Source organism: Lathyrus oleraceus, chromosome 5 (assembly GCF_024323335.1).
Source record: "Lathyrus oleraceus cultivar Zhongwan6 chromosome 5, CAAS_Psat_ZW6_1.0, whole genome shotgun sequence".
Taxonomy (NCBI): Eukaryota; Viridiplantae; Streptophyta; class Magnoliopsida; order Fabales; family Fabaceae; genus Lathyrus; species Lathyrus oleraceus.
In genome coordinates this window covers 633,178,025-633,250,113 of record NC_066583.1, presented here as the reverse complement: position 1 = coordinate 633,250,113, position 72,089 = coordinate 633,178,025, and the positions used below count along the sequence as shown (strand labels likewise).

The 72,089-nt window shown below is 36.7% G+C and overlaps 5 protein-coding genes and 1 long non-coding RNA gene across 12 annotated transcripts; 4 read left to right on the top strand and 2 right to left on the bottom strand.

Annotated features, from left to right (window-relative positions):
- The first annotated feature begins 33,715 nt into the window (after window positions 1–33,715).
- Window positions 33,716–36,468, top strand: LOC127087415 (probable 3-beta-hydroxysteroid-Delta(8),Delta(7)-isomerase). 3 transcript variants are annotated; one of them, XR_007789962.1, is made up of 5 exons: window positions 33,716–34,032; window positions 35,058–35,201; window positions 35,350–35,458; window positions 35,593–35,927; window positions 36,064–36,468. XR_007789962.1 is itself a non-coding variant. In XM_051028309.1 (4 exons), exons 1-4 carry the CDS (start codon window positions 33,879–33,881, stop codon window positions 35,858–35,860), a joined length of 675 nt encoding a protein of 224 aa, XP_050884266.1. In that variant the 5' UTR covers window positions 33,716–33,878; the 3' UTR covers window positions 35,861–36,468. The 3 variants fall into 3 exon arrangements, 1 of the variants encoding a protein (XP_050884266.1); XR_007789961.1 differs by having other exon boundaries at window positions 35,593–35,937; XM_051028309.1 differs by having other exon boundaries at window positions 35,593–36,468.
- On the bottom strand, window positions 36,322–66,872 carry LOC127087413 (uncharacterized). 2 transcript variants are annotated; one of them, XM_051028305.1, is made up of 15 exons: window positions 66,104–66,872; window positions 65,805–65,860; window positions 64,975–65,033; window positions 64,798–64,875; window positions 63,902–63,982; window positions 63,585–63,692; window positions 62,973–63,035; window positions 62,557–62,637; window positions 61,973–62,038; window positions 61,293–61,448; window positions 60,590–60,679; window positions 60,355–60,387; window positions 59,707–59,789; window positions 59,453–59,525; window positions 36,322–36,578 (listed from the first exon to the last, which is right to left on the bottom strand). In XM_051028305.1, exons 1-15 carry the CDS (start codon window positions 66,709–66,711, stop codon window positions 36,504–36,506), a joined length of 1,710 nt encoding a protein of 569 aa, XP_050884262.1. In that variant the 5' UTR covers window positions 66,712–66,872; the 3' UTR covers window positions 36,322–36,503. The 2 variants fall into 2 exon arrangements, with proteins under 2 accessions (XP_050884262.1, XP_050884261.1); XM_051028304.1 differs by lacking the exon at window positions 36,322–36,578 and adding an exon at window positions 58,484–58,758.
- LOC127087416 (diphthamide biosynthesis protein 3) lies at window positions 38,546–39,263 on the bottom strand. Its single transcript, XM_051028310.1, has one exon. The coding sequence runs from the start codon at window positions 39,047–39,049 to the stop codon at window positions 38,792–38,794; it is 258 nt and encodes an 85-aa protein (XP_050884267.1). The 5' UTR covers window positions 39,050–39,263; the 3' UTR covers window positions 38,546–38,791.
- On the top strand, window positions 40,143–40,706 carry LOC127085889 (probable 3-beta-hydroxysteroid-Delta(8),Delta(7)-isomerase). The gene is made up of 2 exons (XM_051026450.1): window positions 40,143–40,273; window positions 40,439–40,706. The coding sequence occupies exons 1-2, from the start codon at window positions 40,143–40,145 to the stop codon at window positions 40,704–40,706; spliced, it is 399 nt and encodes a 132-aa protein (XP_050882407.1).
- LOC127087417 (uncharacterized) lies at window positions 42,423–44,259 on the top strand. Of its 2 annotated transcripts, none has more exons than XR_007789964.1 (2): window positions 42,423–42,822; window positions 43,880–44,259. It is a non-coding gene; the product is annotated as an uncharacterized LOC127087417 (long non-coding RNA). The 2 variants fall into 2 exon arrangements; XR_007789963.1 differs by having other exon boundaries at window positions 42,423–43,032.
- On the top strand, window positions 55,206–58,635 carry LOC127087414 (ATP-dependent 6-phosphofructokinase 3). 3 transcript variants are annotated; one of them, XM_051028308.1, is made up of 13 exons: window positions 55,206–55,344; window positions 55,466–55,601; window positions 55,737–55,783; window positions 55,983–56,022; window positions 56,131–56,193; window positions 56,271–56,408; window positions 56,498–56,710; window positions 56,859–56,927; window positions 57,019–57,148; window positions 57,273–57,541; window positions 57,639–57,687; window positions 57,768–57,922; window positions 58,226–58,635. In XM_051028308.1, the coding sequence occupies exons 2-13, from the start codon at window positions 55,518–55,520 to the stop codon at window positions 58,349–58,351; spliced, it is 1,383 nt and encodes a 460-aa protein (XP_050884265.1). In that variant the 5' UTR covers window positions 55,206–55,344; window positions 55,466–55,517; the 3' UTR covers window positions 58,352–58,635. The 3 variants fall into 3 exon arrangements, with proteins under 3 accessions (XP_050884265.1, XP_050884264.1, XP_050884263.1); XM_051028307.1 differs by having other exon boundaries at window positions 55,252–55,270; XM_051028306.1 differs by lacking the exon at window positions 55,206–55,344 and having other exon boundaries at window positions 55,525–55,601; window positions 55,952–56,022.
- Window positions 66,873–72,089: the final 5,217 nt, after the last annotated feature.

Genomic DNA, 72,089 nt, shown 5'->3' with positions numbered 1-72,089 from the left:
ACACTTTGTATCCACACGCCAGTTGAGCAAGGTCATTCGCCTCTTGATTCTCCACCCTGGGGATGTGCCTAAAGGCCACATTGTCGAATTCCTTGAGAAGTCTATTGGCTATTACAACGTACATGATTAAATTTTCTTTCACATATTTATATTCTTTAGTCAACTGCTTTATCACCAGTTCAGAGTCGCCCATTATTTCGACTCTTGTTGCCCCCAATTTCAACAATATTTCAAGTCCAGCAATCAAAGCTTCATATTCTGCTTCATTATTTGAACACAGACTTTCAACTTTGTACTTGAATTTTGTTGGAATTCTGTCAGGAGAAATAATCAACATCCCAACGCCAGTTCCATTTTTATGACTGGAACCATCGAAATACAGTTTCCATGGTTCTAATTCGACATACTCTACATCTTCATCTATAGAATGGTCAACTATAAAATCAGCAACCACTTGTCCTTTCACAGCCTTTAAAGGCAGATATTTCAAGGAGTATTCTGTTAATGCTAAATCCCATTTTCCAATTCGACTATGTAAAATAGATTTAGATAACATATATTTTATTACGTCGAAATGGGAAGAAATGTATACATCAACAGGCTTTATATAATGCTTTAACTTCGTACAAGAAAAATATACACATAAACATAGTTTTTCTATAATACTATATCTAGTTTCAGCATCATTCAGGACTCTACTGAGATAATAAATGGCCCTTTCGACGCCATTCTCATCTTCTTGACACAACATACTTCCTAATGTTTTGTCTGATGCCGAAATGTACAATCTCATACTTCTTTTTCTACAAGGAGACATTAGAATTGGAGGACTAGCCAGGTATTCCTTGATTTTGTCAAAGGCAACTTGCTGTTCTTGCCCCCATGCAAAGTCTTCCTTCTTTAGCCGAAGTAGAGGAGAGAAAGCTTGCGTTTTTCCACTAAGGTTGGAGATAAATCTTCTGAGAAAGTTGATTTTCCCTAGCAGAGACTGCAACCCCTTTTTTGTTGATGGCGCTTTCGCCTCCATTATGGCTTTGGCTTTGTTTTCATTTATTTCGATCCCCTTCTTGTGGACCACAAAACCTAAGAAATCACCCACCTGCACACCAAAAGCACATTTAAGTGGATTCATTTTCAAACCAAACTCCCTCATCCTTTCAAAGGATTATCGAAGATGATCTATATGACTTTTTCCTGAAACAGACTTGATCACAATATCGTCAATATACACTTGCATGAAAGTTTCAATAAAATCATGAAAAATGGAATTCATATCCCGTTGGTAAGTCGCTCCAACGTTCTTTAAACCAAAAGGCATTACTACCCATTCGTACGTTCCTATTGCTCCAGAACAGCGGAAAGCTGTTTTAGGAACATCTTCTTCAGCGATAAAAATTTGATTATAGCCAGAGTATCCGTCTAGCATACTTAGATACTCATGGCCTGCTGCGGAATCTATAAGCATTTCTGCCACTGGCATGGGATATTCATCCTTTGGGGTAGCCGAATTTAAGTCTCGAAAATCAATGCATACCCTAAGTTTGCCATTTTTCTTAACTACAGGAACAATATTTGCAATCCATTCAACATACCTGGTTGTGCGGATGAACTTGCATTTTAGAAGTCTTTTGACCTCTTCTTTTATTTTCGACAGAATTTCTGGTGCGAAGCGTCATGGAGTCTGCTTTACTGGATTCTTTCCTTCCATTCTTGGTAGCTGCAGTTCGACCAAACTTCTGTCTAAACCAGGCATCTCGTCGTAATCCCATGCGAAGCAGTCTTTGAACTCTTTCAGCAACTGGACTATTTCGACCTTAAACTGGGGATCCATTTTTGCGCTTATGTAGGTTGGTCTATTTTCTGCCCCCACTCCTAAATTTATTTCTTCTAATGGATCCTGCGCCACCATCTTCTCGTTAGTCGACACTGGATCTTTCTCGAATCTCAGAGGTTCGTCATCATAAATGGCGTCAAGTTTTTGGTGTTGCCATTCGCCCATTTGGTTGTTATCATAATCTTCTACAACGTCTCTTTGGGGACATTGTTCGTTGGAATTTTCTTTGTTGGCTTCGACAGCCATATATTTTACTTCAGCCTCAAGGGCCTCTTTGAGTTTGTTTTCGGCTATGTAAGTCGTAATTCTTTCGAGCGCTGATTCTTTACTCGTCATCGTCAAATTCGATTCCCCATCCTATTGGCGCTATATGAGTAGTTCCCCACATGTAAGATTCTCCAATTACTTCTTTGTCCCACTGAAAACCATGTGTAGGATGAAGGTACATGGAGCAGTAGGCGTTGTCTGTTGCTTTTAGGTCAAACTCTGTTGGGCTGCACGAAGGTATGTGAGCCAGGTTCTTGTCAAAACTTTGACTGCTGACATTGTTTACTTCTGTCACGAAATAGCTTTGATCAGCCTTAATGTTTTCGACAATCCCGTCTGGCCTCCAAATGGCTATTCGATGATGCATTGAAGAAGGTACGGCTCCTACGCCATGAATCCACTCCCTTCCAAGTAGTAGGTTGTAATTCGCCCTTGAAGCAATGACCATGAACATCGTTGGCCTTGTTATGGTTCCAACAGTCAAATTCACCCGGATAACGCCCATAATGGTTCCTACTTTTCCTTCATAGTTCGACATCACCATGTTGTGAGGTTTTGCGTCTGAATCATCCTTCCCAATCCTCTTTAGCATGAAATGAGGCATCAAATTTACTGTTGCTCCGCCATCCACCAGTATCTTGTTTACACCAACATTCTCCACCTTTCCTTTTATGAACAAAGGCTTCAAATGTGCTTTCATGGAATCATCTGGCCTTTCGAAGAAAGCATTCTGCTCTTCGACGCATCCATTGTTCATGATGTAGTAGCAAACGGGCATGTGTGCCATTGTTTCCTCTTCCATCTCATCTTCTTCGTCTTCGACCTCCATGACTGTATCATAATCTCTAGGGAGGACAGAAACCACATTGCATATCACATTAAAGAACCCTTCTGAGTCAGATTCGAAGTTGTTAGTTATTTTGTCGTCTTCCTGCATCTTCTCTTTCGACGCTACTAGTTCGACAATGCTGCTAGGATTGATCTGGTGGGAAGTCTCTTTTCTGCTTGCTATCTGAGGATTGTTACTAAATTCTGCTTTGTCTTTGCTGTCAGCATTTTTTCCATTCACGCTTTTTTCTGCAGTCTCTTTTTCTGCCCTCTTCTGCCTCTGGAATCTTCTCCATTGGGATCTCGACATATGGTTTTTTCCTTTGTAGTTTTCTGAAGGATATGGTCTTGGCTTGCGCTTTTCTATTTCCTTCTTGCCTTCTATCGAAGCGCCTCTCTGAACCTCAAATTTTCTCCATTTCCCTGCCCTTGGGCATCTCTAATGGGTTGAACCCACTTGTCATCCGTTGCTTTGTTAGATGGTTTGTAAGTGTTATGGTGTCTTTCTCCATTCCTCCATTGGTGATGATCACTTCTCCTTGGGTCATATCTTGTTGTCCCCCAATTTTCTTTCCTCTTGGCTTTATCCACTGCTTCCAGATTGGTTGTTGCCTTCCTGTCGAAGATTGCACTGCAGCGTGGGCATAATATTACTTCAGTCCTCATCTTTTGGCACCTCTTGATGAATTCCACTAGATTTTCCTCTTCTTTAGGATACACCAGCCTTTGGTACTCCTTTCGACGACGATCTTCACCCACTTCAGCTTGGTCTCTCTGAGATACTTCCACCATATTTACCCCAACATTTCGTTCGTCAGCAATGCTTAATTCGTTCATTTTCTTAATGAGTCTTTCTTCTTCGACTTTGACACCTCTTGGTATCTGGTCAAACTCCTTTTCTAGGCAGCAACACCACGACATGTTCCTGGGACCATGTTTGCAACAACACTTGTTCCAACTTCTTTTGGGGTCCTCCATTATTCTGTGCAGGATTCCGCTGGTCACAGGCTTCATAGGACCATTCACAGCTTCTGCTTTGATTCTTGTGACCTCTTCATTGAAAGGTCCCATAGTGTTGATGCAGTTTGCGACATCACCTGTCTTCATTTGATCAGGATCAAGGCCTTCAGTAGCCTTGTTTTCAATAGTGGGGTCTTCAGTAACCTTCTTTTTGATAATAGGGAGATTCTTAATTGTCTCGAATGTTTTTTTATTGTTGCTCAAAGGTACATCTCCCCAACCGGTTGGTTGGATTGTGTTGATGTCGACGTGAGAGCTTGCCGGCGCATTGTATTTCACGAGATAATCGTACTTCCCACTTGACTGTCCCAAGCAATCCCAATTCCCTTCTTGTCGAACCATAACATCTTCGGCAGTATTGGCACTGTCCCTTTTGTCGAAACCTTCAGTAGTTTCCATCTTTTTCTAGTCGTCAAAGCCTTCAGTAACTTCAACTTCGTTCTGGTTTGCGAGATCATCAGCAATCTCAACCATGTTGATATTTGTGTCGAAACCTCCAGCAGCTTCCACCATTTCAAAATTGCCATCAGGAGCAAATTCAACCTCCACCATGTTCACAAATGGATGGTTCAGCGTAATGGGCTTCGACTAGCTGCATGGGATTCGAATCAATCCTCATCTGTTCTTTTGGCTTATCACCAAACTTCAGCCTTCCGTCACGGATAACATTTTGAACGAGATCCCTGAAAAGGAAACAACGAGACGTTTTATGGCCCAAAAAATTATGGTATTTACAAAAACCTCTCTTTTTTTGTTGTTCCATAGGTGGTTCTTTAGCTCCTGGTGGTTTTATCAATTGACCATCTTTAACCAATAAGTCGAAAATTTCGTCACATTTGGTGATGTCGAACGTATAAGTTCTTTTGGGGAACTTATCATTGGTTTCGACTGGGTTTCCGTTCGACGGAGTTAGTACTTTACACGAATAAGGTGGGCCTTGCTTTAGTTCTGCTAAGTCAATCTCTTGTTCGTCGAAGTTGTTTGGTTCGTTTTCGTAGTATTCATCATTTTGACAAACCCCCACATAGGCCACCCTTTCTTTTTTATTCTTATTTGCTCTGAATTTTTCGTATCTTAACCTTTCGACTTGTCTCACCCTATCCTCTAATTGCGCCATATCCCTTAGATACTGGGTGTCTAGCTTCTTTCTTATAGAATAATCTAGTCCCCCTGCGGCCATTTCGACTAACTCATGTTCTGGCACCGGGGTGAAACATCTAGCCTTTAGCAATCTGAACCTATTTAAATAATCATCTATTGGTTTTGAGTGTTTTCTCTTAACACTGGCTAATTCCTTCAGACTTATTTTGGTTTGTCCCATGTAAAATTGTTCATGGAATAACCTCTCTAATTGGGTCCACGTATACACTGAGTTTGCAGGCAAAGATGTAAACTAAGTAAACGCGTTTTTCGTCAAGGAACTAGGGAAGTATTTTATTTTCAAATTTTCATTACGGGCTATCTCTCCTGCTTCGATCAGATAACGTGCTACATGTTCTATGGTGGACTCACTAGTGTCCCCTGAGAACTTGGTGAACTTATGAACTTTCCATCTTGGGGGCAATTCCTCTTGCAGAATATACTCCGACAGTGGAGAAGCGTAACTGGGCCTTTGTAATCCCATGTTCACCCCATTTTGTGCCATTATCGTTTCGACCATGGCCGCTAAATTGTTTTCGACAGGCAAGTTATTATACCGGATTCGATGTTGCAACACAGCATCCGCGTCTTGGCCTCTCTGGATTACTATCCTTCTAGGTTCTTGTGGAACAGGGATTTCGACATGAGGTTGTTTGACCACATCCTCTTGGTTTCTGACGTTTGTCTGAGGATCGTCTAACGGTATTTGGTCTATCGTAGGCTCTTTCTGGACCGCTACCACTGGGTTCTGAACCACTTGTTCTCTGTGTCGAGTTTGAGGGACCCCAAAAAAGTCAGCAATGCACGTTATTTGCGCTGCCAACAATTGGTTTGTTTGGGTGGTGTTTTGTATTAGAGGGTTGAACACCGCCCCCATTTGTTGTGTCAGCATTTGAACCATATCATGATTACTCTCGTCCATTTGTTGTCTAATTACTTGCGCAGAATTATTTGTTATCGCTGGCATGTAAAATGGTTGTTGGTTTAGTCTATTCATGTTTCCACCATATCCCGACCCTTGTAGGGGTGAAGACATATTGGCCATAGAATCAGAATACAATACTGGCGAATTGTGTAAGTTCGCCATTACCGAAGTTGGCATTCCAAATGGTTGTTCCCTACCAGGCGGATGCATGGTGAAATTTGTCACAAAAGGCCTAGAAATGTTTCCCATAAGAGGAGGTGTCCCAACAGGCATTTGTTGCGCCTTAATGGACGAACTAGGCGCATTTTGCGAAATTGAAACCGCTGGTATTGATCCTGTTGACGAAGGCACAACCTCTGACACAGGGACTGATCCCACATTTCCTCCTGTCGAAGGGATAGGGTTGGATACTGGGATGGCTTCACTTGGATTGGGATTATTTAGATTATTTGGTTGACTCGCCATTTTTCTTACTCTTGTTCTTTTAGGTCTTTCTACGTCAGATACGGCTAATTTACCGCTTCTTAGTCTCATACAACAAAGAAGAAACCTTGACTAACGGTTATTTAAGTTTTAGATTTATGCATTGTCCCACTGGGCGTGCCAATTTGTTCGCAGTTGATTTTTGCGAACAACCTCTGGTTTTCCAAAACTTGTCGAATTGGGTTAGTTGCAGGATCAACCACACAAATCCTAGGACATGTGCAAATCTAAATAACTTTGTAAATCTCTAGAACGACTTTTGTATCTTTCATCTGGCTCACTAAGTCTTTCATGTCGAAAGATATTGATTAAAAAAGTTTAAATAAAAGTAAACTTAACAAGATTAAGATAAATGGCAGAATATAACTGACGAAGCATAAAGTATCGAAAAGAAAATGCAGAAAGATAAATGACTGGTAAATGTAAAGGAAAATTGGTAAAGAACTTTGAATTTTATAAGATAAAACTTTGAAAGAATTGGTGTTTGTTTACACGTACATGTTCCAAATATGACTCTTTTTCTCTCACACTGGTACTATGAGTATTTGTAGGAATTTTGTACAAGTTTTCACACACTTTTTCTGATAACAACTATTCTATTTATATACAAACAAAATAACTGTTACTAACGAACAAATCCTAAAACTGTGACACTTGGCTTTCTTCCTTTCGCCAGATGCTTCCACGCGTCCTCTGTCGAACATCACAACTCTTTTGAATTTAAAATTTTACTTTATGTCGAAATGACGCCTCTCTTCGGACTTTGTCGAATTGTCGAAATACCATAATATCATCCATGCCTGTCAAAAGACGTTTCTTCATTTGCAAACATCTTGTCGAAATGTCGAACCATCAATATGTCGAAGTGTTGAAAACACTTATCAACTAAACTGTTAATTCCATGGCGTCATTTGTCGAAAGAACCCTTTTGCATACTAATCTCATGGCGTCAAAAACGCACGTATACACACTGCTCTCAACATTTTCTTCATTCACAACTTCATTTGTCGGTGTTGATTCATTTGTTAGTGGTTCTTCATTAGTATTTGCATTTAAATCAATGATAGGATTCAATACATTTAAACATTCTTCTCCATCTTTTGGTGGTGATTGTGAATCTCCCAATGATTCAAGTGAGGTACTGTATGACATATCTAAAATAGAAAAATAAATAAAACCACAAGTTCCATTAAAAAAATCATTAAAAATTTTAAATAGAACATAATAATAAAATTCTCATAAAAGAGTTATATATTTAGTTCAAACCAAGAAAAATAGATTCAGAAAGAACATATACAAAACAAAGAAAATAAATAAAATCCTCATAACAGAGTTATAGTTCATTATATACAGGAAGAACATATTCAACATATTCAGAACACAGTAAAAAATGACAAAGCTACTAAAATAATCAGATGATGAGAATAATAATATTTACCTCTATTGAAAAAAATTGTTGAATCTAGAAGAAAGAGTTAAAGTTTTTTTTCTTCAGAATAGAGAACAAAGACTGAAAATACGGAATATGAAGGATGAAGGAAGTTCTCTAAAACCTAAAATCTAAAAAGGAATACTAAAGGTTTTGTTTTTGGAAAATGCAATACTAATAAATGGGCATATTTAAAATCTTAAAAATAGTTAATAATAATAATAAAGTCAAAAATAATATAAAAGGATACAAATTAAATCATATAAATGGTACAATATTTAAAAAACGTTATTTTTAAAGTGGTAGTTTAAAAAACAAATTTAGAAGTAGTTTAAAATGACACTTTAAAATTAAAAATCACGGTGCATTATGTTTTTTTTTTGAGTTAGAAGTATTTTACTTTGTATAAAAAAATGTCACAAGTATTTTTTAAAATATTTAATTTGATAAGTTAAAAGGTATATATATATATATATATATATATATATATATATATATATATATATATATATATATAATATATATATATATATATATATATATATATATATATATATATATATATATATATATATATATATATATATAACCGAGTCGACTCATGAACCTAACGAGTCAAACTATACATAGCTCAAGTTCAGCTCATTTATTTTACAAACTTAGTTTTGAGCTCAAGTTCGACTCATTTGGTTCATGAACCAAGTCCAACGAATTAATTATTGAATCGAGTCTCGAACTATTTTCGAGTTGGTTTGGTTCATTTCCAGCTCTATACACAAAGTAAATCATATACCTTTGAAAAATAAATAGGTGAAAGAAAGAGCTTTCATACAAAGCAAAAGTTGAAAAGATATTACCTCATTGTACGAATGATGGAGTATGGACATGCATTCCACAAGGAACTTTCGAACGAAAGTTGGAGAAAATGCAAAACGTGCCACAAAATATTTAGACAACAACAATCTTACCACTTTTCTTTGTGTCAAAGTACTTGAAAGTGTGATTAATAATGTATTAAAGAAGATTATTGATTTGATGATCATTGGAGATTCTCCAAGTCAAAGATAAATCGTCCACTGCAACTGGACTTTCAACCTTCCCCTTTTCATAATCATTATCTTTTTCTTTCTCACGTTCCACCGCTTTAGGATGATCAATTCCTTTTTCAGTTTCATTGAGAATGTCTTGTGAAAATATACCTATATCATGAAAAGAAACACCTATCTCTACATCTCTCAAATAAAACATTAATAATAATCAACACATTTTTACCAATTAAAATAACACTAAAAGTTAACCTCCTTGGTAACACTATCCTTCTTCCTTGCCACATAGTCAAAGAAATAAAGAGATGTCACCTGTATTATATCTTGAGCCTCCACAAACGAGATCTTATATTCCCTTCATAGAGCCAAGACATTTATCCTACAAGATTAATGGATAATGTTAGGTACCCAGTCTTTATTGGGTCCTTGATGATTAATGAAACCTTGGTTGCATTTAGGCAACCATTTAAAGGCGCCTTTAAGAACAAAAAGTCTCCTAAACTTCCACTTTGCAATAATATGACCCTTTTTGCGACAATAATGACAATACAAGTTGTGAGAAGTTGTGCTTTTGCTATTAGACACATTTTCAACAAAATTATACCTTCTATAACGATTATGAGAAGGCATATTATATTTAGAAATATCAATAAAAAAAGTAACATTCGGTTGTAATGCCTTATCCAACTTAGCTTTAAGAGTTTTTTACTCTTTTTGCCAAATGTGATAAGTTTCGCAACCAAATCATGAAGCTTTTCATCCCCACTCTTATCCTTTAGAATATCTACCATATATTGCCTATGAGCTTCCGTATTCTTTTTGTTTTCCAAAATTTTAGCTTCTAAGTGTGAAAATATTCTCTTGTTTGAAGCTAACTTTTTGAAAGCATTTATGGCTTATTTTGTAGATTTTCAAAAGATTCTTGTAATTGAGAATAAGATAAGTCATTAGTAGATTCAAGCTTAGAGTGACTTACAATCTTTTTCTTCTTTTTGTTTACCACAAGGCAAATTTGAGTCGATTCTACACTTGAAGTTAATCTTTCATCACTTGAGGAATCGCTTTCGCTTTCCCAAGCTACATAAGCTCTTCTAGACTTGCTAGATTTCTTGTGATGGCATTTTTCTTTATCTTTCCTCTTCATAGGACACTCTGGCCTATAAGGACCCTCTTTATCACAATTATAGCATGACCTTATAGGTTTATCCTTCTTATTCTCATCTTCCTTTGAGGAGTTAGATAGCCTTCTAGATTTAGTTTGGGTCTTTTTGGAGTACTTATATCCATGCTTCCACATGTATCTATTAAACATTTTGATGAACAAACTCATAACCGGATCATTGAAATACTTGTCATCTTTTGTTTCATAATGACTTTGCTCATTGTGTTAGGAATTTGAGCTAGAAGTCGTTAGATCAATAGAATTCGTCTTTTCCACCTTGTCCTTACCTGTCTCCTTCTTTACCTTCTTCTCATGCTCTTTTCGTGTATTTCCAAGCAAGTGAGTTCTTGCTCATGTTCTTACAATTTTCCAAACAAAGCAGTGAGATCAAATACTTTAAGATCATTCACCTTTTTTATTATGGTGACCTTGGGTTACCATTCCCTATTAAGACATCTCAAAACTTTATTAGTAGCAATTTCATTGGAAATAGGCTTACATAGAGCATTCAACCAGTTAATAAGATATGTGAACCTCTTTTGCATTTCGGAAATGGTTTCACCATGCTTCATACGAACTAGTTCAAACTCTTGATTCAATGTGTTGGTCTGAGCTTGTTTAACCTCATTAGTTCCCTCATGGTGACTTGTAATGCGTCCCACATAGCCTTGGCGGGTTCACAATGGGAAACACGATAAAATTTATCAACACCGAGTGTGGATATGAAAATGTTTTGTGCTTTCGAATCGTAAGACCATAATTTCTTATCATTATCATTCCATTGATTATCTGGTTTTGGTACGATAACGCATTCACCGTTGGTCATTGTAATTTCATGAGGACCAATGATGATGACGTCCCATACACCCTTATCAACCTAGTTAATATGGATATGCATACAAGCTTTCCAATAACCATAATTTTCACTGGTGAAAATTGGTGCTTTATTATACACCCCTTTAGGTTCGATAGTCATTTTCTAATAAGTCAATCTTAAGCACGGAATTAATCGGAGCTTATGATACCACTTGTTAGACGATAGGCTTAGATCTAGAGGGGAGGGGTGAATAGATCCAGAGTTAAAACTTAGACAAAAAATAGTTTTGAAAATTTTATGACGCGAAAGTGAATTGAAAATATATGGATCAAAATCGTATAACCGAACTCGCTATCAAAAAACTCGGATATGCATAGTAGTGACAATGATATGATAATGATTCATAAATCGATCAACATCAACTAACCACAACTAGTTGAATGCAAAGTAATAAGTGTCGCATCCTGCGAAAAATCAACCGGCGAGGCTCGAAAATAAAACACACACAGAGCCGCCACTAAACGTTATTTATCCCAAGATAGGGAAAGGAAACGTTCAGAGAAACCTGGAAAGGAAATGGTCTCGCGACCAAAGAGAATGGGTAAGGGAGTCGGTTACGCAAGGGGAAGGTATTAGCACCCCTCACGTCCTAGGTACTCCTAGGGATCCACGTTCTAGAATAAAGAAAAGGTTGCTAAACATCACACACACACACAGGGAACGCAGGTGGGGTTAAGAGAAGGGAGCTCGATAAGGTATCGCACCTTATGCCTACATATCTTGTCTGCTACAAGAATCAGAGCCACTGTAGTTCGGCTTACGCACGCCAAACAACACAAAACATACAAACAAGCAAGGGTGGCAAACATGGAGCCCGACAACCACTGGATGGAATTACGTCGGCATCCGAACCAAAACTCTCTCAAAAGGGCAAACGTGGAGCCCGACAGCCAATCACTGGGCTTACGTCGGCATCCGAACCCAAACACACAGTCAGATAACAAGTAAACGCACGCAAAAAAGAAAAAGGTTGCCCGGAGTGGTCTCGCATGACCACCTGCCTACATACCTCGTCTGGAACGAGGATCAGGGCGATGTAGTTCCCCTGAAAGGGACTAAATTGCTAACCAGAAACCGGGGAAAGATACACAACTAGGGAGCTGAGACTCGAGCCTAATGTTGTCATGCATCGTTAACCCTAAGTTCGGTTTTCTATCCTACTTGCATAAGCAAACTAACCTAACCAGGAAAGAAGCTAGCACACAAGCATACAATCATACATCATCAAATGAGAACAGGTATCTCAAACAAGCATGTCAATCAGATATCCACAAAACACCCACTATAACCAAACAAGAGGCTCAATCAATAGGGTTTGACCGCCGAAGCGAGTCGTCTGTACCAGCTGGTTTTGCTCTTAACCTTGCCATTACGAGGCTAAGGTGAAGCAGATGAAAGGATGAAGTGAGGATCAGACCTCACAGCTCTTATCCCTAACCAGGGAGAGCGGACAAATGAGCATGGGTCCAGAATAGGGGAACCCTTCTATACTCGGAGACTCTGACTCAATGTGCACTGCACAGGATCTTGGGTTAGGATCTCAATGCTTCAACCATGTAATGGGAGCAAGGAGAAGACTCAACTGAAGAGTGGGGGACAGGTTGCTTGTCCCTACCTTCCACCAATTGCCTTATTTAAAGGACTTTCACCTGCTTGGGCTTAAAAATAAACAACCACAATCATTGCCTCTTAAGGAGGACTTCAGACATTTATTTGCCCGGCCCGGTAACAGCCGGGTCTCCAGACTACATGAAGTCAAGAGGACTTACCTCAATGCAAGTTGCTTAAGCAACGCAAAGCAAAAGTTCACAAGGAACTGAGCAACTAAAGTACCTGGAAACAATCCAACACAGTCAGTATTCAATCAGACAAATTGTACAGCAAACAATCAAACAGTTTAAACAATACAACACAAAGCAAGCTCAAGGCTTAAGCCCAAGCTCCAACACCTACAAAACAATGTTATGTTAGTGTATAAACATCCACAACATCAATTAAAATCAACTTGTATCATTCTCCATGTACATTATGCTTTTGACCCTGAAAAATCAAGCAAATATTAGCAACTAGACCACTAGGCCAAGCCTAGGGTCCAAAAGCAAGAAAAAGTTAAAACAGCAAGGTATCCACCATCCAACATCAAATTAACATCAAACAAGAGCAAACATCCTTGGTCTCATGTTTATATCATCCACCATATCCAATTCATGCACAAAACAATCCATATTGGTTCAAAGGAAGCATCAAATATACCAACAGAAGTATTGCATTCAAATCCACATCAAAAAAATCTCAAATTAAATACACATAAACAGGGGTCAATCAAGGTATACCATGTCAAATTTGAGCTTAATTGGGCAAATGGAACCATGTCAATGAAAATCAACAAAAACAGACACAATTTCATGCTTCAATTCACACCATCAATGCATACATCCACTTCAAAAATTCATATCTCATTGGAAACTAAAAAGAAATGGATGAGACCAAAACAGGGATGTCACACAATGTGTCTAGTTCATGCATATCAAATTTCATGACAGTCCAATACCATATGAGCATTTCTAATTCAATCTACCAACCTATGTCAAACAAGCTTGCACAATTGACCAACAAAAATGAAAAATCACAATCAAATTGAAAATGCAATGTAAAATTCCACAAAAATTCATACAGCATCTTAACATGTTAATCAACCATCATGCAAAATTTCACATTAATCCAACAAGTATAGGTCACTCAAAAAAATCCAGCAAGTTGACATAATGAGGTGTGACACAAATTGTCACACCTAAGTTCCAGAATTTGCTGCTCATTGACCAGGTATCAAAAATTCATGAAATTTATATGGAAATGAGCATCAATGAGTCCACAATCATCACAAAAATTTTCAAGAATTTATTTGCAAGCATGTGCATTTTATGAACAAAATGGTAGAATGTATCAAATATGAGTACATGTGAGACAAGCCTAAGTCAAACAATAATTATACCATGCACAACTTTGACCAATAGGTCAAACAAATTCTACACTCAACAACAAAGTCAACACAAAAATTTCCACATTTTTCTGAATTTTCTACAATTTTTTATGAATTTTTAAACATGTTAATGATTTTTTATGAATTTATTAAATTAAAATGAATATCCAATGGCATTATTGTAATTAATTAAGGCGGGAGCGGGAAACAGGTAGTTTAAATTTTCAAACGAGAATGAAGATCAAACTCAACAATTTTCAGAAAACTTCCTCTTCTTCCTCCAGCACACGAAGAACACATGAACACAAAACTTTCACCAAAACAAGCAAATGGATAACCGTTGGCCTCGTCTCACCACGTAGATCTCAAATATCAACTCAATTTAACCTAAAAGTTCCTCTATCTCACGAATCGATCAACTTAGGGTTTTGGTTCATAATTTCAAATCCAGATCTCTTAGCCTACAGTGCATCATTTGCTAAACTACTCACATCACCATAACCTACGTTCTATGCTCTACAAAACGCACCTAAGCACTTGAAGAATCGTGACACTCGAAAAAATCACATACCTGTAATGGCAGTGGTGTTCTAGCTGTTCTTTGCGTGCTTCAACCTCAAACAGATGAACTAGATGCTTCAGGGAGTTGAATGATGCGATTAGGTTTGATTGAAACAGCTCCTAACGCGCGAAATCACAATCCACCATGAATGATGCTTCTTTGAACAGTCGTGTTTGGAGGCTTGATTGATGATGAGAAGCAAAAACAGATGTAGAAGATGATGATACAAGATCAATGCCAGAAGAATTTCGAAGATTGATCAAGATTTGATGAAGTTTGATGAAGTTGAAGGTTTTGTATTCTTGAGGAAATTGAGAGAATGTGATGAGTTTTCAGATCTGGTTTTGGAAAGTGTGTGTTCTGTTAGGAGTTTGTTATGATTAGGAATATATACTCCAACTTAATCCATCCTTAATCACCTCAATTAGCAAAATGAAGTGAAATTAGTGAAAAAATGAGTTATGTGAACAAAATCTGGAAAATAAGTGACTTAACAACCAAAAAACAGCTTCACACAGCAAAAAATACCCATAAAACTGAGTTTTTGCGCGAGCGGTCGACTCATAGCCTGCTATGCGTCGACCCGAAGCCTATGCGCTGACCTATGCGTCGACTCATAGCCTGCTATGCGCTGACCCGTGGTCTATGCGCTGACCCTATGCGTCGACTCATAGCCTGCAAAAATTTTTTTTTTTTTTTTTTTTTTTTTTTTTTTTTTTTTTTTTTTTTTTTTTTTAGAGAAGAGGAGGGCAAATTTTGAGATGTTACACACATGATATGCAACATGAAATGCCTAATGACCTAAAAAATGTATGCAATATGTTAATGCTAGTCCCAAGAGAGGAGGGCAAATTTTGAGGTGTTACAGCTGCCCCTATTCAATCCACTGTGAACCTGTCGATACGAAATAGCCTCGGCTTTCGGATGATCAGGATGAAGAGTGATTGAATACCAAGAACAAACGAACAATTTGCACTCTGATGGGAAAATAATTAACAACGCCTGTTAGAATTGGCGAAGAAACAACCCCTGAACAAACGTCGACCTGGATACCAAAATAAATGGTAACGCAGGGATAATCATGGTCTGAACACCACACATCCACTCGGGATTATCATCCTCTCCCTTTTTTCTCTGCTTTTCTTGGACCCCGAAATTTTCTTATCTCTTTTTCATTTTCTTGAACCCCGAACGTTTCTCTGCTTCTTTTTCTTATTTTCTTGAACCCCGAAATTTTCTCTGCGCAAACGATCCTCGGACCTCTGCATTTGAACCCCAGAAAATGCCTCAGCACTCCTTTTTGCCAACATAATGAACCCCGATCTCCAGTTTGAACCCCAGTCGCCTGACGATAACTCTCGATCGCCAGAATGAACCCCGTTCTCCAGAAAATGTATCCACATTTCCTTTTCTCCATTTGAACCCCGTCTCCAGAAAATGTATCCACATTTCCTTTTCTCCATTTGAACCCCAGAAAATGCCTCAGCACCTCCTTTTCTCCAATCTCTCGTGATAATTCCGCTGGCAACGACGGAACTAACACCAAACCATTCTGAGGGCGACATGTCAGAGGGTAACCCTTCACAACGGAAGGTAGCATGTGTATCTCTTCCTCAGAAGACACCTATAACGACCTCCACTGGCATCCGCCAAAGCCTAAGGTGACACATGAACAGAAGACGATCCTAAGGACCTCATCCCGGATGTAATCTTCAACTCCATCTTCATTTGAACCCCGCTCTCCAGAAAATGTATCCACATTTCCTTTTCTCCACTTGAACCCCGGAAAATGCCTCAGCATATACTCTTCTCTAATTGAACCCCGATCTCCAGAAAATGTCGCAACATCTCCTTTTCTCCATTTGAACCCCGGAATCGCGCTGATCGCGTAACGTCTTCTGATACCATTTCCATCTCTGTCCGACGGAAACATTTCCTCCAATATCGCACTACTGGGGAACACTGCTGATCTGACGTCATGGTACCACACTCCTCAGAGTAACATTTTCAACCAGACACTGACTGATGACTGGGAGAAAACTCGACGTTTACTGGACATCGAACAATGATGTTTACAGGACATCAAACAATGATGTTGACAGGACATCGAACAATGACGTTGACAGGACATCAAACAAGGATGTTGACAGGACATCAAACAAGGATGTTGACAGGACATCAAACAAGGATGTTGACAGGACATCAAACAAGGATGTTGACAGGACATCAAACAATGATGTTGACAGGACATCAAACAAGGATGTTGACAGGACATCGAACAATGATGTTGACAGGACATCAAACAATGATGCGGACAGACATCAAACAATGATGCGGACAGACATCAAACAATGATGCGGACAGACATCAAACAATGATCGACCAAACACTTACTGATGTCTGGGAAGAAACGGTGGTTCCAAACTCACAATGCTGAACTCCTCGGAGCATCGTCTTCGCTGTCAGACAAAACCAAACCTCAAGCGGTAATCACGGCTTGAATCGCGCTGATCGCGTAACCTTTCCATCTCTGCCCGACGGAAAAACTCCCTCCAGTATCGCACTACTGGGGTACATCTCTGATTCAATCATGAGGCTAAACTCTTCGGAGTAACATCTTCACCTCTGGGCAAAACCACCTCTCAAACGGTAACCACGGCTTGAGAATAGCTCTATGTTTGCAACAATGATGCATGATCTTTTTCTGCGTAATGCTCCATAATTATGGAAATGCTACGCGATTTATTATTTTTTCTATGCAATATGCTATGCTTACTCTACATGATGAATGCACAAAAAATATCCCCCTCAAGGGACTCTTCTGGGAAGCACGAGACACTCTGCTGAGGAACTCGCCATTGCTCTAACTCCACCCTGCTGGGGAATAGCATTGCTGCTGGAAAAAGGCAACCCTTGCTGAGGAAGAACCTCCTTTGCACCCAATCCACTCGGGAAACTGCTGGGGATAGGAACCACCCACACTCGGTGGGGATACAACAGTCTTTGACCTGCTGGGGATATCAATCCTGACTCTGCTTCGGGAAAACCCTCACAGATACCCGTGGACTTCGCTGGGGACATACCCACAGAAACTCTGCTAGGGGAATAGCAACCTCCAGGCTCAACTGGGGAAACATCCATATATCACCTGCTGGGAGATAACCCATGCAATCCATAGATAGCATCAACTCAGCTGGGGATGCAGATATACGTCCGCTACGGGAACTTGTTCAACCCACTGGTAGGACGAAAACTGTTGGAGATATATTTCTTTGAAAAAGACCCGCTCCACTCGGGGAATAACAACCTTCTGGCCTGGCTGCTGAGGAAACACCATTGTAAACCTGCCGGCGATAACCACCATGACTCGGCTGGAGAAGTCCACAGACCTTGGATCTGCTGGGGAGCTAGTCCTATGATTCTGCTTGGGGACTTAGCTGGGAAACGAGAAAAGTTGGTACAGAACACCCGTCGACTCATCGAACCACGGTATCCACCTCCCAATCTCGTATCGACTTTCCACTTTTGAGAATTCTCAGACTCATCTGGACCTTTTCTGCTCCATCATCTTATATTCCAAGTGGCTCCGCGCTCGACGAGAGAGCGTACTCCTGGGAGTTATACAGAAATTTTAATTTTCCGACTTTGAAGAGTCTTCTTGGTTAATTTCAAAGGTCGTCGGACGTCTCTCGTCGTCTCTTCGTCGCCCTTCTTCGTGCACTCGTCCCTGACCGGACTCTGCGGGGAATTACAAACTTTCAAGTCTTCCGACTTTGAAGAGTCTTCTTGATTAACATCAAGGTACGTCGTACGCCTCAACGTCACTTCGTCATTCTTTCACTGATTCGTCCCCGAGCGCACTCTCTGGGGATTTATTTTGACCAAGCTTCCACATCACAACCTACAAGTGAGTGAAAATATCTAACAGTTCCTGCAAAACAGACCATTAGATAAAACCGTGCCCCAGGCGTGTCAAGATTTCAACACTTGGGTCACTCAGCCTTCCAAATAAGATTTCAAGTTTTCAATCTTATAAACATGCATTGGAAGGAACCTGTATGTCTTAAAATGCAAAATTCGTTATCAAAAATATCTGGACGTTTTTGCAATCAAAGCGGTTATGAAAAACAAAAACAAAATTATTTGACCGAATATGCATTTTATTGATTGGAAAAGTGTGTGGCTCAAGTTGAGCAGTACAAAGGAAGCAATTCCTGAAAAGAGGTAATTGCGCTCAAAAGGAAAAATCTATCCTAATGGCAATGTGAAACCCGTGATCTCATCGAGTTCCAACTCGGTTACACCCCATATGTCCTCAGACTCTCCGTGCTTTCTGCCTTCTGAACAAGACGATTCTGATTGATCCCTACCGGGTATTATCCATGATGCTTTAACCAAAGCGCAAACGATCATGCTGGACGCAGTTGTTCGTTTCAATCCCTCTTTTGCCTGGACCGCCCTTGCGGGTTTTCAGTCCACCGGGATACCCCTTTTTGCCCAAGTCGCCTTTTCAGGTTTTCGACTTGCCGGGTGTACAGTTTTCATTTTATCCCTAATTTTTGCCCGAACCTTTTTCCCTGTTTTTGGTTCGCCGGGATGCCCATTTTTGCCTGGACTATTTTGTTCTTTTCGTCCAGCGGGTCTATTTCATACGAAGTATTTTTTAACTGCGTCCGCATTCACAGGGGATGGAAAATCCTCGCCATCCATGGTCGTTAACAACAAGGCTCCACCAGAGAAAACCTTCTTGACCACGAATGGACCTTCATAATTCGGTGTCCATTTGCCCCTTCAATCGTTTTAAGGAGGAAGGATCCTTTTCAGCACCATATCACCTACGTGATATACCCGAGATCATGCCTTTCTGTCCAAAGCACATTTCATCCTCTGCTGGTATAATTGCCCATGACAAACGGCTGCTAGCCTCTTTCCTTCGATCAGGCTCAACTCTTCATACCGGGTCCTTACCCATTCAGCCTCTTGCAATTTCGCGTCCATCAGGACTCTCAAAGAGGGAATCTGAACCTCAACAGGTAGCACCGCCTCCATCCCATATACCAACGAGAAAGGAGTTGCCCCAGTAGATGTACGTACCGACGTTCTGTACCCATGCAGTGCAAACGGCAACATCTCATGCCAATCCTTATAGGTTACCACCATTTTCTGCACAACCACACCGTCGTTGCATTCCAACGTTATCCGGGCAACGAAACTCATTCACCTTAACCTCCCCATCAGACATCAGAATCCGTTCGGATTCAGGGTCAGGCCCCTCCTCCGGGATCGGTTACTCTCAATCTTTCGATTAGAGCACCTCGAGATGTCCTCATCAGGGAACTCAAACCTCATCGGTTGACAATTCTCAATAGGTTGTTGAGCGAGGTAATCAGACAATACCCCTTCATTGCTTTCTGAGAACCCATCCGGTCAATACTGGATTTTCAAACCCCTACTTGATCGGATCCATCTTGGAAATCCACAAAGTGGTATGAACCAGCATACACTGTCTCAGTCGGCGAGCAGCCTATGCCAAAGTACATCAAGTTTTCTCGAACAGTGAATGTACTGTTTCACAGTCGGTAAACTTTTTGCTCAGGTAAATTGCATGCTCTTTTCGACAAGACGCGTCATGCCGACCCACTTCACCTCGTAGACCCCTCGAAGGCCGTCAAGTACAGCTTAACAGTTGCTCCTCCCACAGGAGATATCAGAATCAGAGGTTCCTGCAACTTTATTTTTTTATTTTTTTTCAATGCCCCTTGGCAATCATTATTTCACCTGACCGTTTGATCTTTTCTCTCAACATCTTGAATAAAGGTTCACACGTGGCTGTTAGATGAGATGTGGACCATGACAGGTAGTTCAATCTATCGAAGAAACCACGAACCTCTTTTTCTTTTTCTCGGTCCAGGCGTTTTTTTTTTTATTTATTATTTCTTTTTTAGCAGGATCAACCTCGATTCCCTTCTTACAATAAACCCCAACGATTTACCGGATCGCACTCCGATAGTGCACTGATTCGAATTCAACCTCAGCTTGAATTACCTCAACCATCCAACCGACTTGCCCCGGTCCGCCAAATGCCCCACTTCCGATTGGGACTTTGCTATCATGTCATAGCATTCGATTCCATGATGAATCATATCATGAAACAAAGTCACCATAGTTCTCTGATAAGTGGCATCGGCGTCCTGCTTCTCTAGAGGACAGTCTTCTCTCTATGGTAGCTTGTGAGCAACGACATCGGTGTTTGACCTTGGCGTATCCTGACGTGACCAAGTAGAAACATTCATATGCTCTTTCAACAAGCCTACCATCCTGCTTTTGGCTTGCCTCTGAAACGGCCCCAATTTTTCCTTCCCGACCTCGACGGTACCTGGAATAACAATCTCAATCTGCTCCACAGGCGGCTGAATCACCTTCTCCTCTTGTTTTCAGCAATCTGGCCAATCCCAACAGATCACAATCTTCTTCGTCTTCTTCTTCAGCAAGATAGATCGGTTTGTCGAAGTCATATGAGAGGTAACCAAATTGTTATCAATGAGATCCGGAGAAGAATTTTTTTTGAAGTCGGGACGAGACAAATCAAAAAGATAAAAAAAAAGCAGAAAACATTGCCATTTTTATTTGTTTTTAAACTGCAAAAATAAATGAAAAACAAGGAACACCGCTTTTTGACTGAAAAACATCCATTTATTAATGATGCAGAAATGCAAATTTAAACATGAGGTGGCCCTTACAATGGACCATTACGTGTCGGGCAACACGTATGGCTTTCATGCAAATAAACTGAAAACAAGAAACATTACTCTTCAGACTGAGTAACAGTGTTGATCTTTTAAGCCTTCCAGCTTCCTGGTACGCACGGCTTTATCCAACCATCCAACCCGCAGTTACTGTCAGTCTCTTCACCCACGGTGTAGGCGTGATCTGAATCTTCAGTAATTGCACTCACCATTGCCTGACCATGTGCCGGCATAGGGTTGGCATTAACATTTGGAGACGGTGCAAAATTGATAGCCTTGGAGTCCACCAGGTCCTGGACAACATTCTTGAATGCTCTACAGCTCTCAATGGTATGCCCCGGTGTTCCAGAATGAAATTCACACTGGGCGTTCTCATCATAGTTAGGTGGCCTCTGATCAGATCTCATCGGAACCATCGCCCTCGGCTGGACCAACCCCAAATCCCTCAACTTTTTGAACAGCACGGCATATGACACGGGCGGCTTGTCGAAGTGACGATCAACTCCTTTCCCTTTCACCTGGTACCCGGCTCTCGATTGCGGTGGCTGACGTTGCTGTCTGGCTGACTGATTACCAACAGGGATGTTTACCGCAGCAGCATGCTGATAATAACGACCCCCACTATATCCTCTTTGCTCATACACAGCACTCGAGTCACCCTCATTCTTGCGCTGACCGTTCCCGAATGGTTTCTTTGATCCCGATGACGAGGCGCTACCACCCTGGATCTTCCCCATTTTCAGCCAACTTTCAATTCTTTCCCCTGCCACCACAATGTCTGCAAAGTTGGTGACGGGACAACCCACCATTCTTTCAGCAAAAACCCCTTGCAGGGTACCCATGAAGAGATCAGACATCTCTCTGTCCACTAACGGCGGTTGAACTCTGGCAGCCAACTCCCTCCACCGTTGAGCATATTCTTTAAACCCCTCAGTTGACTTCTGAGACATACCCTGCAGCTGGGTACGACTAGGAGCCATGTCAGCATTGAACTGATACTATTTAAAGAATGCATCTCCCAAATCCTGCCAGCTCTTGATGTCGGCAGATTTCAACTTGGTGTACCACTCCAAGGATCCTCCGGACAGACTGTCCTGGAAGAAGTACATCCATAGCTTCTGATCAGTCGTATATGCAGAGATCTTGCGGACGAAGGCTTGGAGGTGAGTCTCTGGGCAAGAACTCCCATTGTACTTGTCAAATGCGGGCGCCTTGAATTTCTGTGGGATCACAATCCCCTCAACCAATCCCATGTTGGACATGTTGACAAATCCCGGAGTAGCATGGCTTTCCAGAGCCTTCACCTTCTCTGCCAGCAACTGAATTTCTTTGCTCTGTGGCTGGACACCATATTGACCAAATGGATCATTCAGCATGGAGAATTGGTCAGCCTCTCTGTCCTCCTCCCTATCATCATCAAACCCATAGAAAGGAGGCACACAATTGTCCTTCAAATTCTGCCCCAGACCGGGCTCAGGTTGACCACCAGCACCAAAACCAACAGCATTGTCATTCACCAAACCCACGGTTGCTCTTTTTTCACCGTCTCTGGATCCACCCAGCCCCTGATTGGAGACACCATCCAGGTTGACCCCGCTGTTTGCTGCAGAAGCCCGCTCGAGCTTCTCGACTTTCTCTGCCAGAGCCTTCTGACCAATTGCAAAACCCTGCATGATGTTGATCAACTCAGTTATCTTGTCCTTCAGCTCAAGGATATCAGTATTCGGAAGATCCATCAGCCTAGGAGTGTTGCGCCTGGTGTAGTATCTGTGAGGACGGGTTGAGTGCAAAGGTACAGTTCTACGAGCGCGAGCAACGATTCCTGCAAAACAGCAAACAGGTTAATATGCATGAATGCAACGTCTATCCATATGAGGAAGCTTCTGTCCTTTGATTCTGGTTTCATCGAGACAGATAATATTTCACCAATAACATTTTGACATTCAGATTCTGAAATTCAAGATGTCTCTCAACCAGATTCTCAATCCATAATACTCCCCATATAGCTAGACGTAAGTTTGGTGCAGATGGATGCAAAATGAGAATGATGCTGATGAATGAATGCAGTGCGTTGCCATCATCCAAGTCATCTGATCATTTGTTGTTCTGAGTCACAACCCTTATTTTCTGAACTGATCATAACCATCTGAGGAAATATGTAACCACCAATCTGACCCACGGGTTCCGAAATAAACGGAAGACAGATACATCATCATCATCACTGGACCATCTCTGAGCAGACACACCACCACCATCTGAATCGGCCCGGGGAATCCTGAAATAAACGGATCCCCACTGATAAATATCTCGGCCCGGGGAATCCTGAAATAAACGGATCCCCACTGATAAATATCTCGGCCCGGGGAATCCTGAAATAAACGGATCCCCACTGATGAATCACGGACAGCACTCCGGCGTCACGATAATAAATGACCATAAATCCGACTTATAAATGTGTCTCTGATACACGGAACCAAGAGTCACCATCTGAGTCACCATCAATCACCAACAGTCACCATCTGTACCTGTTAAAATGATCATTCCCTCCCCACTCACGGGTGTCATCTAGGCCAGGGTAAAGTCGAAAGAAACGCAGCATAAATAACCTTTCGCAGAATACCATCATATACACACCCGAAGTATGTAACGATCATATCCTACTAGGGTCTGAACTGCTCGTGATATCAATGTTCCGCTAAGTGGCGCCATACCACCCGCTTCCCATGAATCACTCTATTCCTAATCATCCTAGATTTTCACTCATGGTCTGGGTATTGGACCTTTTACCTCAACTGACTCCCCCCCAAAACTGAGGAACCACCTGTACAGAGGACGGCAACAATATGATAGTATGATGCATGCAGACATTAATGCAAATATATACACAGTGGTTAGAATAATAAATGCAATAAATAAACAACATACAATAAGCAACCCAAACCAATCCTAAAACGCTAGGAAGGACTCGCTTAGGGACGATGGACCAGCATAGGTCTACATCGAAGGTCCCCAGCAGAGTCGCCAGCTGTCGCATCCTGCGAAAAATCAACCGGCGAGGCTCGAAAATAAAACACACACAGAGCCGCCACTAAACGTTATTTATCCCAAGATAGGGAAAGGAAACGTTCAGAGAAACCTGGAAAGGAAATGGTCTCGCGACCAAAGAGAATGGGTAAGGGAGTCGGTTACGCAAGGGGAAGGTATTAGCACCCCTCACGTCCTAGGTACTCCTAGGGATCCACGTTCTAGAATAAAGAAAAGGTTGCTAAACATCACACACACACACAGGGAACGCAGGTGGGGTTAAGAGAAGGGAGCTCGATAAGGTATCGCACCTTATGCCTACATATCTTGTCTGCTACAAGAATCAGAGCCACTGTAGTTCGGCTTACGCACGCCAAACAACACAAAACATACAAACAAGCAAGGGTGGCAAACATGGAGCCCGACAACCACTGGATGGAATTACGTCGGCATCCGAACCAAAACTCTCTCAAAAGGGCAAACGTGGAGCCCGACAGCCAATCACTGGGCTTACGTCGGCATCCGAACCCAAACACACAGTCAGATAACAAGTAAACGCACGCAAAAAAGAAAAAGGTTGCCCGGAGTGGTCTCGCATGACCACCTGCCTACATACCTCGTCTGGAACGAGGATCAGGGCGATGTAGTTCCCCTGAAAGGGACTAAATTGCTAACCAGAAACCGGGGAAAGATACACAACTAGGGAGCTGAGACTCGAGCCTAATGTTGTCATGCATCGTTAACCCTAAGTTCGGTTTTCTATCCTACTTGCATAAGCAAACTAACCTAACCAGGAAAGAAGCTAGCACACAAGCATACAATCATACATCATCAAATGAGAACAGGTATCTCAAACAAGCATGTCAATCAGATATCCACAAAACACCCACTATAACCAAACAAGAGGCTCAATCAATAGGGTTTGACCGCCGAAGCGAGTCGTCTGTACCAGCTGGTTTTGCTCTTAACCTTGCCATTACGAGGCTAAGGTGAAGCAGATGAAAGGATGAAGTGAGGATCAGACCTCACAGCTCTTATCCCTAACCAGGGAGAGCGGACAAATGAGCATGGGTCCAGAATAGGGGAACCCTTCTATACTCGGAGACTCTGACTCAATGTGCACTGCACAGGATCTTGGGTTAGGATCTCAATGCTTCAACCATGTAATGGGAGCAAGGAGAAGACTCAACTGAAGAGTGGGGGACAGGTTGCTTGTCCCTACCTTCCACCAATTGCCTTATTTAAAGGACTTTCACCTGCTTGGGCTTAAAAATAAACAACCACAATCATTGCCTCTTAAGGAGGACTTCAGACATTTATTTGCCCGGCCCGGTAACAGCCGGGTCTCCAGACTACATGAAGTCAAGAGGACTTACCTCAATGCAAGTTGCTTAAGCAACGCAAAGCAAAAGTTCACAAGGAACTGAGCAACTAAAGTACCTGGAAACAATCCAACACAGTCAGTATTCAATCAGACAAATTGTACAGCAAACAATCAAACAGTTTAAACAATACAACACAAAGCAAGCTCAAGGCTTAAGCCCAAGCTCCAACACCTACAAAACAATGTTATGTTAGTGTATAAACATCCACAACATCAATTAAAATCAACTTGTATCATTCTCCATGTACATTATGCTTTTGACCCTGAAAAATCAAGCAAATATTAGCAACTAGACCACTAGGCCAAGCCTAGGGTCCAAAAGCAAGAAAAAGTTAAAACAGCAAGGTATCCACCATCCAACATCAAATTAACATCAAACAAGAGCAAACATCCTTGGTCTCATGTTTATATCATCCACCATATCCAATTCATGCACAAAACAATCCATATTGGTTCAAAGGAAGCATCAAATATACCAACAGAAGTATTGCATTCAAATCCACATCAAAAAAATCTCAAATTAAATACACATAAACAGGGGTCAATCAAGGTATACCATGTCAAATTTGAGCTTAATTGGGCAAATGGAACCATGTCAATGAAAATCAACAAAAACAGACACAATTTCATGCTTCAATTCACACCATCAATGCATACATCCACTTCAAAAATTCATATCTCATTGGAAACTAAAAAGAAATGGATGAGACCAAAACAGGGATGTCACACAATGTGTCTAGTTCATGCATATCAAATTTCATGACAGTCCAATACCATATGAGCATTTCTAATTCAATCTACCAACCTATGTCAAACAAGCTTGCACAATTGACCAACAAAAATGAAAAATCACAATCAAATTGAAAATGCAATGTAAAATTCCACAAAAATTCATACAGCATCTTAACATGTTAATCAACCATCATGCAAAATTTCACATTAATCCAACAAGTATAGGTCACTCAAAAAAATCCAGCAAGTTGACATAATGAGGTGTGACACAAATTGTCACACCTAAGTTCCAGAATTTGCTGCTCATTGACCAGGTATCAAAAATTCATGAAATTTATATGGAAATGAGCATCAATGAGTCCACAATCATCACAAAAATTTTCAAGAATTTATTTGCAAGCATGTGCATTTTATGAACAAAATGGTAGAATGTATCAAATATGAGTACATGTGAGACAAGCCTAAGTCAAACAATAATTATACCATGCACAACTTTGACCAATAGGTCAAACAAATTCTACACTCAACAACAAAGTCAACACAAAAATTTCCACATTTTTCTGAATTTTCTACAATTTTTTATGAATTTTTAAACATGTTAATGATTTTTTATGAATTTATTAAATTAAAATGAATATCCAATGGCATTATTGTAATTAATTAAGGCGGGAGCGGGAAACAGGTAGTTTAAATTTTCAAACGAGAATGAAGATCAAACTCAACAATTTTCAGAAAACTTCCTCTTCTTCCTCCAGCACACGAAGAACACATGAACACAAAACTTTCACCAAAACAAGCAAATGGATAACCGTTGGCCTCGTCTCACCACGTAGATCTCAAATATCAACTCAATTTAACCTAAAAGTTCCTCTATCTCACGAATCGATCAACTTAGGGTTTTGGTTCATAATTTCAAATCCAGATCTCTTAGCCTACAGTGCATCATTTGCTAAACTACTCACATCACCATAACCTACGTTCTATGCTCTACAAAACGCACCTAAGCACTTGAAGAATCGTGACACTCGAAAAAATCACATACCTGTAATGGCAGTGGTGTTCTAGCTGTTCTTTGCGTGCTTCAACCTCAAACAGATGAACTAGATGCTTCAGGGAGTTGAATGATGCGATTAGGTTTGATTGAAACAGCTCCTAACGCGCGAAATCACAATCCACCATGAATGATGCTTCTTTGAACAGTCGTGTTTGGAGGCTTGATTGATGATGAGAAGCAAAAACAGATGTAGAAGATGATGATACAAGATCAATGCCAGAAGAATTTCGAAGATTGATCAAGATTTGATGAAGTTTGATGAAGTTGAAGGTTTTGTATTCTTGAGGAAATTGAGAGAATGTGATGAGTTTTCAGATCTGGTTTTGGAAAGTGTGTGTTCTGTTAGGAGTTTGTTATGATTAGGAATATATACTCCAACTTAATCCATCCTTAATCACCTCAATTAGCAAAATGAAGTGAAATTAGTGAAAAAATGAGTTATGTGAACAAAATCTGGAAAATAAGTGACTTAACAACCAAAAAACAGCTTCACACAGCAAAAAATACCCATAAAACTGAGTTTTTGCGCGAGCGGTCGACTCATAGCCTGCTATGCGTCGACCCGAAGCCTATGCGCTGACCTATGCGTCGACTCATAGCCTGCTATGCGCTGACCCGTGGTCTATGCGCTGACCCTATGCGTCGACTCATAGCCTGCAAAAAAAATTTTTTTTTTTTTTTTTTTTTTTTTTTAGAGAAGAGGAGGGCAAATTTTGAGATGTTACACACATGATATGCAACATGAAATGCCTAATGACCTAAAAAATGTATGCAATATGTTAATGCTAGTCCCAAGAGAGGAGGGCAAATTTTGAGGTGTTACAATAAGGAAAAGTCTACTTTCAATGATAATTCACACAAAAATCAATTGAAGAAATTTGTCGAACACTTAGTGTGCGATCAATATTTTTATTTGGAGTTTTATGTGGTATTATTGATCTCAAAATCCAATCACAACCTAAAGGTTTGTGATCAAATCAACAACACCAATTTTAAAACGTAATAAAAAATATTATCCAAACAATTTGATCAAACGACCAATGAAATCAACAATTTACAAATCGAAAATAAAAGATATATATATATATACACACACACACACACACACACACACACACACACAGAGAGAGAGAGTACACAAGGATTTGTTTAGGTAGTTCCTAAATCGACCTCGCTATGTTTACATCTGCCCTCAATTGGAATGCGAATTGAGATAGTGTAATATATCTTACTTCGTAAATGTATGTATACAAGAGAGATGTAGCAATCTAACCCTACAAATACTAGGCTTGATGTTGAATCTACCACCTTCTCTTCCCTTAATCAAAGCTTGATCGAGTAACCAACAATGTTGCTTTGATTCACTGTCTCACGCTACTTCTTTGCCAGAAACCCCTTGTTCTTCAAAGCTTTCACTCGATCGAATCCCAAACACGCACTTGTTGAAAGCTAAGATTTAGCAATGTGATCCACCGTCCTACGCTAGTACTTTGCAATAACCTCCCGTTCTTCAAAGACTTCACTCGATCGGATCCGGATTGCATAATCTTGTCCAAAACGTTAAAACCCTAAAAGATCTTGAAGGAAAACTCAAACTCGGTTTTTTGATTTGAAACCCTCAAATTTCTCAACCCAATTTTATAGTACAACAACCTAAATTGGACGTTATTAATCCTAATCTAGATATCACCCAATAAAAAATGATTATGTGTAGTTTGATTGTGTGTATGCATAGAGAAAAGGTTGAAGATTATGAGAATGCTTTGAAATTCCAGTTTCATATAGGTTTTACTCACTAGAAAACTTACTAGTAAATGATGACATATGAAGTATTTACATGAAAGCATGTTTGGAGGCAAAAAAAGGAATGAAGATTTGAAAAAACTGTGAATTCTTAGAAACTTTTGTTGCATAGGCCGACCTGTGTAAGTTATGTGTCGACCTGTTTGACGCATATGCCGACCTGTATAGGTCATGAATTTGTGAAGGTCATATGTTGCTTATGTGTTGGCCTACAGAGACGAAACATCTAACATAGCCTACAAGCTTTAACACTATAATACATGAGTTGACCTTTATAGCGGATGTGTCAACACATAGAATTTTTTTTTCTTCTATGTGTCGACCTATAGTTCACACACACACACACACACACACACACACACACACACACACATAAAAACACACACACACACACACACACATACACAAACACACACACACACACACACACATATACACACATACACGTACACACACATACATGCACATGCACACATACAATAATTCCATATAATCATTTTTGTTGGGTGTCATCTAGATAAGATTGATAAAGTCCAATTTAGGATTGTTGTAATCAAATTGGGTTAAGAACTCTATGGGGGTTTCATTGATTAAACTAGTTTGGGGTTTCCCTCCAAGATCAAGGGTGATTTTAGATTTTTTTGTACAAGATTTCACAATGAAGATTCAGCTGAGTGAAAGCTTTGAAGAAAGAATTTTCTATTAAAGGAGTAACGGTAACCAGAGCATCGGATTGGAAATCATGGGTCACTTAATCTTGCTTAAGATCAAGGGAAGAAAAGAAGATAAAATCAACATCAAACTTATGGATTAGGGGTTTGAATTACTATTTCTCTCTTATATACTACATTTGCAAAGGTTAATTCAATATCTCAATTCTATTTGGAATTAGGGGAAGATGTACCCATAATGAGGACAATTGGGGAACTACCTAAACAAATCCCTGTGTTCTCTCTCTCTCTCTCTCTCTCTCTCTCTCCCATATTCATTTAGTGTGCAGTTTCATATACTGATGATTCTATTTGTTTTGAAGTATTTCAAACTGTTTTGTAAGATAATTGCAATCTAAGCAATTGCAATTGGTTTTTCATATTATCAACACAAAGGAAAATCAACTTGTTGTTTATTGCACATCAAGTGTTTGATAAATTGTCTTAGTCAATTTTTGTTTCCTATTTCATTGGAAATTGATTACAAAATGTGAATTGTTCAAACATTATTTTGGAAAGCATATTGATTTGTTTTCTCATCATTGTTATACGTTTTTATTACAGTTTATACACATATCTAATTCTTTCGGTAACAGTTCGGGATATACGAGTGTCGATCTAGAATTGCTTTCATTTGCCATAATAAATAATTTTATTTTAAAATAGATTTTTAAATCAAAGAAAATTTTATTTGCGATCTATTCACTCTCCTCTAGATCTTTGCCCTCGTCTAACACTCTTCTCCCTCCGGACTGATGCATGTTGCGCAATCCTCCAGTGTCTTAGTATGTCATTTCTATCAGCCATCATGCTTGTAAGTCAACTAGACAAGTGTCAGACAATTACTACAAACAACCCTACAAAAGAAAAGCAAAAACAAACCATCCAGATAAACTACGAAGATGCATCTTCGATTACTGGCAATCCAAATGTTGAAATTTGTTGGAGATGCATCTCCGGAATTTACTGCAACTTTCAGGTTCATCAATGACGGTAATGGAGACCAACAAACCCCAAAAAATAAATTTTTGATCGTTATTTTTAATTATCAAACACATTTTCAGTATGTATAAACTATGATTCATGCAAAAACTATCTATTTCTTAACCTAATAATCAATTTCTACTCATTTATACAAAAACTCAAAAAAAATTATAAAAACAAAAAACTTTCAAATTGAGAGTTTACTTCAGTGTTAAATGATGTTTTTGATGTACTTGATGTTAATGGAAGAAACTTTGAACTTGGTTGGTTGATTTTGAGAGAATGTGAGTTGTGAGAGTTTGAGAAATTTTTTAGAGTGTTTTTATAGAAAGGGGGAAGGAGAGGGGTTTTAGCATGTTTTATAATCAGTATCGTCTGGAGACGCATCTCCGCAATATTTATGAAGATGTATTTCCAAAAAAATTTAACGTTAAGTCAAACTTTAACTTACTCATAATACGTCCAGAGATGCATCTTCAGAAATTATGAACATTTTTGTATTATTACATGATAATTTAGGAAAATTTCATCCTATACCCCCACATTTATCCCCCTACCACAATAATTTTCAAAATATTTCAAATTTATCCTTGTTAATTTTACTTTTTTTTAAAACTTTTACTATTCTTTCAAGTCAGTCAAAAGCAACAATTGAGAACTCATACCACGCGAACCGGATAACATTGAGCAACGAAATCGATATGTATTTTTATCAAACCGGAAAACTTGAAGCAAAGATTTCCTTGTATTCACAAAATTAGATAACTTGTTTAATAGTCACCCGGTTCGTAATATTCAACTGAATAACTTTAACAAGTGTTTTCCGGTTTGTTTTTTTCTTAACCGGATAAATTTTTCGTAAGTGTTCCGATTTTGTAGTTTTTTAAACTGGATATCTTACCTTGAAGTGTTTCGGAAGTCATTTTTTTATTTTTTATTTTATTTTACTAATTTTTATTACATTTATATTTAGCAGGTATGGATATGCCTTTGATGATATGCGATAAAAACCAGATATGTATAGATACATACAAGACAAATAAGTACATACAAGACAAATAAGTACATACAATCTTTATTTGAAGTAGTTGGTATGACATCAACTATGGTATGAACTTGTAAGGGCTAATGATGAGGTGGAGTACCATCAACAGTTGCAACAGTTTGAGCACACATGTATGAATTTTAGACTATTTTTTTATTATGTGAAAGACACATGGTTGATTCCTCACAAACATAAATTTATTGAAGCTTGGATCAACCAAGTGTTACATTTGGGCAACACCACGACTAATAGGTAAGGTGTTTAATATTAGTCATAGTTTATTTATATTAATATTAAGTATACTGATTTAAGTTTTTTTTAGGGTTGAGTATGCGCATTGGAAACTAAAGCAGATGTTGGAGTTATGTGGTAACAAATCGGTATAACGTCATTCTTGCCTCATTGGGTTATCTTAGTTTGACTTTCTTTCCTATGACGACTTCAGATTCACCTAATGTGTCCATTTACTGCATTGGTTTTGTAGGTAAATATTCATGTTTGTTATGTTAATTATATATCTTTTATTTATGTCTTACTTATTAATTTTCTAAACATGTAAACATGAATAAAGGATTTCCGTTACCACCGATCACATTGGATTGGAAGAAGTATCGCACACCAAATGCAAATTCTTGGATGATAGGATTTGTTGGACGGTTACAACATTGGCAACACCTTACGCCTGTAGTGTCGCAATATGTTAGATTATGATTGTATTGTGATTGTTATATTTTAGTTTGTATTGACGATTGATGCCATGTTATATTGAATTCATGTTATAATTTGGATTATATTGCATCAGTCATAAAATAGTAAAGAAGTATCAAAATATATAAGTATAAAAAATAATACATAACTCTGAATAGTACATAAGTCTCATAATTCATTAGCATTAGTTACTGGTTCGCACTGAGGTATCAGTCCACTATGAGCTACATGTAGTGCTCGAAAGACCTCACTAGAAGAGACGTATCAAACGGTCCTCCGAGGAATGCTGGATGCAGTGGACGAGGCTCAGGTGCACCTATATGATCTTTCTCTCGATTCGTTGACTATTGAGGTTGTCGTCCATCACCATATCATCGATAAATGCTCCGGTCTTAGCCTCTAATGCGAGCCATTGAAAAAAAAACTTAAAAGTCAAAGACACGAATTGAAAAACTGAGAACCAAGTTCTCCATAATACTTTTCAAAACGGATAACTTCATGGTTAGCTATCCGGTGTTAAAAAATTATGAACCAAAATACTTGCGTCTAAGTTATCCGGTGTGTATTTTTCTCAAAACACGAACCAAAAAATGTACTCTTAAGTTATCCGCTGTTGAAAAACCGATGAACCAAATGTCTTCACATGGGATTCTCCGGTGTAAAAATGAAAACAACAATTTTTTCTCGCTCTTTTTGAAATTAAATGAGGGAAAAAATAAAAATTTAGAATAAAAAAATGTCTCAAAATAAATAATCCATTTCAATTTTCAATTATATTTATCATTCCTATTACATGATAAATGTACTTTACTAAAAATATTATTTTTAATATTTTATTTTCTCTTTTAATTATTTTTTTTTTAATCTATATGAAATAATGGCATGGATGATTCATGAATGATTATGGTACGCGAAAGAAGTAATAAATAGATGCATTAAGAAATTGTGTAAAAAAATACTCCATAGTATCGAGTCCGACCAGTTTTAACCCCCTCAAACTTGTAAATGGATTGAACTGGCCGGTGCAATTTAATTTCACACGATGTGATATGTATCTTAAAAAGTCACAAATTCACCCACCAAAACACTGTCACACACTCGAACTCAAAAAAGAGTCAAACACTCATTCATTCACATGGCGGGATCTCAAGCGTCACATCCTCATCCCTACGTTCCACGAGACTTGCATCTTCCTGGCTACGTTCCATGCTTCCTCTCTCAATCCAACATTCTCTCCGTCTTTGCATCCTTCACTGTCATCCTCTTTTCTCTCACATGGATCTTCTCAGGTAAACAATTCTCACTCTCAAATTTCAACTTAATTTAAGATGTTTCATTAAGAAGGAAGCGATGCAATTTCAATTGAATTCATTTGTGTTATTGAATAACACACCCATTAACTCAATTTGTTCATTCATAACAAAAGACCCTTTTTTATATTATAAAACCTATGTGGGTGCAGTTTCAATTTATTTTTTGCTTTGTTGCTATGGGTGCTTTAGTTTTACATTTTGCTTTGACATCAATTTGTATTTGGGTTGGTTTGCTATAGTATGGTCAAATTGGTTGGAACAGAAATCACTTGATTTTCCATGAAATTTTTTAGGTCAAATCATATTGTTGAGCCTGCCGAGATCTATGTAGCACCGGCACATCTGGTAAAATGCGTGTCCGTGTCACGGTCAGCCACAGACACGAGACACTTGTAATTATGTTCAATTTTTTTTCCTTCAAATTATTACCCTTGTCCTGTGTCCGTGCTTCATAGGCCAAGATTTTGCCTTGTTAAAGTTGACAGTTCAAATATGTTGGGGTTAACAACCAATGTTTAGGATCTCATCATCATGTGCATAATCTTGTTGGACACAATCATAAACAAATATGGTGCTTTTGTGCATCAAAGTATGTTGATATTTAATTTCAAATGCGTTGGGTTTCTGGTCATTAGTTGTTAGGATTTGTATTTTTTAGTACTTTTTGTTCATTGAGTTGCTGCTTGTATTTGGTAAACTCAGGGGACAGGAATTGTAACCTATTGGTCACAATGTGCTTCTTGGCTATACATAGCATAATTAGGATTCTTTAGCAAACAGAGTATATGATAAGACACAAAAACTAAATTCGAAGTTTAATTTTCGGTTATAAAACTCAAAGTTGAGTGTTATTGTGGTTGCAGCCGTGATAGTTGATGATAGATAGAATCACAAGTTTCAGGATTTTTGCTATGCTTTCCACTATCATTGCTATTTGAATTTCTGTCATCTTGAAATGGATTTACGTTTTCTGATTTTGTTTAAATGACTGAAATCCGCAGGACGCCTCAAGAAAACAAAAGTCGATAGGCTGCTAATTTTCTGGTGGGCATTCACTGGTCTCACACACATAGTTCTTGAGGGTTATTTTGTCTTCGCACCAGAGTTTTTCAAGGATAACACCGGATTCTACCTTGCTGAAGTTTGTAAGTCATTTTTCGTTGTAATTTGACGTTGAACACATATACAACATTGTTAGAATTTACAACACCTTTTGAGAAATTTACAGTTAAGGCTTGTTTGGGTTTGACTTATTTGAACTTGTCTAATTCATGAGTTTTTCTGCTATAATAGGGAAGGAATATAGCAAAGGAGATTCAAGGTATGTAGGAAGGGATGCAGGAGTAGTAACGGTTGAAGGACTAACAGCAGTTTTGGAGGGTCCAGCTAGTCTTCTGGCTGTGTAAGTTAAACTCAAGAGTAATTAATTCGGACGTATTCTAATGATATGATGCATCAACTAGCAAGATTATGTTCTATCTTGTTCGATTTTTCATTTTAAATCTCACTGTTTGTGTTTTCTAATATGGATGACAGATACGCAATAACTACCGGTAAATCATACAGCTACATACTTCAATTTGCGATTTCTTTGGGTCAGCTATATGGAACTGCTGTATATTACATAACAGCAATTTTGGAAGGCGATAATTTTTCTACAAATTCATTTTACTACTATGCATACTACATTGGAGCAAATTTCTCTTGGATTGTAATACCCTCGATCATTTCCATCCGCTGCTGGAGGAAGATTTCTGCTGCGTTTCAAGTTCAAAGCCAGACAAAAAAGCATAAAAGTCGTTGATGCTGACTTGCTGATGATCTTGGAACAAAGAATAATGAAAACTATGATGGCTGAGACGAAAGAGAATGTTAAGAATTGTATCAATTGATTTTCATTGAATTGCATATCTTCAAAATATCAATTTAGACTTTTAACTTTTAGACCATTCTCATTACTTATGGTTCAATCACTCGTAACACGCTTATACGATTTTGTATGTGCAGCTTATAAATGAGGGGCAGAAGAGGGTTGTGATAACAGACAGGATGTGGGCAAGGTTACTGTCCTCCACCCATCAGCCCAGTTTTGTGAATCCTCTACATATCACAGAAGAAGCAAAAGCAGAATGAACAGAACACATCAGAAGTAGAAGAAAGTGTGCTAAGTCATAGTTATAAATTATAATAATGCCTTTAAAATTGGCGAGTTACTTCAGCAAATTTAATGCTTGTAACAACAAATTACATAATTGACACAAGACAAACAAAACTATATCTATATTTACAAACTTCTGAAAGTGTCAAATTGTACATCTTACAAAACAAAGAGATCTGCACAATTTTAGCAGCTTGTTTTAATTGTATTTATCTACTGAATACTACATTAATAAACTCCTTCAGATTCTTGCATCCTACTATTTTAATATTTTCTAGACCTTCAGTTCCTAAGGCTTTGGTACTACACAGGTTTTGTAACCCAACTTTGCCAATGCGTGTACTCTTTTGTCGATTCTAGGAACCTGCATCATTAAAGAATCAAACAACCAGGTTAATGCTCGATACAATAAATAAATAAACAAAAGTGTTACAATTTGGCTTGAAACAAAGAATGATTCTAAAAGCACGGCAACTAAACAACCATATCTATAGAAATACAAAGCATCCAAGACGGTGTCATCTTCCAATTCAACATCGCAGATAAACCAAGCATTAAAGACAGTTCAAAAGTCCATTTAAAGAAGATTGATCCTCAGATTTTTGAAAAAATAATGCATACCTGCAACAACAGTGTACTCTTCCCAACACCAGGATCTCCACTAACTAAATTCAAAGAACCTTCAAAACCACGGTAGTAAATTAATTACCCATGAAAAACAAATTCATTATGTGCCAAAACATCAAATAAACCTGAAATAAGGAAGATACTTGGAATAAGGAAGATATCACAACTTCTTGAACAAGCAGCAGGAAGCATTTTTATACAACAACCAAGTGTTACCCCACTAAATAGGATCGGCTTCATGGATCAAACGATGTCATAATATTTTGTCATATATCATATATCTATCTATCAAACTCATTAATCTTTATGTCTTTCTTAATAATTTCTTTAAGTCTTCCTCTTCCTCTAGAGCTTTAATTACCCTCCATGTGACATACTCTCGTTACTACATAATCTACAAGTCTTTGGTCCATGTACCTAAACCACCTGAGTCTGGCTACCACTGTCTTTTCTACGATATGAGCTACCCTAACTCTCTTTCTCTCTAATGTTGTCATTCTTAATCCTATCTTGTCTAATCTTTCCACACTTTCAAAGCATCATTCTCATCTCTGCTAAGCTTATTTTATTTCCGGGTTGGTTTATTATCGTTCAACACTTTGGCCCATACAATATAACCGGTTTTACAGTTGGAAGCATTATTATGAAAACTCAAACATCATGCTGATTGATAAGGAGAAAAAAAGGAACAGAAACAGTGGTCCATTAATGATCCATTCACTAACATAAGTCACCAAATGCAGTGACTCTTTTGTATTAGTCCTACCCAAAAAATAGACAAACATAGTTAATGAAAAACGGCAAATAAGAAAATTGGACCGAACCTGGTACAAGACCACTGCCAAGCACAATAGAAACTTCATCTCCAAAAGAGCCAGACCTGATAACAGATAGAACTACTGAGGCATGGTATTATAATCAAATCCAACTCATGTATTCTACTATTTTCCGAAAATTCCTTAGTCGGTTAATAAATACTCGCAAAATCATCAAGATTAGTCCATCAAAATTTCAATCAACCCCTAAACCTCCAAATAGCAATCAACAACTAAATCATCTAAAACCCACAGAATCCCAAACATACAACACAACACCATTATAATAAAAAAAGAAAGAAACTTACAAAGGAAATCGCCAACCCTTCTCATTGAATCCACTGTTAACTTCACTCAATTTAACTGGTTGCAACTGATCAGCTCGCTGTGGGAGCCAAGTTCTCATTGCATCTTCAGAAACTGATAAACCACTTCTAAGCTTACTACTATCAACAGCATCACTAGCTTTCGCTTCATGAAGCTCTTTCATTGTGCCAACCATGTTACAAGAAGGACAAGTTCCCCACCATTGTCCTGCAGTATACCCATAATCGTAACAAACCCAGTGAGTTTTCACCTTCCCAGTGCCCCTCTTCGCCGTCGTTCCCGTCCTAACTATGCTTCTATTCTTCAAATTCAGCATGCTCCCATTTTCACTCTTGCCTTTCACTTACAAATTATATAGGCACATTCAGCTTTGATTGATGAAGTGTAAAAAATGCTAAAACATAGTAACTGACTAGAGAGTACTTGAATTTCAACCATAGAGCCGTCCTAAAAAGTTAAATATCAGCTTCATGCAACGATTCCACTTAATTTACAAAGTTCAGAGGTTCAACTTTTACTTATACTAAACTCAAACTGTTGAGCATATTCGGATACCCAAAAATTGAATAGCAATTAATGTTTTTCATTCTCTCCATAATTATCTACACATCTGGGGAATTCTCCCAAATTGTGTTTGTATAATCCAATAGACAGGTAAAATAAATCAAAAAAGTACACACAGTTGCAATAAAACAAATCATGTAATCTACCCAAATTGTAAAACGAACTAAACAAAAGTTACATAGATTAAAACTACTAAGTCGTAATGATTGATTATATTCATAAGAAGTTGTGAAAAAACTGAAATTCAAGCAACGGTGACAGCTTGTTTGGAGGGCTGAAGACCCTTGTTTGTTCTATTTTGATCAGAATCGCCAAGAAAATCTTCCATGTTGTAGATAACAGTGATGTAGAGGGAGCAACTAGGGCAGCCAGCAATCTCCTCGCCAAGCTTGAGATCTTCCTTTGTGATCTGGAACAAATCCCCACATGGACAAGGATACGTGTATGACTGCAACTCCTCGTTCCACTCCATGTCTTCGATTTCTACATCATCGTACGACATAGCTTTGTTCTGATTTTTTCTGCACAGCAGAAGGAGAAGGAGGGACGGTGAGGAAGGAACAATACCAAGAAACGGCGAGCTTGAATTACAGTTGCCGCCGGAAGCTGCCGGAAGCTTTGTTAGGTTAAAGAAAAAGAAGGAATAATAACAACTCAAATTTTGCACACGTGTTACTAAATCTATGATAGGTTTAGGTTTATAAAGGGTGTCCTCTTATTTTTCACCGGAGTTTTTTTTATAAGGGAACTTCTAATTATTTTATACTAATTTAATTTAAGTTAAAAATATATTTTTTTTTTCTTGTTAATATTTAAATTATAAAGTTATTCTTGTGGGGGTGGGTATAGGTTTCACGGCATGGACAAGTTTAAGCGGCACTATAGACATGGGCTTGAACAACATGATATGGGTCGGATTCACTGGGGTTCATATATTAGAATTTATTATGCTATTCCCAATATTTGACTTGGCGGCTTCTTCAATTTTCGATAATATTTTATCTTTGAACATTTTTAGCAAAATAGTGTGCACTAAAAAATCCACTAGTAAAAAATTTAGTATAAATTAAAAAATTTAATAGTATATTTAAAAAGTCTGGGAAGCATTTTTATCGGTATTTTATTTTTGTAATATTTGATATTTTTTATATAAGTATAAAAAATTTAATTTTATTTTGAAAATTTAGATATTTTATGGTACTTTTAAAAATTCAAAATTACTAAATAAGGGCATTACAGTGATAGCAATACTCATGTCAGAGTGGAAGATAAGATTTTGGATGTGACGTGATAAAATCTCTTGAGATAGATAAGGTACACTAAGAGGAGAATGCAGATGACATGTAGCAATCAAGTTAGACAGGGTGCAAGCGTTTTGATTCATGGATATTCATAAAGATATATCCATGAGATATATCACATTATAGTCTATGGAATTTTGTTCAATCTTCGAGCTATCGAGGAACAAGACATGAATCCCTAAATGATTAAAGGTGGTGCAAAAGATGTCAGATCGCAATATACAAGAAGGACCAAAATAAAATAACGTTCATGATTGGGCATGCCAACTAAAAGTAGAATGTGAGGTCTTTTTGATGAGTTTTTCTGCTATAATATGGAAGGAATATAGCAAAGGAGATTCAAGGTATATAGGAAGGGATGCAGGAGTAGTAACGGTTGAAGGACTAATAGCAGTTTTGGAGGGTTCAACTAGTTTTCTGGCTGTGTAAGTTAAACTCAAGAGTAATTAATTCGGATTCGAGCATGCTTTTGAAACTTCAAATCGAACGTATTCTAATGATATGATGCATCAACTAGCAAGATTATGTTCTATCTTGTTCGATTTTTCATTTTAAATCTCACTGTTTGTGTTTTCTAATATGGATGACAGATACGCAATAACTACCGGTAAATCATACAGCTACATACTTCAATTTGCGATTTCTTTGGGTCAGCTATATGGAACTGCTGTATATTACATAACAACAATTTTGGAAGGCGATAATTTTTCTACAAATTCATTTTACTACTATGCATACTACATTGGAGCAAATTTCTCTTGGATTATAATACCCTCGATCATTTCCATCCGCTGCTGGAGGAAGATTTCTGTTGCGTTTCAAGTTCAAAGCCAGACAAAAAAGCATAAAAGTCGTTGATGATAACATACTCCCTTTGTTCCTTTATAAGTGACACTTTTTAGAGAAAAAATAGTTTCTTTTTAAGTGTCATTTCAAGGTTCAATGTAGTATTAATTGTAGTATTGTCAAAATTACCCATAAACATTTATTATATATAGAGAGAAAAAGATTAAATGAATTACTAAAAAGTTAGGGGTATTGTAGAAAAAAACATAATCATTATTTAAAAAGTAACAACAATTATTAGTTGTCTTGGTATGTGTAAAAGTCAAAAAACGACACTTATAAAGGAACGGATGGAGTATGTTATCTTATCCACAATACAAAACTAACTCTCCTGGAGCTGCATGAACGAGAGTTAAAGTGTTTCTATGTTGATCCTAAATATGTAAAGGATACGGTCATTGGAAATCAGTGGTTGGATATAGGATTATTACAGGTTTGGTACACGTAAGTATATAGAACTGAATATCTCATTATGGTTTTGTACATTCATCGGATACTTACTTTTTGAATTCATTATGGATCATGGATCATGGAATAGATGAGAAATACTTGACGTCGAATCAAGTTTTCGCGTTGCAATGGTATGAGTTTTATTTGGGAAATAACTTGACGTTGGATCAAGTACTTTTTGTTTCTTTTGAAATGTTTTATTTATCATTTTATTTTTATATTTTTAATTAGCATGCATGATGAATTAACTAAAACAATTAACCTAAGCTATTACATATTCACGGGGTGGAGGGACATATGACCCACTATGAGGGATAATCCATACAATACAACATAAATGAAAATGGAAAGAATTATACAAATTACAAACCGTGTACCATGCCTAAAGCATACAAGTGGCATGATACTTCAAACAATACAAGGATATTGGATAGGTTGGAAGCATGACTAGCTAGAAGTGTGCTTGAATCTCAAAGTTATATGTGGAAACAAAACAACAAATGGGGTTAGTATGAGATCAAGTCAAATGAGAATGAAGTAACAAGTGTAAGCATATTCAAGGATTTAAATCAATTCAAATTATAATGGATTAATCAATGATAAGTAATCAAAGATCTATCATGGGATCATGGCAAATAAAATTAAGCATACAAGGCATTCATCACCTAAATTGAAATGAGATTTTCAATTTAATCAATATGATCACAAAACATATGAATCGATTAAATGGACAATTAAAGTGAATATTAATTCTAAGCACTAAAGTCTACCTAAACATGAATTAGGATCCAACTAATCAAATGAGAAATTAGTAATCTAAATCACAACTTCATTCTAACCTACATGGACATGAACAATCATCATACAAAAGTCAAATTGAATGAAAATTTAGCCTAAAGTCTAATCATGGCAAAATCAAATGTTAATCACATTAATCCACACAAAATCCACAAAATGAAATAACCAAAGTCTAAGGACTAAAATCTAATCATGGCAAGATTAACCAATGAAATATTTCTGGAAAATTAAGAAAAAACTAAATCTAATCTAAAATTTGATTAAACCTAATTAACTAATCAAGCGACTAGTGAACTAATCCTAATATCTAAAATCTAAAGATCAAGAAATTACCTAATTCTAACAAGATTAAACTAATCTAATAAGCAAGATTAATATAAAAAATTGGAATTAAAACTCTAATCAAGTTTTAAGAAATAATTAAGAAAAACTAATGGACATGGGCCAGCTTAGGGGTACGAAAACGGAGGGGTGTGTGTGGAATGTTTGGGCCAAAGGCCCAAAGTCCTAACACCAAACCATGTCTGAATATTGCCATGGCCTCAAGAACCACACTGAACCCGTTCTTTCTCCAACAACAACAATCTTCGGCGCCTTAAAACCATGTTCACAACTCAAAAAAACGACGGCGAGATCCCAGTAATCGATGACGAAACATCAAATAAACCAAATACGGTTCTTACCCATAAAGATCTCGAGCTCCTAACGCAACAAACTCGTGCAAGCAAACGCTTATATGGTCTCTGAAGGAAGATTCAAGGATCGAATTTCACCATCACGAACCAAATCCGTGTTCAAATTCGTCGTCAAGCCAAATTCGACCATTTCTTATTCTTCCGCGTGAATTAACGAGATTGAAGGAAGAAAAAGAACCTACCGGGTAAAGCGTTTCGACCCTTCTCTTTGTGTGTATTGCGCGCTTCTGTTTTGATTTTCTACTTTGATCTCGACTTTCTGTTACGAGCTTCATTTATGTGTCATTGTTGTTCGTAATCTCGTTGCCTTCTTGATGGGCGGATTGAGGCATAATGATGAATGGCAAAGAATGAAAATGTTGAATTGTTGTTCTTTAATTCACAATTGTGAAAAGGTGAGAGCATTTTCTTTTTCAAATTGCAGTGCCTTTTTTATCCCTTTTCTCCTAATTTTTTCTGCTCCATCTTAACTCTTTGTTGTGAGCTTCTTCTTCCTCTTCTTCTAGGTGTAGCTTATGTTTCTGATGTGGTTCTTCGAAGGTTGTTATCGAAGTTGGAGAGTGGAGGGAGTTCTGGAAAATTATGCAGGTTGAGGGTTTTGGAAGATAGTTTTTCAGAGCATTCGGTGAGCAGGGTTCTGTGGAGTTGTTGAGGGAAGTTCTTAGAGGAGGTGTTGGAAGGTTGTAGAAGTTGGTTATTCTGTTGAAAGAGTTTGGTTTCTGTTGTGGAAGCTAGAGGTACTGTGAGGGGGTTTTGAAGGAGGTTAGTTGAGTTGGTTATGAGGAAGTGGAGTGAAGTTCCAGGTTCGGTTGGTTTAAGAGGTTAGGATTCAGTTGATCATTGGCAAGTTGTTAGGGAAGTTTGTGAGGGTGTAAGGTTGAGGTGAAAAATGGTTGCAAACTCAGTTCAAAGGGTGTAGAGGGAATTCCATTCCGGTTGAGGAGGTTTGGCTGAGGTAGTTAGGGGAGTCGAATTCGGTTACCATTCAGTTGGAAGTTTTATAGAGGTTGGAAAAAACTTGTTTAGTTAGTTATGAGGGTTGTTATGGATTTGTTAGGATGGTTTTCACAATTAGGAAATCTGTTAAATTCTATTAAGTGGTTAGTGTTAGGATTCTATTATTATTATGTTAGAGTGTTAGAACTAAATGTGGTTATGAATTTATGTTGCATATTATACTGAGTTTTATGCTGAAAAAACTTCTGTTTTGGACATGTTTGGACTGAAATTTTGTCATTGCAGGTTGCCTTGATGATGCGGTACATGATCTGGCTCAGGTCCCATGGTTGGCTAGGACTGTTTTAGAGTCTTGGTGTTCATGTTTTGGCATGGTAATTGAAGTGTGTGGGCTGCTAGGAACCCATGGTTTTGGAGTTTTGGACATGTTGGTTACCAAGTAGTTATTGGATTTTGGTTTTTGTAGGATTATCTCTGCAATGTTAGTTAAAAATTGTATGTGATATTGGAATTGAAAATTGTATAGAGTTTGTATGACACAATGAAATCTAAAATTTGAATTGTAATGGTTTTAGCAATTGATTGAAATTTGTACATGGATTGTGAGATTGAACGTATGGAATTTTGACATGGTTGAAGTTTGAATGAAGGTTTAAATTGGATTAGGGTTTGAGATTGAATGTAATTTAGGTTTAATGTTTGTAAATCTCGTAACTTTGGATTGAAGTTGTGAATTGTTTTGAAATTGTGAACATATGTAAATTGAAATGTATGGAAAGTTGGAATTGAATGGAAAGTTTGAATTTGAGATTGAAATGAAAAAAAGCTTAATATACATGTTTGTATGGTTTATGTACTTGTTTGTAGTTGAATGAAAATGTGAATTGGATTAAATGAATGTAATCACATGGTATTAGGTCATGATGTGAGATTATGGTAAATTTAAGTGAATGTGTTACAATAGCTTGTGAAATGGTTATGGTTTGTATGATCATGGATTTAAATGGGCATTGCTAGAAAATGATTTTGGTTTCAAAATGAAGCATGTATGGATTATGGAAGAATGGAAATAGGGATTAAGGTTTGGGATATGAAAATGGTGAGTTGACTTTGGTCATTTGATTGACCAAAAAGTCAACAGTTGACCAAAAGTCAACTTATGTAGAAAATGATCATTTCTTTTATAATTTGATGGTTTATGATGAGTGGAAATAGGTTGATACAAATGGAATTAACACCTTGAATGATCTTGTATGATTTGATATTTGTAATGAATGATATTGATATGAACTTGAATGAATTAATATGAACATGTATGGTGACCAACTATGGACCAAAGATATACACATAAACCAAGAAAAACAGACATAAGACAAGTTTGAATGAATCTTATTAGGCCTTATCAAGCTTGAATGGACAACGATAAGTATGGATCAAAGATCCATGGACCAAATCAACAAACAATCAAAATGGCATGAAATGAACTTGAAGAACCTTGACCCGATGGAAATAAACCAAAGGATAGCAATAGGAACAAACCAAAGAATACAAATACATGATGCACATGTGGGCTCAACACCAAGGAACCAACAAGAATAGCCATGAACAAAAGGTTGTGGGATGAAGCTTGACCAAGTAAGAGGATCAAACATCAATGGAATGCAAATGGATCAGATGAAACCAGGGTTATGGAGCCATGATGAAATGAGGATCCCAAAAGTAGGGTTTTGCTTCACCGAGAAGCCATATTTGAATCTCCAATGTTGAGCACACTACACCAGTTCTAAGAGATACCTCGAATTATGGTTTGATTGTTGAACCACCTCCAGTTGCAGAGAAACCTTAGTTTCCACTAGGTGCAAGCACAAAGCTTTGAATTCATGATACATTTCCTTTTGTATTGGACCAATGGTTATGCAAATGAAATGAATGATATGAAGATATGCATACGACTAAAGTTAGTGACCTAGATGAACTTTGTGAAGGGTATGGTGAATTTTGGGGTATGACAAGTATGACAGGTATGATAGATGCAATCTCACCTCGTACCTTATTATTTTGATGCTTTCTAATGTGAATCCATAACCACCAGCAATGATCTTTGATTTGTTCCAATCATCACCTTCAAATCGATCAAATTTGACAATATGAAGTTACATATAAAAAATTAAATAAGAAAATACGTTTAAAAATATTAATTTCAAAATTTAGGTTAAATGAACTTACCTTAAATCAGAAATTAAACTAGTGGATAATATTACTAATATTTGTTCAGACGTTTTGCATTGGTTCCACTCAAAACAAAGTTATAATAAAGAAAAACATATTGAAATGGTGAGGTTCAAGAATGGAGAAAAACTACAATTTTAAGAAGGTAATAGAGTGACTAAAAATTTAAATAACTAACTTAAAAAGTAGAAAACTCATACTGAAATTTGAGGTTAATCAAAGAAATTGTTTTGCATTGTTGTTTGACATCAGAATCTCTTTTCTTCCATCAATATTGTATTTTCTCTCCTTGATTCTTTTCTGCCTTCTACACGCAGCACGGCAGCAGTATCCTTATTTTTTCTATTTTTAATTTAATTATGTATTTTTTATGGGTTTGACCCTATATCATATCTTTATTGTGTTTTTTTTCACTTTCTTTCTAAACATGATATTTAATTAACACAAATGCTATATCCTTAATTAATTTATTATATTATTTTTAACTAAAATATTATATTATCCTCTAAAATACTCACATTTAAATACCTTTAATTTTTTATAAGGTATGAAATAATTAAATATATTTTCAACACTCTAAATTAACCATTATGTAAATTTAAGATGTATAAAATTATTACATCGTAACAAAGAAATTAATCACAATATAATTTATATTTAAAAATAATTATTTATAAAATAATATACTAAAAATATGATTCACGTTTATTATTAATATAAGGCACACAAAATATCATAATAAATAATAATGCACATTTTGTAACACCCCGATAAAATATGATAATTATTTAATTTAAGTTTAATAGTATATTATGATGATAATATGAATGAGAGGGTATTATTTTTCAAAATAAAAGATAAACCATTCATAGATATTATTATTAGTATAATTATTAATTTAATTAAATAATTGGAATATTATTGGATTATTATTATTGGAATTATAAGTTGGAATCAGTAAAGAGTCCCAATTAGAAAAGGGTTTTTCACGTGAAAACAGAGAAGCGGCTGGAAAGTGGAGAAAGGGAGAAGAAGAGGCTAGGGCTCAGGAGGAGAATTCACGATTGTTGAAGGTCAAAGAATCAATTGCCGGATTAACTCAGGTAAGGGGGGTTTATCGTCGTTTAATGGGTATTATGGGTTAACATGTAATGGGTAGTAATAAGCCATTGAATTGACCCTAATTGGGATGATGAATGCTGCAAATTGTGATGAACAAATTATGTTAAAACTGTAATTGAATCTATATTTGGGTGAGTTGTAAATTTCTGGACGCGTAGCTTTTTACGGAATCGAAATCGGAGGTCCGGAAGTCCTCCAACGGCGAAAAATGCGGGGAAATCTGCATTCTGTTTCGTGTTAGCGCAGGAACAACTTTCTGTTTTACGTTAACCGGTTAACTCAGGGTGTTAACCGGTTAACACTGTTATGATAATTAAAAGAATTGATGTCTGTCTTGCGTTAACCGGTTAACCCAGGGCGTTAACCGGTTAACACTGTTATAATTTGCCAAAAAGCGTATTCTGTCTTGCGTTAACGGGTTAACCCAGGGCGTTAACAGGTTAACACTGTTGAAAAACTGTTAAATTTGTATTCTGTCTTGCGTTAACGGGTTAACCCAGGGCGTTAACAGGTTAACACTGTTGAAATACTGTAAAAATTGTATTCTGTTTTGCGTTAACCGGTTAACCCAGGGCGTTAACCGGTTAACACTGTTTGAAAGTGGAAAATTGATATTCAAATATTGTGTACATATTTGATGATTGGCCTATATTGGTGAATGATATATTGCATGTATGATATAATAGGGATCATTTCCCGTGGTTTTGAGCAGTATAGGTATTAGTAGAGTGTGCTAATACTGTGATTTATTATTTGGCATGGCATGATATGATTCTGTGACAAATATGCTGATGATGTATGACGGTATGCATAATGCTGTGAATATATCTATTATGTATGCAAGTGTGGATGGACTGTTTATGGCTTAGAGTGTGAGCATATGTCCGTTGTGGATTGTTGTTGATGTTTGCATGCTAGGTGATTTAGCGTGCATAGCATAGCCTTTATGGTGGTAGCTAATTCCCATGGTGAGGAATTAGTGAGTGAGTCACTAGGTCTCAAATGAGTGGGGCTAGTGAGCTTGGTAACCGTATCTGGGTTTGATCGGTGAGGTTGAACTATGTGTTCACGAATAGTCGGTACCGCATGCATGGAGTCTCATTTCATAATGTATGTATGGCGTATAATATGAATGGATGTATTCCAATATTATACGTGTGTTTTGTGTTTGTGTTGAGTATGATTATGAGTGATGTTGCCGTTGCTGAATGTGTGATATGATTAGGGTGATGAATGTGTTAATTTACTTAGCATTACATGATATTTTATAATGCTTATTATATCGATTGAGGAACTCACCCTTACAACTATGTTTCAGGTAACGAGCAGTGATTGAGTAGAAGCTAGTGCTTGGAGTCTAGTGTAGTTCCTTAGTGGGTCATGCTCTGGTATATGTAACATCGGGACGGGATGTTTACTTTGTTTTCATTTGTGGTTGTTGAACAACTTTACATGTAATGTGTTACATGGTTTGCATGTTGTTGGATTTCTATCCGCTGCGAATTGTGCAATGTTTTATTTTGATTAATAAATGAGCATGACAAGATATTTTGGTGAATGGTGTGAAGTGTCAAGTGTGACACCCTGAAATTGCATATCTACTCTGATTTATATTATGTTGTTTTAATTAATTATTGAGGTATTTTAGAAGGGTGTTACACATTTACCTCAAATCGTCTAAAATATAATAGCTACTAATTCATATCATGAAAATATATATGGATATTAGAAAATATAACTTATTAAAATTAGGGATGTTACATCCATAATGATGAAATTTGTCGAGTATTTGATTAAATGACAATTGTTGAGAATCCGTTATCGTATCTCTGTGTGTCTAATATGATCACACATGTTGTATATTTATATGCAAAAGAGGTATACACAACAGGTAATAATATAATTTACACTTATGACTAATTGAATATCAATCAATACCAATTGATTAATAACGGATTCTTAACACTCCCCCTCAAGACGAATTGTATATATTGTATGATTCGAGCTTGTTACAAATATAATTCACTCAAGAACCCTTGAGAGACTTGGTAAACATATCGGCTAGTTGATCTTCAGATTTAACAAATTTTGTGGTTATTTCTCCTGATAGTACCTTGTCTCTTACATAGTGACAATTTATTTTTATGTGCTTGATTCGTTTCTGAAAAACCAGATTGGATGCAATGTGAAATGTCGCTTGATTGTCGCAGTTGAGTTTTGTGGCATGAAGGTCTTCCAACCTAAGTTTTGAGAGCAAATTCTCAAGTCGTGCAAGTTCCTTTGATGCTGCTACCATAACACGATATTCAGCTTCAACATTAGATAGTGCAATTGTGTTTTATTTCTTACTCCTCCATGAGATCATACTTCCTCCAATAAGAACATAATATCCAGAAGTGGATCTCCTATTCGACGATGATCATGCTCAATTTGCATATGAATAACACGTGATTTTAGCATCACCCTTATCTTCATATAATATGCCTATTCCTGATGCATTATTTATATATCTGAGAATCTGAGTAACTGCATTCCAATGAGTATCACAAGGAGCGTTCATGAACTGACTCACAATACTCACTGCAAAAGTAATATTCGTTTGGTGATGGTAAGATAATTGAGTCTACCCATTAAACGTTGATATCTTCCCAGGTCTTTCAACAGCTTCCCCTGACCCGGAAGAAGCTTGACGTTGGGATCCATAAGAGTATCAATTAGATGACAGTCAAGCAAACCAGTTTTAGTTAGGATGTCTAATGCATACTTACGTTGGTTAATTCCAATGCCTGATAAGGACTGAGCAACTTCAATACTTAAGAAGTATTTGAGTGGATCCAAATCTTTTGTCTGAAATTTTTTTAAAAGATGAGTTTTAAGTCGCTGGATACCCTATGTATCATCTCTAGTGATAAAAATGTCATCAACATAGACCACAAGAAAGACGCACTGACCGGTGGAGGAGTGAAGGAAGAAAACAGAGTGATTTGCTTCACATCTAGTCATACCAAACAATATCAAGGCAAAACTTAATTGACCAAACCAAGCTCGTGAGTATGTGTCATCCCAATTTTAATCCTTTTTAACATCACACAACGAATTATTCATCAACCATGATGTGCTCATACACCACAACATAATTGTGTTGCTGAACGAAAGAATCGTCATTTAGTTAAAACCGTACAAACTCTTTTACTTCACCATAATGTACATTCTCATTTTTTGGGTGATTCTCTCCTCACAGCATGTCACCTTATCAACTGAATATCTTCATCGGTCCTTAAAGATCAGATTCCATACTCTATATTGAATATGAAATATGATCTCTACCCTATTCCTCTTTGTATTTTTTGGTTGCACATGTTTTGTTCATGATTTTAGTCCAGGTAAAGCCAAACTTTCCGTAAAATCTCTCAAATGTATTTGTCTAGGATACTCACGTATACAAAAGGGATGTCATTGTTTTTGTCCTCAACTTCAACGATACATTGTTTCCTCTAATGTTACATTCTTTGAAGATTCACCTTTTCTCTCTGCCTCAATGTCACCCGATGAGATTTGTAATTCAGATGTTCGAGATATCCCTTCTTTCATCCCCCACTTCCATTAAATCTCCATTGTAGGTCTACCAACGACGGGCACCCCGTCCATCGGAGTTTAGATATGATATTAATCCACCAGCACCACCTCCTACTCTAACTATTCCTCCAGCTACGTTACCTGAACTTGACTTTCCAATAGCATTACAAAAAGGTATTCGATATCATAACCCAAAACCTAAATATGCTTGTGTTTTAAATTATGATTGTCTCTATACTTCCTATGTTTCTTTTGTGTCGACTTTGGATTATGTGTCTATTCATAAGTCTACAAATGAAGCTATGACTGATCCCAATTGGCGTCAGGTGATGGTGGAAGAAATGGCTGCATTGCATTCAAATAACACTTGGGACATTGTTACTTTACCTTTCGACAAAACTATAGTGGGATGTCGATGAGTTTATACAATGAAAGTTGGACCAGATGGTCAGATTGATCGTTTCAAAGCTTGTTTGGTAGCTAAGGCATACACACAAATATTTGGCCTTGATTATGGTGACAATTTTTCTCCAATGGCCAAGATTAGTTCAGTCTGTCTCTTCCTTGCAATGGCTGCTATTAATCATTGGTCGCTTCATCAGTTGGACATTAAAAAATTCTTTTTACACGGAGAATTGGAGGAGGAAGTGTGTATGGATCAACCTCTAGGTTTTACGGTTCCTGGCAATTCAAGACTTGTTTGTCGGCTTCATCATTCCTTTTGTGGGCTGAAATAGTCTCCACGTGCATGTTAATAAGTGTGGTCGGGTCTAACACAATCCTATAAAACCGATTGGTATAATAAAGACTGCCCCAACTTATAAACACATGTCCAAGCCATATATTATCTGATGTGGGACTCTTAATACACCCACTCACACTTAGGACTAGACAACTGGAGTGTGAAATTAAATGGTGGTGGCCTGATAACGGAAATCATAGTAAATGGCCCATTAAACGAGGCTCTGATACCAGGTTGTAATTGTATCTCTGTGTGTCTAATATGATCACATATGTTATGTATTTATATTCAAAAGAGTTATACACAATAAATAATAATATAATTTACACTTATGACTAATTGAATATCAATCAATACTAATTGATTGATAACAGATTCTCAACAACAATCATAAGGTGACTTCCACAAACATGCTAAGCCACTACCCCTTCCAATTGTATCTACTGCGAAAGAATCGTCAAAGCCCAATCTGGTATGAATTTCCTCAACCTTGTTTGCGTGTACGGGTGTTTCACAAAGAAACAAAACACTCGGTTTATGCTTTCGAACGAGGTCCCAAATTGTTAGAACTACACTCGGGTTTCCTAGTCCCTGAATGTTCCAGCTAACAAAACTCATTTCTCGTGACAGGCTTGACTATCACGTCCTACCAATAAAAAGTTCCTTTCGTTTACTTTTCCACCGTCCATGATATATGTCATATGTTGCTTTTCTCGTCTTTCTTTTTCCACGTTTATCACCGTTGTTTCACTCTCATTGTAGCCCTTACTATTGTATTCATTCAGTTTCCTTTTCTTCTCATCCGCTATAATAATTGTGTTACTACTACAATATATCTTAGGTAACACTAAATTACAACAGTCTGACAGTTAACTATGATAATATCTCATTTTTTAACGTGCTTTATTTTTTTATATTTACGGGAAAAAAACATTGCATTACGGTCAAACTAATTAACTGTGATTATACATTCATGGAGTGACATGATTCGAATCTCAGCTCCAACAATTTTCTATTTTTTAGTTATAATGAATGTTATCCTTAATATATATATATATATATATATATATATATATATATATATATATATATATATATATATATTAAAATTAAAATATCTATAACCACGGTTGTTAATGTCAACCGTTGTGAAAGTTATTACATCTCATCATAGTTTTTGAATACGACTCGGGTAAAAGTGTATACCCATATATAAACGAATTATCTCTCACTTCTTGACAATATCACCTTATCTCTCACAGCAAAATCCTAGCACACATTTTCTCTCTTCTTCTTCGCCATTAACTTTCCTATTATACAGTATAGTCTAAATCTTGTTATTCATACATAAAGATATTTTTCGTCTTCTTTATTCTCTCGTTTTCATATATGTTGTTGTTAAGTTTCACATGATTTTCTTCTTATTCGAGAGTTTATGGATTTTATTATTGTTGTATGTTGTTGTATAATTTTTTTAAAAAAGATTCCTCTTCTTGTTCAGATTTTAGATATTTCTCTCAGATTCCAGATCATTCTCTTAACATGAATAATGAGAGCAAACTTATCCACGAGATTGAGGCTTCAAAGAATGTTATTGATATGTTAGAATTATGGTTGAACAAAGCCAAGGAAGCTGAAGTTGTTAGGGATCACATTAATGTTGTTGAACCGTCTGGTGAAATAGGCTATAAGAATATTCTTATCAAGAACTTTAACTCCGAAAATATAAGGAAGGTAGAGGCTATTGTGAAGGACCTAATGAATCTGGGTGCAACTGATTCCAAATCAAATGAAGACCTTGAGAATTATGAAGACTTTGATAACTGCACGAATTCAACTAGGCATGGAGATTTAAGCCTTTTATGTTTCACATGATTTGTTATTGGTTGTTGTTGTTGAAAAATCATGTGAAACATGTTGTTTATGTTATGTTACAATTTATTTGTGTTGCTAGTTTATGTTACATGTTTTTTTTTCACGGTGTTTGTAGGATTACAATTGATTTGTGTTGCTATGAAGAAAAAATAAAAAAAAAGGATGAAGTTGGAGTGAAAGATGCAAACTTGTGTGATAAATCTAGAATGACATCCATTCAAATTTAACACAAGCCTGCAATTTTCTCCTCGATTTCATCCTCCTTTCATTTTACAAGTTTGTCTTAATTTTTCAAGAACGGTTAGTTATCAAGTTCTCTCAATCTATGTTAATTAATTGATGTTTTTGTTTATAAATGTTGTTAGTGAGTTTGTTATATCATATGTGATTGTTTGTTTCACTAACCCCTCATTGGACTTGCATTCATTTAAATAGATTTTTGAGATGATAATCAGAAACGTTAAATTATCTTGAAAAACAACTTAGATAATCCAATGTTTTTCGAATTGCATGCATCTTGCAATTCATGATTTCCTCTTTAGCCCATAGAATTTGAATCAATGCCACAATTTCTTCAAAACAATGATGATAAATGGATGTCAGTCTGAGTCTTTCACACAAAATTTGATGTTTGAAAAATATACTAGAAAAAAAAAAGAGGAAATCAAATTGTGTGAAAGACTTAAAAGACATTCATTCATCATCATTACTTTGAAGAATTTGGGATTGAATCAAATTATATGTGTTAATTAGGAAATCATGAATTACAGGATACATACAATTTGAAAAACATTGGACCGTTTAAGTTGGTTTTCAAGAATAATTTAATTTTTCTGATTATCATCTCAAAAATCTATTTGAATTGTTTATATGGTTAATGAGGACCAAGGAAAAACAAGCAATCACATATTTTATTATAAACTCTTACACATACCACCATGGTTGGAACAAATAACTGTTGTGAAATGTTAAAATGCAAGAATGGTGTTTTTAGAATTCAAACCCAGGACCTATACATTATTTCACAACGGTTGTTTTCATTATCCGTTGTTATAAGTATCGTATTACCTAACGTATAACCACAGTCACTCGTTTGTTGTGGAAACCAACATATATACAATCACACGCTACCTAACAACGGATATGAAACCTTCATTATATGTGTTTCACAACCGTCATTATATGTGTTTTTCGTAGTAGTGTGTCATTGTTCTCTATCTCCGTACTTTGTTCCATTGTGCTTCCTTTCGTGTGTTCTTCTTCCTTCTCTTTTTTTGGTGGGCAAAAATAGTTCTTCTCGACTTCATTTTTAGTTGATTTTTTATCAGCTCTGCAAAATAGTTCTTCTCGACTTCCTATTTAGTTGATTCATTTTTTTTCTCATGTTCTCGTATGCATTCCTTCCTCCTCCAACGCATTTCTTCAACATGTATATTTTCAACCAATCCCAATAATCTCCACTTTGATTGAAAATAATACATAAACTTTCATTGTCTTCATCAACAATCATATTCCACCCTAAAGAGTATATATTTTGCAACCCATAACACAAACAACCAATGCAGCCTGTTGATTGGGATGCCCTTTGAATAACAAAGGTTTAAGGTTCAAATCCTATTGAGATTAATTTTTAAAAGTTGTGAATTTTTGAAATCCAAAAAAAATATTTTAAAGTATAAATCGAAATTCCTTCAAAGTAAGATGTATTTTAACCCTATTATATTTGACAAGAATAATCTCTTTTACTTTCATGCCCCAGAAGCAGAAAAATGAAAGCATGTGAGTGGTGGTGGGGCGCAACACTTTCTCTGAGTGCGACGGCTGAACAATACTTGATGCAAAAATAAAGAAAAAAACAATGACCATGAAAAAGGAAAATTAAATGGTTGCTTTCTTTTTAATGTCACACATTTGGTTTGGGTGATGGTTTAGTTAGGCAATGAACCTTATGCACCTAGTGGATATATGAGCATACAAAGAAAAAGTGAAAGTGATGCACCAATATTCTCAAAATGGAACAAAGAAACAAAAATCAATAACAAACCTATAAAGTTTTTAACTGTGTTTACTTTTTAAAATAAATTGACCCTATAAACTATTGATAATTTGGTGGCTTTTCAACTTAATTAAAGGTTAAACCTCCTTATGAATCATGAATACTAATAAGTAATAATAATTTTGCTATGGAAATTCAGTTGGTTCCAATGTAAAACCCGCCACATGAATCATGATCACTTAATTATTATTTTATTTCATACGGCAATAACTATGCCTTTCTCTTTATATATATATATATATATATAGTTACAGGTGTGTGTTTTTGGTAGGAAAAGTAAAGATAGTTGAAGAAGTGGGTGAAACCTGCGGAAAAAGAACAGCATGCTAGATTCTGCAACTTCCTATGTTTCTGACTCTTTACTTGAGGATGTTCCTCACTTGTCTGATTACATCCCTGATCTTCCTGTATGTTGTACTAACTCTTTCTCTTTTTCATGGCTGATTCTAATCATGTTTGGTTTGATTTCAGTGTTGTTTGAATGATACATAAATTTATGATTGTGTTTCATGATTTTTTTCTGCTTTTGATTGATCATGCAGACATATCCTGACCCATTACAAGATAATCCTTCTTATGCAGTTGTCAAGTATGTGATCAATTTCATTCGAGTGTGTGTTTCAGTTATGATTTTATAGAAACACATGTGCATAAGCTGTTTTTAATCAATTTCCTCATAAGCTGTTTTTAACTCTCTAAAATCACTTGTTCAATAAGGGCTTAATAGGAAAGTTTGATTCTGTCAATTGTTATTCAGTGATTAAGCTGGTTAATTCATGTTTCCACAGACAGTATTATGTGAATCAAGATGATACCGTTGCGCAACAGGTAAGTCGTTTTGCAACATTCGGTTCTGTTTCTCATCCTCTAATATAATTCTACTATTCTTTCATTGTTTCCGAGTTAATAATTCGAAACTGTTTCCTTTTTTTATAGATAGTTGTTCATAAAAATAGTTCAAGAGGGACACTTTTTCGACGTGCTGGACCTGCTCAGAAGGTTAGTTTCTCTTTTTTCTTTGATAGAAAGTGAAACACTGGCTTGCACATATGTAAAATGAAGTGAATGTTTTGCAGGTATATTTTGATTCAAAGGAAGTGTATGCTTGTATTGTTACATGTGGTGGTCTTTGTCCTGGTTTGAATACAGTGATTAGAGAATTAGTTTGTGGATTATACCATATGTATGGAGTGCACAAAGTTTTGGGAATTGAGGTGTGTATAATTTATATGACACTGCTCAATTTTCTTGATTTTGTTTCATTAAAATATGATCTAGATTGTAGTGGTTTGGTTGAATGTAGGGTGGATATAGAGGTTTTTACTCGAGAAATACAATTCCTTTAACACCAAAGATTGTCAACGATATCCACAAACGCGGTGGAACCATTTTGAAGACATCGTATGGAGGACATGATACCTCAAAGATTGTCGACAGTATTCAGGATCGAGGCATTAATCAGGTTTATATACTCGGAGGATTCGGAACTCAAAACGAAGCAGCTATGATTTTTGAGGTAGTGATTTAATTGATGTAGTTTGAATGCTTTTTATGATCTATTATGAGAACGGATTGGTTAGACTCAAGTGGTTAACGAGTTTTAATTATGGTCGAACCGATCAGAAACACCTGAGTTTGATCTCTAACCGAAACAATTCTGTCAGGAAATTAGAAGACGAGGATTGAAAGTTGCAGTGGTTGGAATTCCGAAAACTATTGATAATGATATTCCTGTAAGGATGCTTTTACTGTATATGTAAAAGTTCTATACTCCTGTTATGTAGTTTTACTGAAAAAAGTAATGTTGTTCTGTATCTGAATTAGGTTATTGACAAGTCAATTGGTTTTGACACTGCTGTTGAAGAGGCACAAAGAGCTATTAATTCTGCTCATGTTGAAGCAGAGAGTGCTGAGAATGGTATTGGTGTTGTGAAGTTAATGGGGCGTTGCAGTGGTAAGCTTCATTCTGACAAATTGTCTGATTTCCGGTTCAACTGGTTGTACCGAACTGTTCAGCTTTGTTTTTGAAACACTGTTGAGCACTCATGGTTAGTTGTTATGGTGGCATATTGATGCAGGATTTATAGCCATGTATGCAACTCTTGCAAGCCGGGATGTGGACTGTTGTTTGATTCCGGAATCACCGTTTTACCTTGAGGGACCAGGTGGAGTATTGGAGTTCATTGAGAAAAGACTGAGAGAACAAGGACACATGGTTATAGTAATAGCGGAAGGTGCAGGTCAGGAGCTAATTCTTCCTAGTGACAAATCTAATAAGAATAGGCCAGATGCTGCTTCAGATGACTTGTTTCATGATGTTGGTCTTTGGTTATCTCTGAAAATTAAGGTAAGGAATCTCAAAGTTTTCCCTTACTGTTATTATGGTCAGTGTGTTTTCCTTTAGTTTTTATTATCTTACACTAAAATGTTTGTATCTACTGTAGGATCACTTTGCAAGAAGTAAAAAAATGGCTATAAATTTGAAGTACATTGGTGAGTTCTTTATTTGGAACTGTATTTGTATTGTTAATAAATCAAAGAACAAAATGCAGTGAATAAAAATTGTGTTGCAGATCCTACTTACATGATTCGTGCTATTCCAAGTAATGCATCTGATAATGTGTTTTGCACCTTACTTGCTCAAAGTGCCGTCCATGGTGCAATGGCTGGATACACAGGCTTCACAGTTGGCCCAGTTAATGGCCGAAACTGTTACATTCCATTTCATGTAAGTTACTGTGACTCTTTGATATCACATCCGCATAGTTTTAGTAATCACAGTGAAACACATGCAATCGAACAGCTAAGCTTAAGCTTCAAATTGTAGCTTTTCACATGCCACCACATTGTGTCTGTTAAGACTACCAGTGAGTTTGACGAAATAGCAGATACTCCCTTTACTTCGACCGAACAAACAAAATATTTGACACCTTTTTTCTGCACTATGCTTTGTTTTTGCTTTGTATAGGACATTGTATCAGTGTTATATCATTAGTTTACCATAAGTGAAAATGTTATTTTGTATGTGCAGCTTATAAATGAGGGGCAGAAGAGGGTTGTGATAACAGACAGGATGTGGGCAAGGTTACTGTCCTCCACCCATCAGCCCAGTTTTGTGAATCCTCTACATATCACAGAAGAAGCAAAAGCAGAATGAACAGAACACATCAGAAGTAGAAGAAAGTGTGTTAAGTCATAGTTATAAATTATAATAATGCCTTTAAAATTGGCGAGTTACTTCAGCAAATTTAATGCTTGTAACAACAAATTACATAATTGACACAAGACAAACAAAACTATAGTATATCTATATTTACAAACTTCTGAAAGTGTCAAATTGTACATCTTACAAAACAAAGAGATCTGCACAATTTTAGCAGCTTGTTTTAATTGTATTTATCTACTGAATACTACATTAATAAACTCCTTCAGATTCTTGCATCCTACTATTTTAATATTTTCTAGACCTTCAGTTCCTAAAGCTTTTACTGCTTGCTTTGGTACTACACAGGTTTTGTAACCCAACTTTGCCAATGCGTGTACTCTTTTGTCGATTCTAGGAACCTGCATCATTAAAGAATCAAACAACCAGGTTAATGCTCGATACAATAAATAAATAAACAAAAGTGTTACAATTTGGCTTGAAACAAAGAATGATTCTAAAAGCACGGCAACTAAACAACCATATCTATAGAAATACAAAGCATCCAAGACGGTGTCTTGGAATTTTCTCTAGGTTGCACAGTTTCAACAAGCTCAGACAGCCTAATACTAAAAGGAATAAATTCCTATTTAATAAGATGAGAGTGCTTTACGGATAAAATACTAGCACATAGTGAAGAACTGTAAGGGCAATGCTCTCAGCCAAAGAAACCCCCTTGGCCATGAGATTTATAAACTGAAAATTGAAAGGAACAAAAAAAAACACGAAACTCGCTACATCTAAAATTCCTCAGTTTAAACAGATCCTATGCATGCTTCACAGTAGTTATTTCCTCTTAATTAGTTTTTCGCATGCCAAAGTAGATTTGTACAGCATTTTCGGAACCAGGTTTTGCCTTTAGCAGTAATTGGGTCCACAGTTATATCACAATCTCTGATGCAAAGTGAGGATGAATCAGTAAAATGCTTGACTTGCCCTATCACACTATCACATCATTAAACCTTGTAATATAAATATCAGGCATACAGCTATAAATTGAGGACATGAAACTTGTCTTTAAGTAGGAACATCTAACATCAGAAAGAACAAGCTCACCGTGCGAAGCTCTCCACTAAGACCAATTTCACCAATGAAAGCAATGCCCTTTGGAATAGGGTACTCCAAGAAACTGGAACCAAAAAAACACACAACTAAATGAAACAAAGATATAGAATGTTATATTGGAAAAAAAGGCGCACATGCAACAGTCCTAGTTAACTTATTTTCCAGACAAGGAGTTTAAAAGATGAACAATAAGCCCCTCAATTCACATAATATATTAACCATTTCAAACAAATTAGAATACCAACCTGCTGCAAATTGCAGCTGCTATTGCAAGATCTCCAGCAGTCTCAGTCAATGTCAATCCACTAACAACATTCAAATGCACAGACTATTGTACACAGAAAACATAAGGAGATAGAATATAAGAACAAGAATACAAATATCAAATGAATATATATTCCCACCAGTTATATTTTAAGAATTAAAGAGACATGAAAATGGCAGATAACTACTTTGGAAGACAAAAAGTTTGGAGAATATCTTTTTTTTTAATTGAATGTTGAATTGAATGTTGCTGGTGCAGAATTTGTATTATTGTGTGTTATAGTGCAAACATGTGAATATATTCGAGTGAAACATGTGAAACCACTCTGAAAAAATACATCGAGAGGAACAATGAACTTGTAAGGATATCATAGAGTTTGAGTTGAGCCTAACTCCAGACATTTACAAAACTAGTTTGTAAAATGAGGGCTGCCCAAGTTTTATAAACACTACATATCTCATATCTCTAGGTATTGTGGGACTAAATTCACACCTTCACACCCAACACAATGAAGGTATTGAAGGCCGCAATGAAGGTAATCCAAATGCCGTAATTAGGTGGCTAGGAGCACAATGAAGGCAGAATTTCCAACAGAATAAATCAAATTTATTAATTAATTTACACTTACTGGGATATGAAGACCTGCTTGCTTTATAAGAACCTGCAGAATAAGAAACAGGGTAATAATCAATGCACAGCCGAACAAGTTCCAATGCAGCAGCTTATACTTTAAAGAAGAAAATCAATATCCAGCTCAAGTATTCCTTAAGTTAATTTTCTCATTAAGATAAACGAAAAAATATTAACCATAGAGTACAACTGTCCAAGCAATAAAAGATTAATAATTAACAACAATAACTTACACATTTGATCATGTTAGCTCTATTTATGTCAACTCCATTAACTACTTTTGAAGTTGACCCTCCCACCGGGGATTGAGAAAGGCAGAGTGCCTGCAAAGTAAATTTGAAAATTAGTCTAAGTAATTTTGTTAAAGGACCTCAGAGAAGAAACAGTATTATATGCAGAAATTGTTACATAATCACAAATTCGCAATAAGGATTCTTCAAAGGCCTCACCACCATATACAGAAGCCAAGCTCTAGTACAGATCAGTTCTGACACTGACTCATGAGAAAATTGTCCAATAAAGAACAAAACCCCTAGAGAACTTGACCTCTTATTGCTTTTTATACAACTATACATCAACACCGTAAATCGCAAAGATGCTTGAGATGATAAAAACTTAAACTTTCTTAATAGATGATTTTAAAATAATAGAACAAAAAAAGAATGATAAATTCTAAAGATTTTGCCTATTAACTATTTAAAATAAGACAGTTTTATTATAACATAAATAATAGGCCCCTTAATGCTATTAAACTCCCGCCAGGAAAGCTTCAAGGAAGAGTCAAACCCATTGTGGGTCTAGTATAAGTAGCCTTGCATTGAGTTTGCAAGAGGCTGAATCCATGGCACCCTTGACACTGTCACATGACAACAACTCAAACCATTGTGCCAAAGATCATCACCATTGTTTTTTATAGAATGATAATTCAAAAATTACCTGAACTTCAATTATGAAAGTTCTTGAACCATCCATTATTACGGTAAAAGCTAACCCAACTAAAACATCTGAATCAGGGTCTTGTTCAGTGAGAAACATTTCAGTGGCATTGGAAACAGCCTGAAATCCTGATTCTGACATCTCAAAAACTCCAAGCTGTTCACAAAAATCAAAGACAAGACAGATCAAACATCAAATTTCTCATATAATCCTGATTAAAGAAAAGAAATCGAAGCCCAGATACTGTTAACAAATTGTCATAATAACACAAAGAGTAATTGTTTTTGTAGTTTCTTTTTTCTCTTTTTGAGAGAGGCCGGCAAAGTTTAACATGTAAAATCCTTTAAAATAAATGTTATTTTAAATTGAAGTCCCGCACACATCAGATCAACTGACACATCACTCATGCCTTTGTAATATAATGAGTTAAATTTACTGCCAAATATGCAGGATATGGCACACAAGTTGATATTATCCACATTCTCAAAATTATTAAGCATCACACAAAATACTAATATACATATACTATAAGAAAAGAGCAACAAGTTCTTGCTATTACACGCTGGACACGATATCGAGAGTATTACGGAAAGACAATTTTTCACAAATCTTGATACAAATAGAGTAGTAATTATCAGTAACTGTTCCTTAATTGAATGGAAACTAGTCCTGGCATATACCTCATCAGTGGATCCAAACCGGTTTTTCACAGCGCGGAGCATTCGATATGAAGTGAACCTCTCACCCTATGCATTAATTATAAGCAATTAGAAAGGAGAAAATTGTAATGACATCTAATAATCAAGCTATAAGTAACATACACATAAAATACAATATCTTATAAACAAAGCTGTCAGATTTTAGTTTAAATGCAATATCATAAAAACAAATATCAATTAGTTTAAAAAAATCATTGAGGAAGTTCCACTACATGTCACCACCTTTCAACTCATTATGATTGTGACTTTTTTGTTATGTCTTCTAATATTATTTCATCACTGTTTGAGGAAGTTGACATCTAAATTGCAAAGACAGAATTTAAAAAGGCATTGTTAAAAAAGATTACAATAGTTTTCTTTAAACATCACCATGGATATTTCTCCCATATTATAATGCGATAAAGCAAAAATTTGTTGTAACTCATCTAAACTGAAACTGAGTGGCCCTTATCAAATTTTCATGATAAAACTATAATAATAGCCTCATAGGCACAAATCATCTGTACTGACTACTCAAAGAAAGATGAATGGAACAAGGTACCAACTTCCAAGTACAAGACAACATCAACAATATGCTCCAGAACACGAGGCCCGGCTATCTCTCCAGATTTTGTTACATGCCCAATCTGAAACATGAAAAAAAAGAGAAAAAAAATTCAAAGATTATCAAGAATGCTAACAAACATTAAAGCCATATTGAGATACATGCCCACGGAAAAATTATAAATGAAGTACAGGCAAGCAACACCAATCAATGACCTGGCTCTTTTAGACTCAGATAAACATTTCAATTTCTACCATACTAGCACATTTGAATTGATTTTGTGGAGTGAGGGGATTAAATCTTTGGTGGGTCAAGATGGAAATGTCCATTATTGTCTTTAAAAAAAGTTGATATGATGCAAAACAAGACACTATGTAAATAGATACAATCATAAGATTGATAGAGGCTATTGCTCACCAAAAGTACTGGGATGTTAGTCGTTTTAGCAAATCGCATCAAAGCTGAAGTACATTCTTTCACCTGTCACGCACCTATACAAAGTCATGTGCCAATAACCAGCATTTGACTTCAATGAGAAACTAAAAGGTATATTGGTGCATTTTGATGCTTTTGATTGAGGAGCAGATTAAAACAAACAGATGCTAATAGAGAAAGTAAGCCATCCATCTAGGCAACTAAATTAACCAATTAATCAATTACATAGTTTAAGCAACAAAAAATTACTATATCATCAGTCCGTCCCATTGTTGTCAATTGCAGATAGCGGGAAATAGCGAATTGTTAAAATTTCGCTATGCAATAGTGCTATAGCGGCTTTTTGACAATATTTTGTACTAAATAGTGTATTACGGAACAATAGGGGGTTGTCCAAACTGCAACACTGTAGCGATATAGAAGTCAGTATGGTAAGGAAAGGTAGAAATTAATTAAAAGAAATCCCTCAAAACCATATCATATGACATATCATGTTAAAGCAATCCCATCGGATGTCCATAGCCCCATTACAGCAAAAAAATACAAGATAAATTCAAAAGTCTTCAGAGTAATTGAATATGGTAGATTCAGAACCTGCATAATCCCTCCAGCACTTCCTACTATTCCTTTCAAATAAACGGTTTGTATTGAATCAACAACCAGAGCTCGAATGGGGAGAGACTGAGCTATCCTTAATATGTCCTGACACCATGTAAAATGGGCAATAAAAAACAATTATTGAGACTTCTTTACATCATGCTCCATGCTGGTCAATTACAGAACAGCATTATATGGGAGCAAGCTCCTTTATACTGCAAGATAATAACTTTATGATAAAAATGAGTTAAAATGAGTAAAAAAGCAAGAAAAAATGCCACAGCAAACCAAATTAACAGAATCCAAGAAAATACCTCAATATCAGTACTTGAATACAAATAAATATCAGATTTAATCCCTAGGCGATTTGCTCTGTGACCAATTTGCTGAAGGCTCTGCAAATGATGAAACAGAAATTATCACTAAGTCAGAGTGCCATAGTCTTAAAAGAATCACATGAAATAAATGACTATCTCTATTCACAATGCAAAATACAAGATTTAGAAAGATAAGATAAATAGACAAAGAAGTAAAGGACAACAGTCAAGGTTGTCAAACTCAAGAGTCCACATAGATTCATTCACCAGCTTCCGTAGACTTGATTTGTGAACTCTTGCGAGCTATTTTACAAGTTTACCTTAAGTGAAAACTATTATTGAAAATCCTATAAATGGCAATCACAATACCATTAACATAGTAAATAATTCAACATTATAACCCCCTTCTAAAACAAACTTCAAAATTGCACTAAAAAGTACCAATAAGAGAACGGAAAAATTCCAGGGAATGGTGAATAGAAGTATGAAATATATTCAAAATTATATTAAGTGGTGATCAGTTTAAAATAAGCTATACCAGTAATTTCCTATAAATTAACCTAGAATCAATGTCCAATAGTTTTCATTTTCAAAACCCTTATTTAGAATTTTTAATCTTTTTTTTAGCATAACACAACAAACAAATCTGTTGAACAGTAAGTTATTATTGTTAGTACATTTACAGTATCTGTCCCTTTTTTGTCAATAGACCCTTATTTTGCATTAACTGTGTTCGGAAAACTTCAAACTTATTCTATGTTATACAGGAGATATCAAAGCAATATGAAAATGTTTCTGACAGAAAAATATGAATATAATCTATATTTTTTGTACATTTAAAACTTCAAATTTTTAATAGGAATGTAATGACATGAGACTTATTAAAAGCAAACCTCTTCACCAGAGACATATACAACTGGACAGGCCTCGCCGCCACTGCCATTGCATCCTTCTGCTATCAATGCTGCCATCTTCCAATTCAACATCGCAGATAAACCAAGCATTAAAGACAGTTCAAAAGTCCATTTAAAGAAGATTGATCCTCAGATTTTTGAAAAAATAATGCATACCTGCAACAACAGTGTACTCTTCCCAACACCAGGATCTCCACTAACTAAATTCAAAGAACCTTCAAAACCACGGTAGTAAATTAATTACCCATGAAAAACAAATTCATTATGTGCCAAAACATCAAATAAACCTGAAATAAGGAAGATACTTGGAATAAGGAAGATATCACAACTTCTTGAACAAGCAGCAGGAAGCATTTTTATACAACAACCAAGTGTTACCCCACTAAATAGGATCGGCTTCATGGATCAAACGATGTCATAATATTTTGTCATATATCATATATCTATCTATCAAACTCATTAATCTTTATGTCGTTCTTAATAATTTCTTTAAGTCTTCCTCTTCCTCTAGAGCTTTAATTACCCTCCATGTGACATACTCTCGTTACTACATAATCTACAAGTCTTTGGTCCATGTACCTAAACCACCCGAGTCTGGCTACCACCGTCTTTTCTACGATATGAGCTACCCTAACTCTCTTTCTCTCTAATGTTGTCATTCTTAATTCTATCTTGTCTAATCTTTCCACACTTTCAAAGCATCATTCTCATCTCTGCTAAGCTTATTTTATTTCCGGGTTGGTTTATTATCGTTCAACACTTTAGCCCATACAATATAACCGGTTTTACAGTTGGAAGCATTATTATGAAAACTCAAATATCATGCCGATTGATAAGGAGAAAAAAAGGAACAGAAAAAGTGGTCCATTAATGATCCATTCACTAACATAAGTCACCAAATGCAGTGACTCTTTTGTATTAGTCCTACCCAAAAAATAGACAAACATAGTTAAGGAAAAACGGCAAATAAGAAAATTGGACCGAACCTGGTACAAGACCACCGCCAAGCACAATAGAAACTTCATCTCCAAAAGAGCCAGACCTGATAACAGATAGAACTACTGAGGCATGGTATTATAATCAAATCCAACTCATGTATTCTACTATTTTCCGAAGATTCCTTAGTCGGTTAATAAATACTCGCAAAATCATCAAGATTAGTCCATCAAAATTTCAATCAACCCCTAAACCTCCAAATAGCAATCAACAACTAAATCATCTAAAACCCACAGAATCCCAAACATACAACACAACGCCATTATAATAAAAAAAGAAAGAAACTTACAAAGGAAATCGCCAACCCTTCTCATTGAATCCACTGTTAACTTCACTCAATTTAACTGGTTGCAACTGATCAGATCGCTGTGGGAGCCAAGTTCTCACTGCATCTTCAGAAACTGATAAACCACTTCTAAGCTTACTACTATCAACAGCATCACTAGCTTTCGCTTCATGAAACTCTTTCATTGTGCCAACCATGTTACAAGAAGGACAAGTTCCCCACCATTGTCCTGCAGTATACCCACAATCGTAACAAACCCACTGAGTTTTCACCTTCCCAGTGCCCCTCTTCGTCGTCGTTCCCGTCCTAACTATGCTTCTATTCTTCAAATTCATCATGCTCCCATTTTCACTCTCACTTGGTTTTCCATCCTCGGTTTCTTCATCTTCATCGCTGTGATTGCTGATTCTTTGTTTCGCAACTACCTTTCCGTATATGCTCCAACTGTTGGTGGATTGGTTCCTACTATTAGAATGTAGGGTTTCTGTGTCCTCTGGCTGTGGTACTGCTGAAGAAGAGTTTGAAAATGGAGATGAAAAGGCGCGTTTGGGGTTGAGGAAACGGTGGCGCTTGTGAATGTGGTGGATGAAGATCGTTCTGAGAAATTTCATGGTGATAGTGGTGTTTGATACTTGTAATAGAAGAAACAGAATTTGAAACTGTTAAATTGTCACTTTTGCATAAACCCTTTGCTCCGATTTTCTAGGGTTTATGGAATGCATGTCAAAGAACATGGATGGACCCGGTAAAGTTCAAATTTTGTAGCAAGTGTTGCAATTTTAAAATATTAGTAGTATTACTCAAAAAAAAATGTGTGTTCAATTTTTTATAAAATCAAAATAATCCATAAGTATTTTTTATTTAAATAAATTTATTATCAATATATAAAAGTTAAATATTGGAATTTTTTTAAATAACTATTATTTTTAAATTAAATATCAAAATAACTACATTTTCAAACTATTTACCAAATCAATCACTTTTCAAACAAAACAAATTACAAGAGCAAGCAACTGGCGCATATCAACCCTAGTGGTGCATGTTAACTCTAGTGGTGCATGTATGCACATGATGCAATAAGAGCAAATGCCACTACCAGTGGTGCATGCTTTGTTTTTTTTTAATTATTTAAAAAATACAATGCGCATGTACTAAGGGGAGGCGTTATAAGGAGTGACACATGCATGCAAAATGTTATTGAACATGCGCCAGAAGGAGTGGCGCATGCATGCAATATTGATAAAAAGCAATAGGTAGTGGCGTCAGGAGGAGTGGCACATGCATGCAATATTAGTCTTTTGCATGCATGCAATATTGGTAAAAAGCAATAGATAGTGGCGTCAGGAGGAGTGACACATGCATGCAATATTAGTCATTTGCATACATGCGTCATAGGCAGTGACGCCTTAGTGCAAATAAGCAATGCATGCGTCACAGACAGTGGCGCCTGCTCTTGTCGTGTAATTTCTTTTGTTTGAAAAGTAGTTAGTTTGGTAAATAGTTTGAAAATGTTGTTATTTTGGTATTTGATTTGAAAATAGTGGTTATTTTAAAAAAAATCTAAATATCGTCATTATTACATTTTTAACCTATTCAAATCAATTTAGAGGACTAATTTCATGTTCTAAATGGTAATTTTTGTATCATTATCTCACTGCAATCATTATTACATTCGTAATACATTTTTCATTAAATACTGTAAATGACTTTGAAAATTTAATTAATTTCTTTCAGTATTCATCTACTATCAATATATAAAGTTAAATGTCGTCATTATTACATTTTTAACCAACTCAAATCAATTTAGAGGGCTAATTTCATGTTCTAAATGATAATTTTTGCATCATTATCTCATTGCAATCATTATTACATGGTAATACATTTTTCATTAATTCCTGTGAATGACTTTGAAAATTTAATTAATTTCTTTCATTATTCATATATTCAAGAGTCACATATTTACTTCATATGTTTTCACATTCACTAAATCACGCTTCTACATGGAGACCCTATGCATTTCATTGCTTCACAATAAAAGAGATCTTCAGCATTTGAAATCTATTATCTAACTCTTTTGTTTTCTAACATCTCAAATTCTCTCTCTCTCTCTCTCTCTCTCTCTCTCTCTCTCTCTCTCTCTCTCTCTCTCTCTCCAACCATCACAACCCTTCACATTTACCTCAACTACCTTCCATAGTCTTCATCACTTTCTTCTTTGCTCCACTGATCATTGTTGTCGGGTCCACTAAAATCGTTCCTCCGCTGAACCTTAAACCTTTCATATCGCAAATGGTGGAGCTTTCTCACTTTCTCCGCCTCTGAGCTGGCACCCTTCATCTCTCAACCTTAACTCCAACTTTCTCTGCCTCTCAATTGGAAGAAGAGGATCCTCAAGCAAGGTTGAAGGTCCAACATGCTTCACTTAAAAAGGCATTCAATGAAAATCTTGGTATGATGGGAATAATCGAAGGTCCTTCGATTTCCAATCTAAATTTTAGATTTCGATCTACCGTGATTGATTGCTTATAACTCTAATGGGAATAGTCGAAAATGTTTTAACGGTATGATGAATCCTAGTTTAATCAGAATCCCTCAAGAACAGATGAGTCACATGCCACCCGTTGATATGGCTTGAAAATTGCACATTCAAACATAGAAAGCAAATAATCTGACAACTTCATAAAGAGAAGTCTCATAATAAGTTGTATACATCTTGTCAAAACTCAATTTAACCAAAGTGTTAAAGAGATTGGATTTGACAATGACAAATAATCCATTATTGGCAAGTTTAATCAAGACCATTGAATCATTCATCAAGTAACCTACGTTCCGAAATATCACAACAAAATGTTGTTGCATAAAGAAATCGTAAATTATTCTAAATGTCATAAGATTTCTGATTTTTGAAAGTCAATTACCCACGAGTTCCTGGTGCTTTATTTTCACGCATGTTGTCCATCTTATTAATAGACTTCCATAAGTGGCTTTTAACAATATTTTGACTTATGAGATTCTATATGGCTCACCGCCTGATATGGAATATTTGAAAGTACTTGACTGCCTTTTCTTTGCCTCAACTTCACAACAAAGAAGAACAAAAATTAATCCTTGTGCTAGAAAGTGTGCCCTTTTTGGGTTATCAGTATGGCACCAATGGTTTTATCCTTAAAAAATTATCCACTAGGAAATATTTCTCTCTAGAAATGTCACCTTTAATGAAGATTATACCTGCTAAAAACGTACAATAAAGATAATGTTGTATTTTAAGGGATATGTGTGGTGTTTAAGGTTGTTGATGGTGTTAAAGACAACTAACTCAAAGTGGTGATAAGCTTTGTATCTATGAATCTTAGGTGAATTGAATGTCTCCCATCAACCTTGTGGTTGAGGTATTTATAGAGGTCCATTGGACCTAGATTCTTGCAGCCGATAAGTGGTTATTATGTCCATATAAAGAGCTTGGAAATCACTATTCCCCATATTCTTTTGGAGAACATGGCTTTCCCCCTTGACAGAGCCTTAATGTCGTTAGTGTCTACAGACACATCAATTCCAATGTTTCATAAGTGGGTAATGGACAATTTTAATCCATACCCAACTTAGGGCAAGTAATGTGACCAATGAGTGAGTATTACATACAATGGGTGTGTGTTACGATCTATGTGAGACTAGAAACCTCACTTTGAGTGGCACGTGGTATTCCCCTACCCTCAGTGAACTTTGTATTTCTTCCTTTTAGGCCATTTTCTTCCAAGTTTGGTAAACTTGTCTTCGCATAAGGTCCAATACAATCATATTGGTAAAAAGTCCCTTAACCATAATGGCTTGTAAAGAACGAAGTAATTTAGTTTGATCCCCTTCAAGCATAACTTGGGGTGAGTCCCTCAAGCATAACTCGGGGTGAATCTCTAAATGTCAATCGAGGAGAGTCCTTAAACATTAGCTAAAGTGAGTGGACACCTATTATCAAATCTGATTAATGGTAAATTTGTTTCAGGAAGCCAAGTCGGCCTGAATTCCTTACACGTGTCAGATATTTAAGGAATCTTTTGCAACTATTGATGTACCTAGTGAGAGGCTATTGATTGCCCATAAGGCTGGCTTTCAAATTCCTATAAAAAGGGGTTCAAACCTCACTATCCACATTTTTGAATACCTTCTTCTCCAAAGCTTTCATAAAACTCCATCAGACCCTCTCAAGCGCATAATGTATTTGCCTTCCAATTTTACTAAGTCTAACTCTCAATCCCTTATTTTTATGTACAAGTATGTATTCTTTCCCTTTCCTTTTTAATGGCGTGTATTAGGGATTTAGATGAGAACGGTAGGGTGATAGAGCCTTCAAGCATTAGAGAATGGTCTGAAATGTATTTGCATTGCGCGAGGAATGTTGAGCTGGTGGATGGTTCGATTGATTATAGGCTATTAGATGTAGGCGTATTTGGGATTTACGAGAGTATTAGTAGTTATGTGAGTGATTGTGACTCTTTTCTTTCATATTCTTTACTAGGAAACTCCCAGCAACTGATGGCGTCTACAGATGTTAAATACATAAGTGTCGAAGATTTTGTGACTTTGTACACTAGTGAGGAAAGGATTGTTGTCTTTCGAGAACAAAACAAATTTTCTAACTCTGGCCACAAGGAAGACGTTATATTTAGAGGCGTGTGCTAGGGAAAAAAGGGTTAACTTGACTGCCATAGCTGACTCGCATTGTCCCTACTTCTACCTGCACCTCTTAGTTATTTAATATTTGTGGGTTTTGATCCCCTTGACCCTATTCTAAGTGGAAGTTCTAGCAACTGCCAACATCACTGCCTCCCAAATTTCTCCCAACAGTCGGGGCTTGATTATGGAATTTAAAACTATATGCAAGGGAAAGGTTTTTGGATGATGCACCTTATCTCCTCAAATATTTGATTTTTGTAGGTAGCCATACTCGGTAACTATATGTTATACCTCCATTAAAGGACCTTTTTCGCTCTACGGAGTAATTATAAATTGGACCTTCATTGAAGGATCCTTCCCACCCAACAGGGCAACTATACGATGGACCTTTATTGAAGGATCCTTGATTTCCTACGAGGTAATCATATGATGGACCTTAGTTGAATGATCTTTGTCACCTTATAGGGTAATTATATATTGGACATTCATTGAAGGATCCTTGTCGTCATACATGTAATTATACGTTTGATCTTTATCAAAGGATCATTGTCGCTCTACGAGGTAACTATACGATGGACCTTCATTGAAGAATCCTTGTTGCCATACGAGGTAATTTTACGGTAGACCTTCATTAAAGGATCCTACCACCTGTCATACCCCAAAATTTGCCCGTTAATATTACAAGGCATTTTTCAAGGCACTCCAACTTATTTTTCAAGACACTGATCTTAAGGGAGCAAAGGCCTAGCACACAGGTGGCCAAATCCAGAAAATAACTTAAAATGGCTTGCTCGCTAGGCGAGCAAAATCATTCGCCTAGCGAACCCTTCGCTGCACCACTCGCCTAGCGAAGCTTGCGAATACCAGAAATTTTGGGCTTCATTCTGAGCCCATCAGGTCACAAAAATTATTATAAATAGCAGAGCTTCATTCACGGACGGAGAGAAGGGGGATACGGACGGAAACCCTAGCAAGGAAACCCTAACAGAAGCAACCGAGCAAACCCTGGAGGCTAACCAAGAGAATTCAGAGCAACCCTGAAGGAAACACTGAAGGAAACTCATCTGCACAAAGGTTACCTCCGCCCAACTCAATCCGACACTAACTCTAAGAGTGATCTGCCAATTCAATGTTGCCATTCAGTTGCAAACAGGTTTGCATTACCACTACCGTTTTATGTTCCCAATTTACATGTGACATTATGATTAAATTTCTAAACGTATCTTAGGCTTTGCATGTGGGTTTAAGTATATGAATGTGCAAAATAATATCTTGAATGTTTAACCATGTAATCGTTGTAATGGATCCATAGGGTTTGGAG

Coding starts and splice junctions, on each gene's coding strand:
- LOC127087415 (XM_051028309.1), top strand. CDS start 33,879: ATGGCGGGATCTCAAGCGTCACATCCTCATCCCTACGTTCCACGAGAC. Junction 35,202..35,349: donor ATTCTACCTTGCTGAAGTTT/GTAAGTCATTTT, acceptor CTGCTATAATAG/GGAAGGAATATAGCAAAGGA. Junction 35,459..35,592: donor CCAGCTAGTCTTCTGGCTGT/GTAAGTTAAACT, acceptor TATGGATGACAG/ATACGCAATAACTACCGGTA.
- LOC127087416 (XM_051028310.1), bottom strand. CDS start 39,049: ATGTCGTACGATGATGTAGAAATCGAAGACATGGAGTGGAACGAGGAG.
- LOC127085889 (XM_051026450.1), top strand. CDS start 40,143: ATGAGTTTTTCTGCTATAATATGGAAGGAATATAGCAAAGGAGATTCA. Junction 40,274..40,438: donor TCAACTAGTTTTCTGGCTGT/GTAAGTTAAACT, acceptor TATGGATGACAG/ATACGCAATAACTACCGGTA.
- LOC127087414 (XM_051028306.1), top strand. CDS start 55,540: ATGTTTCTGACTCTTTACTTGAGGATGTTCCTCACTTGTCTGATTACA. Junction 56,023..56,130: donor ATGATACCGTTGCGCAACAG/GTAAGTCGTTTT, acceptor CTTTTTTTATAG/ATAGTTGTTCATAAAAATAG. Junction 56,928..57,018: donor CTATTGATAATGATATTCCT/GTAAGGATGCTT, acceptor TATCTGAATTAG/GTTATTGACAAGTCAATTGG.
- LOC127087413 (XM_051028304.1), bottom strand. CDS start 66,711: ATGAAATTTCTCAGAACGATCTTCATCCACCACATTCACAAGCGCCAC. Junction 65,034..65,804: donor TGGCGGTGGTCTTGTACCAG/GTTCGGTCCAAT, acceptor GTGGTTTTGAAG/GTTCTTTGAATTTAGTTAGT. Junction 58,759..59,452: donor TTAGTGGAGAGCTTCGCACG/GTGAGCTTGTTC, acceptor TTAATGATGCAG/GTTCCTAGAATCGACAAAAG.